The following is a 72,089-nucleotide window of genomic DNA, read 5'->3' as shown; positions in this document are numbered from 1 at the left end:
TTACCTTGACGATTAAAAAGCCTCCATAATTTAGTAAATAAAGCTGTAGCCAGCCAGCTAGCATTGGTGCTATTCAAAATGCTATCCACATTAGCTACATAGCTAACCAACTAAATACAATGGTATCCTGAGGTAACGTTAAATACAACATTTGCTAGTCGAAATGACTGGACACACACAGGGACAAGTTAAACATCAATCAATTAATTTATTCCAACAGGTAGTACTTTGAGCTGCATGTGAGCCGAGGTCTTTCTCTCCTCTCCGTTGGAGACTAATGTTACGTTAGCTCGAAAAGCACAGAAACGGGCAACAGAAGTTAAGCTGCTAGCAACAGACACTATAACACTTCCGGTCAGGGGATTTCAAAATAAAAGAGCGACGTCTAAAAGCACCGGAAATATGTTTATTTTGTACATTATCTAACGTTAACACAAACCTACAGATGAAGCGTTTAGTATTCCTGGGCGCTTTGCCGCGACGCGCGCACGGTTATATCACGTCGTTTTAATTAATTGGGAACCCAGGGTGCTGTTCTGTTTTATGCCGCCAGGAGGCGCAAAGTCGCCCGGCGCGGCGGCGGTCTATTGATTATTGACTTCCTCATTCAACACTGTGTATCCGCGTCTGTGATTTGCCTAAACGTTATTATTTTGGTAACGTCTTATTTCTGACTACAGTACAGTATGTATTACTATCTATTACTACCTACTATGGGCCAGCCGTGTATAGGTGTAACAGAGTTATAATAGTTCAATGGTTGTGATGGCGGAGTTACAGTAGCGACGCGTCACGTTCCTTTGCATATCGTTTTATTTACTACTACCTACACTATGGTGCTATGTCTACTATCTACTACTACTTTGTATCACAAACAGTACTGTATTTGCAAAACTGATATGTCATAAATGTATAGATGTACACTAGCAGTACTGTCTACCTGTATGTCATGTATGTCATTATGAATTGAAAATGGGGGACCCTGATGTAAACAAGACGAAAGTAAAAATAAAACGTTCAAACTGTTCCAACTTGTGTATTGTTTTCATAAAAGTTGACTAAGATTGTACTCTTGTATTTTGCACTGTACAGTATGTCACAGGTGAGCTTGCTAGCCATTTGATTGTTAACGTGATATAAAAAAAAAAATCAATAATTGATTGATTGATTGAAAAGTTTATTAACAGATTGCAGAATGGGTACAGTACAGTACAGCTCAATACATACAATTGTTAAGGGGATGCAGACCAGAGAAAGACTTTCGTCTTGTTTACATCAGGGTCCCCCATTTTCAATTCATCATAACATATATGACATACATGACATACAGATAGACAGTACTGCTACATCTATACATTTATGACATATCAGATTTGCAAATACAGTACTGTTTGTGATACAAAAGTGTCCAGAAAAAGAGTGTATATACATTTGGCGTAGAAACTGTACATTGGAGGAGGTTGGGTGGGTGGGGTGGGGTTGGGTGGGTTGGGTGAGGGCTGTACATTGGAGGTGGGGGGGGTGATCATACGGGTGATCATACAGAAAGCATCCTTGAAGCTGTCATTACAAACAAAGTTTTAGTTTTGAATCACTTCTCTTGTAACACAACTCCTGGTCTACAGTTCTCCTGGTACAGTGTGTAAACCCATCTTAGGTCCCGTCATCTATTAACAGTCTATACTGTAGTTGAGGGGAACCTGTGTCAGAAACAAAAACAAAATTACAAACATCTCAAAACAATCTGGTCAGACTACTGCTTGACCTTACTCCTAGAACCCACCTCACCCCTGCCCACTTTGACAACCTAGGATGGCTTAGAGTAGACACAACTTGCAATGGGCCTGGTCTACAAGATACACTACACGACCAAAGTACCCATGTACATGTCAAAATACTTCCCACTTTCAAAAACACTCTCAAAAAACACCTACGGGAGACTGCAATTCTAAACTGGCCCCTGTAAATGTCCTAACACAACCCCCCCCCCCCCAATGTACAGTAAATGACCAAGTATAATAATAATAACTTCGTTTTATATAGCGCCTTTCAGAGGACCCAAGGTCGCTTTACATAGGGGGGGGGGGGGGAGATGACAAATTAACAAACATAGTGGACAGACACAACATATACATATAAAGTGAGAAAGTTAGGGGTTGAAGGCCAAGTTGAAGAGGTGGGTTTTGAGCAGTTTTTTTAAATTAGTCCAGAGTTGGGGCGGTGCGGAGTTCTGCTGGGAGGGAGTCAATATTCCAATGTACAGTTTTGCTTGTTCAGTTGTACAGTGTCCCCCACCCACTCTTCCTACCCAACCTGTGAACCTGATGTAAACAAGACAATTTTTCTGTTTGATATCTCAATGTTTTGTAATAAAAAAAATATTCTGATTGGACAAGAGATAACAATTATTTGCATCTTTATTGTAACAAATGTATGAACAGTCAGCAATAGATGTCAAATGATTTACAGTAATATCAAGTAACAAGTGACTTATATCTCGACCATTAGCCAATGGAAATGCATCTTCAGAAATAAGATCAGATAAACAAGACTGACACAAAACTGATGAATGATGAAATGAGCACATAAAGTGCAGACATACTATAAAATCCTATCTACATGGGTGTTCCAGGTTAGTGTGTTATCGACAAAAATCCCAAGATATTTATATGAAGAGACCTGTGAGATGGACTGTGTGTGGATGACCACAGGCCTGTGGTCCCCAACACCTCTGGGGTCAAACACCATCTCCCCAGTCTTCTTAACATTTAAAACCAGACAGTTATTGTCGCACCAGTTTTTAAAACCTCTGGATTTCCAAATAATAGTCAGCTAGGTCACTGTCATTCTTAATTAGAGCTAAAACTTTATTTAACAGATTGCAGAATGGGTACAATACAGTACGGCTCATAGATAGATAGATAGAAGAAAAACAAACCTGTGCGAGTCTTAATTCTTTATTTTTGTCAATATACTATGCAGTATACTAATATACAATGCTATATTACATCTGTTCTAGCAATGTTGTACCAATGTTTACCATATGTTACTGTTTTACCAATCGTATGCTACAGCAGTAAAGGTGTTAATAATTGGAATGGTTTGAAATATTTTTTTTTAGAAATCATGGAATTAATGTAAAAACACAGAAAGTATATTTAGATTCAAAGGCAATTTTAATAGCTTTCAATGAATACAGTTTCTCTCCTGTGAAATACAGTTAAAGCATTCACTTTTGACAGCCCTAGTATTTACAGGACATAACATTGTTCAAATAACAATGAAAACATGACAAACTGAATTTAAATAATCCACATCAGTAAAACTAAGAGGCCTTGATTTTCCATTTTAGCTTTAGCATAACAGATAACAGATAACTCCGTCTCTCCCTCACTATCTGGTAACGCATGGTCTGGTGGTTTCATAACAACACTGTGGCACATATTCGTTAAGGCACAGCACACAGTCACAATCTTGTCAATGAAAGAAAAGTCCTCGCCTTCAAATGGAACCAGCAGTTGGACTGGTATGGTATTATGTAGCATGCGATACTTATTGCGTACCAAACCGATCACTCTTTCAACATGGACCCTGAGGTGAGCTATTTGCTGTGTCTCTTCTACAGATTTTGGATCCATCTGGGCACGTCCGCTTGTGAATCCAGGGATTTTCACCGATGCACACATTAATGAAACATGGTCCCCAATGTCAAATCCACGGTCTGCTAAAACCAAGTCTCCAGGCAACAGTTTATTGAGGAGACCACTGTTCTCGGTCAGATGCTTGTCACTTACACGCCCTCCCCACCCTTTGGAAATGAAAGAGATAGACCCCTGTGGTGTAATGCCAATCAGGTACTTAACAGTGTGCTTTTGCTTGTAGTGGGAATATGTCTGTGCCTGCGCTTTCAGATTTGATGGTCTCAGTGCCAATTTCAAAGCAGTCCAGAATAACCGCAACACGATTGCCAAAAGCCTCTACAAACTGATGTGGCATGGTTAGTTGGAGGCAATGTCTTGGGCCAGGCACGTGGGGGCATCATTTGAGCTGTGGGCATCCACTGTGGTGCCGGCGGGGTCTGAGATTGAGGCAATATGGCTCTTGCAAAAGTCCCCATCATCTGCAGGAAGAGTTGGGTGGTGGCCTGCTGCTGCTCCTGCATGGACCTACTTGTGCTGTATAATGACAATACATTTTAATCTAATCTAATCTTTAGACAAGGTTTAATAAGGTGCAAGGTTCAAAGTAATCTATTATTAGTATCAATTTATTTGTCTAAAGATGATCCATGATCCTTTTTGATGACTGCTATGGTAGAGTGTGAACTCTCAAATGGCAACGATAAATACTAGGTGGTGGACAATTAGCATTTCAATGGTGTGGGGGTTGCAGCCATCGCATTCCAATGTAAGTGTCCTTGAGCAAGACGCTTAACCCCCTTAACCCTCCTGCAAGACTGGGTCTCGGGCTGCCTGTCTGTTCTCCTCCTCCTTCTCCTTCAGCTGAGCCTGTAGCAGTGAAGGGCTTGGGGTAATATGTGGACTGTATGAAGGCATCTGAAATTCTCTCTCTTTAGTATCTTGCCAAATTCTGATGCAGTCAGCCTGCCCTCTCGCTCCTTGTGCCACAGTGGACATGCAGCCTGTCCCGTCATTTGCAGTTGTAGTTGTCTTGCTTCCTCAAGATCAAAGCTCTGGATGTGCTGTGGTGTTGGTATGCCTATGTCTGGAGAGAGGGGCATGGGGATGGTCTTGGTACAGTGAGAGGATACAGGCAGGGATGTTGTTGGGTTGGTCTGTGGTCGCTGCAACAGTGGGAGCTGCAGCGAAAGAAAAAATAAATAGATTAGAAATAATTTGTCTCATTTCTTTCTCTCCCCCAGAACCATTACCATTGTGGTTGGAGCCCAGGCTCAAAACGGCTTAAGATCTTGAGGTAGAAAAATGCTGTTTTTGAGGACTTGATTAGAAATACAAAACAATGAATAAAAAAAATATATATATTACAGAGGTGTTCCATAGACTCACAGGAATTGTGTAAAAGTGCCCAAATAGTGAAAGAAATAGTAAAATAGTTCCCCTTTAATATGATCTATGTCTCTAATTATCATATTGGCGCATTCTTCCAATTCTCCTCTCACAATATTCACCCTCACTGAACTGAGTCATCTGAAAATGTGCTGATTTGTGATGTCAGAGACTCAGCTGCATGTTGAGACTCACACACTAAGCACAGTTACCATTGTGGTTGGAGCCCAGGCTCAAAACGGCTTAAGATTTTGACAACGGAACAACATATGAAGTAGTGCAGTGTTGTAGTACTCGGGTCCAGGACTTGGACTTGAGTCCGAGTACTGGACTGATTTTCAGGACTTGTGACTCGACTTGGACTTGTGCACTGAGGACTCGGACTTGGACTCGAGCATTGACTGCATTCGGACTCGGAAGGTGCAGACAAGGACTTGTGAATTGATACATTTATTTTAGTTTTTATTTTGTTATTTATTTAGTTATTTTTTGGTAATAGGCCCTAATCATTTGTAATAAGATATTGATGGCTAGTGCATTTGTTTGGCTATTTACATTTACATTTAGTCATTTAGCTGACGCTTTTATCCAAAGCGACTTACAAGTTCTGTACGACAAGTCATCAGGAAGGGTACAACTCTATCAGCTGAGTAACAATGTTCATCAAAGTGTTGAGTGCTACAGTGTAGGTTAGTTTATTAGGACAAGTGCATGACAGTAAGGTTAGTTAGGGTTAGATTTCTTTATTGTGTCTATTTATTGTGGCTATTGTGTCACAAAGTAAATAAACTCCATTTTAAATGGTGAACGCTGTGTCATTTATGTATAATGTAGACCTTTTTTTATTTGTATGTCAGCTCTTCGACTGCCAGAATGGAGTGGACTCAACCTTGATGACTTGGACTCGGACTCGGGTAATGGGGACTCGACTTGGGCTCTTCTTTGGTGACTTGGACTTGGACTCTGACTCAAACACTGGGGACTCCACACTCGACTCAGACTCGATATTTAGTGACTCGACTACAACACTGAAGTAGTGATGTACTGACTGTACACAGTACCAACGGAACAACATACTGTATGAAGTAGTGATGTACTGACTGTACACAGTACCAACAGAACAACATACTGTATGAAGTAGTGATGTACTGACTGTACACAGTACCACCAGAACATATGAAGTAGTGATGTACTGACTGTACACAGTACCAACAGAACATATGAAGTAGTGATGTACTGACTGTACACAGTACCAACCGAACAGCATACTGTATGAAGTAGTGATGTTTTAATGATTACTCTACATAAAGCAACTTTGATATTTCAATTCTTACATTTTCCATCTCCTTACCTGCACAACCATAAATTCTTTCTTTTCAAAATCCAGCTCCAAGGGTTTTTGGACCATGAGTTGAACTTGAGTTGCGCTTTCTGCAACGGTAAACACAGGAACTACGGCGAACACATCCTTGACGTCTCCAGCCAGGGTTAGCTTGCTTTGTCCTCCCTGCACAATAAACATAATGATTCATACTTAATCACAAGTAACCACTCAGGTCTTGTTATGTGTCATACAGTTGGACAGTACAACAGGACAACATGGTCTCTGCTTTTTTCATTGAAGTGTTTTGAAACAGTGATAATAATTATATTATACAGTATATACTGTATATATATGTATCTATAATTGTTGGATATGTCTGCATATATCCCTCCCTATTCACATACCTGTATAATAAAATTTAATAATATGTACAGTATATATTATATCTATATCTGTATATATCCCATACCTACTCTCAATAGTTATACCACTGGCCAGCATGGCTTACCACCATATTCTTATATTCAGAGTTAATTATATTGTTTACACTGCTTATTTGTATCATTACAATAGTTGTATTGCCTATATTAATGTATTATACTATTACCATGCCCCTCTCCCATGTACCCCCCCCCCCCCATGCCACTACTGTATGATGCCCGCATTTCCCCAAGCGGATCAATAAAGGAATATCTTATCTTATCTTAGTACATTACCTGTATCACTTTATATAATTATACTGTAAATACATGTTGCATATATTACCAGTAGCTTGTTATATATATCACATTTAATTACTTGTACATTGTATATTATTATTGCACTTAACTGTTACAGTCTGGTACACTCTGGTTAGATGCCAAACTTCTTTTTGTTGTACTGTACTTGTGCTGTATAATGACAATACATTTTAATCTAATCTAATCTAATAAACATCAAATTAGAGACTGTTTTTTTCTTTTCAATATCTCTGTTTTTGTTTATCTTTTTAAAGAATTAAAAAAATCCTGTGACCTGGTCCGCATCTCTGACAGTGATGTCGAGGGGGATGGATCCTGATGAGTGCTCAATAATCTCTCCTGTGAAGGTGTCCTGCGGGACACATGTATCTTCGCACCTGTAGAATTCGGGTTTGTTGTCGTTTATGTCGAGAATTCTGATCTGTACCTCTGCAGTGGTGAAGGCATACACCCCATGGATGTTCAGATTAGCCTCAGTAGCCTAGAAGAGAAGAGAAGAGAGGAGAGGAGCGGAGCGGAGAGGAGAGGAGAGGAGAGGAGAGGAGAGGAGAGGAGAGGAGAGGAGATAATTGATAACTTTACTGCTAGGCTCATATTTAATACTAGTACTACTATTACTACTACTACAACTGCTACACTACTACTACTGCTACTACTACTACTACTACTACTACTACTACTACTACTACTACTACTATGACAACTGCTACTGCTAAGACTAGTAGTAGTAATTTAAATCATTATTATTGGAAATAAATAAATAAAAGAGACATGTACCGTAACAATCACAACAACCTCAACAAAACTTCCGTTGCCAATGGTTTCACGGTCGATTTCGGACTTGACTGATATTTCTCCATTATCTTGGTTGATTTAAAAAAGGCATGTATTGTGTTCAATTACACTTGCTTGACTTGCTCACAATATAAACACACAGTAATACAGTAGATGCTTTGTTTTATCCTATCCAAGGGATTCGTTTTGTGACATTAATTCACATTACCTGGCATTAGCAATAGAATGACAAACAGCAAGATGCATGTCATGATGTCAGCATGTATTGTGTTCAATTACACTTGCTTGACTTGCTCACAATATAAACACACAGTAATACAGTATGCTTTGTTTTATCAAGCGCGCACACAGTGTTATATTAACAAACGCATTAATCAATAGTAACATATATCGCGCACGCACGCACACACACGACGCACACACGGTGTTATAACCAAATAACGCTCTGATTAACAAATAGTAATATATAGGTTTCTTTAGACTAGAATAAGTTAAATTAACTTACCGTCTCTGGAACGTTTAACGCTGGTCTGTAACGCTGTGACTGAGCTATAATCCAAATGTTGAAAGAGTGCCAACAAAGATCCAAAAACAGTTTAACCTATTGGTAAACAAACGTATTGTTGAAAATATACACTGACTGCTGACATTGTTTAAGATAGTATTGACTAGTTTACATTTGAAAAATAAACGCGACTCCAGTTGCAAAACAAAAGTCTTCTTCTTCTTCTTCTTCTTCTTCTTCTTAGGTTTAATTATTTTATTTCAGCAACATTGCGTACACAAACCTATTGTTACCAAGAAGCATTACACTAACGCTTTCTTTTGATGAAATGAATGGAAAAGAGAGCCGTACTGTACGTCGGCCATCTAATGAAGTTAGATTTGACACATTGTTTACTTGTTTATTGCACAATGTCGCTCTATTGGTTGGATTCTTATTATATATTATTACTATTGTATTATGCACACGTTTAACTTATTCATTCTTTAATTCAGCAACATTCATTCATGCAGTCTGTAGACATACTGTAGGACGTTGTAGCATCCTATGAATGAAGTCACCAGCTGTGCGGAGCTCCTCCAATGAATGAACAAAAAGCCGGCGCGTCTGGCAGTTGTCACCAGCTGTATGAGAGCGCCCCCGCTGGTCATTGTTAACATTAACCATGCCAAGCGACGTGATAACAGCAGGCAAACAGCTGCTCCTGGACTTTTCCCAGCTGTATCTGTAAACTAACTTTAGTTAAACTAACTTTGCGCGTCGATGTTGCAGAAGCATAAAGGCAGAATGTCTGCAACACCGTTGCTTTGTCGATGTTGTGTTGCAGTTGCTTTGAAGTTTCTGTAGCATGCAGAGGCCTTTACTCAGCTGTCAAACATTTCATTCACTGATTTGAAGACTCTCAAAGGGGGGGGGGGGGGGGGGGGGTGCATCTATGAGTGAATCTATGCCACGCCACCACAGTCATCAACAGATAAGTGTCCAGGTAATATCCATTTCAAGATTAATTTAAATCATACAGGTAAATACAATTTCATATCAATTATTAATATAATCCATAAATCAAAATATATATTTTTGTTACATGTTTCCCATCAAACTCAAATTGGGTCAATATGGCTCCAACAGTATGTACTAGCTCTAGCCCTCAGCTTTGGCATCTGCCTGTCTGTTCCTGCTTTGAGTGAACTTGCCCTGTGTACATACTTCACAGTTATGATTAGACTTATCATGTTTCCCTTTGATAGACATACCTTCAACTAGGGCTGGGCGATATGGCCTCTAAATGATATCGCGATATTTTTTTTGCCATATCGCGATACACGATATATATCGCGATATTTTGACATTTCCTCTAAAGCACTTAAAAATGCTTGATTTAACCCTTTGATGCATACAGTCACACTATATATGATGATTATAATAAGTCCCTGCAACATATGTTTGCATTATTAAACCATGAAGATGCTTTAAAAAATTATTGAATGAAAATGTACTAAGAGTAGTCTACTGACACACTAATTAAAATATTTATTTACATCTAAGACCATTTATATAAAAACTCTTGGGTGCCTTTTTTTTGCACAGTACTGTGTTTTCTATCCACTTTAGCCAAACACACACACACACATATGTATATATATACACACACTACTGTGAGAAAATAATAATCACACACAAAGGGATAATGGCTTATAGCACTTAATGATTTTAGAATATTTCAGATAATGAAATTAAATGTTTATATCATCAACTATCCAGTTAGTATTTATACTGTCTGTAACGTTTGGCTACTTTAAATCATTGAATGTAGAGAGAGAGCGAGAGAGAGGGGGCGAGAACGAACGAGAGAGCCAGCCCCCCCCCCCTCGGGTTTTGTTGTAGGTTCGCGTTTTGATTGTCTAATGGTGCGTTCACGTCAGGTGGGAAGAAGCGGAAGAACCAGCTTCCGACTGGGAAAAGCCATTCACGTCAGCCTCCTAGTGGTAATTCCTACTAGGTCATATGGGAGTTTTTTATATACCCCGATATCTCCCACTTCGCGTCCCGAAATGCGGAAGTATCAACCATCATGGCAGCAAGCTTGACGGCGATGTCGGCAATACAAGGTAAATACAAATCAAAATGATCACTTTGATCACATAATCAGAATAATACAATCATACTGCTGTACTCTTCATATGAAAAACGAGCTATACTTGCTGCTGTTCGTCTACAGTTGATTTTAACGTAACTTGTTAACGACTTGTAGCAATAGGTTAGCAGTAGGCTAAGATCGCCATCTTGGATGTGGGCGTTTCCTCGAGTTCAACGCGTGAATGCTTCCTAGTTGTAGCAACGAGATGTCATCTGGTTCGTCCGCTTCTTCCCACCTGACGTGAACGCACCATAAGCTGCCGTAGGTGATGACGTCACACTCGAATGTAAACAGGAAGAGTCTAACACACGGAGATGGAAAGTGGATGATATAAAGAAACGAATAACCAATAAATATGAAGTTATGTTTAAACTTCTGTTGTCAAGTGTTGTCAATATAACCCACCCCCTTTCCTCACGAATGTGTTGTGGAGTCCGCTTTGACCGCTTTTCCGCCGTAGCTACACTCGGGACCAGTACACTAACCTTAGCCTATAGCTCCGCCGTAGCTACACTCGGGACCACTACACTAACGTTAGCCTATAGCTCCGCCGTAGCTACACTCGGGACCACTACACTAACGTTAGCCTATAGCTCCGCCGTAGCTACACTCGAGACCACTACACTAACGTTAGCCTATAGCTCCGCCGTAGCTACACTCGGGACCAGTACACTAACGTTAGCCTATAGCTCCGCCGTAGCTACACTCGGGACCAGTACACTAACGTTAGCCTATAGCTCCGCCGTCCCTTCTCGAGGAAAGCACTGCGAGTGTCTCTCGGCCGCGGGCGACGCCATATAAACTACTCGATGTTCGCGATATAGTACAGTACTACATCTCGGGTAGAACAATCCGCGATACATAGAGTATACTGATATATATATATATATATATATATATCGCCCACCCCTACCTTCAACCACTTTCTCTAATTTTGACACATCCTCAAAATTACAGTGACCAAGTATTTTATGCCATGTCTGGATGTCATGACAACCATTGCATTCATCAGTATCTTCATCATCTACTGTACTAAGGTAATATAGCCTACCATACACATCCATTTTGAACTTGGTACCATCTTGATGAACCAGCCAGTCATCACCATCTTTGAAATGAACCACAGCTCCACTAGATGTCGCTGCTTTCACCGAAAACATTTCTTGTGGGAAAGATGGGATGTAAAGCGCTCGTTTCAGCCTCGTCTTCACTCGCCGTCCCTCGCTGTCGAGTAAAGTCACTAAGGCGTCTCCCCTCATCTTCGCCATCCCGGTCGCTTTTGTCCCATCAGCCAGCTCTATCACGTGGTCCTCGGGTCGAAAGTCCTTATCGACTGTCTTGAACTTCGCAAGGTCATTAATCATGTGGGCCGTGGCCCCACAGTCGACCATACAACCTTTCTTATTTCCAGTTTGTGTCTGACAGTCACTTATCTTGAAAAATAATGATGCAGTGGTGTCATCCTCCGTGCCGCCGTCAGACTTCTTTACCTGGTCGCGGTATCACCCTCGGCCTCGCCCCCTTCCTCGGTGTGGCGTGTCCCATCGTCTCTCCTCTCGCCTAGCTCGGGGCTCGTTAGGGCATGTCCGGGCCATATGCCCCTTCTTGCCGCACAAGTAGCATTCAACGTCGGCTAGGTCCATCTTCTTCTCCCGTCCATGTCCTCGTGTCCTCGACGTTGCCCCGCTGGTCCTCATGACGTTGTCTTCGTCCACGTCCCTCATCTTGAATTTTTCAGTACTCTCGTAACTTCGGAGTTCGGTTCTAAACTCCACGAACGTTAGAGGGCCATCGGTCTGGGTGACGTGCACGACAAACGGTTTGAATGAGTCCGGTAACCCCTTCAACACCATGGCAATCTGCAACCCGTCACTGATATTTTCTTCTGCCCTTCTCAAAGACGTGAATATAGTCTCTGCTCGAATAACGTAGTCAGTTGCTTGCTTTGTGGAGGGAGGAGAGTTCACAGTACAGACTCACGACACGTGGTTTGTCCCTGCCTGCGTAGTGCTCACGGAGTATCGCCAACGCTCTTCTTCCATCCCGTGTCACGTCTCTCATTACTAGAGATCAACTTTTATTATCCAGACACTGCACTAATTCAGCATATGCTTCTGCATTCTTTGCTGCGTCTTCATCAAGTGCTTCTTCGTGGTCATGGTGAATCTCCGGCTCTTCCAGGATAATTCCACTGAGCCCACGCAGTTCCATGTGCGCCAAAAACCTTGTCTCCCATAACACGACGTTTTTCTCATCGTCGTCGAATAACAATCTAAACCATTTTTGGCCACTTTGACTGGGCCCATAACCTGTTGCGTGAGACATTTTTGTCAGCAGAAGTCTCCACGTGTGCAATCAACCAAAGTAGTTTGCTAACATCATCCTAGCTAGCATTCGACGTATAAAGAAAAAGACATGACCACATGGACTGAGTTTGGTCTGGGCTAAGAGACGTTTATTTATTCGCATGCTCTTTTATATCAAACACCTTGTCTGTTGTACGCATGCACACTGTGATGTCATACAGGAGCAGACACATGACTTTGTCCAACTATTCAATATGCTCAACACCTTCCGGGTGTATGTTAGATTCAGATTTGACGCACAGACGAGAAGAGCTTGATCAGAGACTTTGAACCGATTTCCTGGAGGGGAGGACTGAAGTGCCACGACGACAGGGAAGGCTTTTGGATAACAGCTAGGCCACGACGACCACCGAGCGGGGTAACAGGAGATCATTAGAATAATGAATTTAGTTTCTTCCAAATACTTTTCAAGGACAATACAGAACTGGTTTACATCTTGTACGAGGCTTTGTTTATGGAATAAACAACGTTTTTCCAAGAAAGGTATCATGCTGCCAGTGTCGAATTCTTATGATTTTGAATTATTATGATTACGGATTGCACTAACACTTTCAGGCTACGTTTAGACGGAGAGAGTCTGAACAGAAACCGCAAAAGTCGTCTTACGGTCTCACTTATTTTGCGTTTAGACTAGCGTTTTGGGATGGAATTCTCCGTGCAGACGAGGCTGTAACAACTCGAGACGACTGAGCCCCGCTGTCACACGATTGGCGCATATGTCACATGACGTGCTGTGAAGACCCGCCCTACTCTGCCTCTGATTCGCAGACTGTGGGTGGGGAATGTGATTGGACCAAAGCAGAGTCACTCACAGACAGTGGGTCCAGTCACGCCGCGGGACAGATTCTTGTGTATTTAAAAGTACTGCCAATGTAGCCTTCAGGTGATCGCCATGGATAGAATCAGACATGCTTTGTTTACGTTTCTAGGCTACTGGCGCATGCCTGTGATGTAAGCAGTACGCGCGACGAGAGCCTTGACAACCCTTTCGTCATCGTTTTATGCGGTTTGACAGTTTAGATGATAGCGCAAAGGTTTATAGTTTCTAGGAATTCCACCCTGGAAGGTGGTCTCACTTTTTTACGGTTTCACCCCGTAAAAACGGCGTTTCCGTATAAACGAAAGGCACATCCAAAAAAAAAATTTGCAGATTCACCTGCTAGCGTTTCCGTCTAAACAGGGCCTCAGTGCCGGCCTCGGTTTCCTATTTATCCCGTTGAATGCCGCCACCCACTTCAATGATAGAGCTCTCAAACTATATCTTAAATTATGGCTATGTGTCTAATCTGGCCGTCGCTTATCAATGACTTGTTTGCAGTCAACATTGTCAAAACGTATTGTTTTTTTAATCGGTTCATTTCCGTTTTATACCATTTTGAAAAACGCTCGTTTCTTGAAACTTCCAGAAGATTTTTGTGTATACACAAAATACACAAAACACGTGGACATTTTTCGGCCTATTTATGAATCGTTTTCAAATAAACGTTAGATTATCGATAGTATGTGTACTTATGCACGCTATAGAAGCGGGCTGAAAAATCTATTCTTTTATTTCCTGATCGCACACACACACATACACACATATGGCACACGCTGATATATAGGTGAAAATAGCTCTGATTATCCCAATACTGGTAAAATAGATTCCTTACCTCAGATCAGATGTTCTCCAAAAAGATTATTCCAATTCCTGATCGCCATTCCAAATATCGATCGCGTTTATTGATCCAACGCTGGGTACTGGAAATATATATTCCACGCTGTTCTGACTGTCCACAATGAGTCCGATCGGCTCGGGTTATTTGCCTGAGAAGTAAAATGTGGATTCCGGATTTTTCTTTTCTCATCTATTTTCATTGAGTCCATTCCAATGCGTGCATTACCATCCGGGAGACGATAGGGGGCGGTATTTTCCCTATTCGAGTTCAGACAGATCCCCACTGGTAACGTGAGGCTAGATTGATGAAATATGAATGGAAATCGCTAATAAAAAAAATAACGATTAAAAACGAGATATCTCGTCGGCTGGCACTCAACAGTTGGCATGAACTAACGAGATATCTCGTCGCTGGCACTCAAAGTGTTAACACTTTGGATGCTACGCCCGAGATTTCTCGGGTTTCCCCCCCGCGGGTTGAATGCCCATCACGAGAATACTCTGGTTTTTTTTATTTATTTTTTTATTAGCGATCTGAAATCATATTGCATCAAGCGAGCCTACCGTTGGAGATCCAGTCACCCCAGGCGCTCAGATGTGAAAAAAGCGCCCCCTATCGTCTCCCAGATGGTAAATCACCCTTTTGGATTGGACTCAATGAAAGTGAATGGTAGAAAGGATTTCTGACTCCACATTTTACTTCTCACTGATGTAACCGGGGTCTACCAGAGTTCATTCTGGAGCCTTGGTGCCGCGGCGAATATGTGTTTTACTGTATACACGATGGATCAATCAAATAAGCGATTTTTTCGAATGGCGATCGGAAATTGGAATAAACCATTTGGATACCATCTGATCTCAGGTAAGGAATCTATGTTATCAGTCTTAGGATAATCAGACTAGTTTTCACGGATATATAAGCGTTTCCCCTATATGTGATATGGCTGTTTTGACTGTAAAAGCCATCAGGAAATAAGAGCAGCGATTATCAGCGAGCGGCACAAGCGTGCGTGCGCACACATATACTATCGATTATCTAGCGTTTATTTGAAAACGATTCATAAATAGGCAGACAAAATGACAACGTTCTAGAATATTCCAGTAAAAGACGATTATCATATAATGTGTTGTTTTTCCCGCGAAAACGAGTGATTTTCAAAATGCTATCAAACTGAAATGAAGCGATAAAAAAACAATCTGCTTTGACAATGTCAACTGGAAAATGAGTCTTTGATAAGCGACGGGCAGATTAGACACATAGCCATAATTTAAAACATAGATTAGGCGATATTAACGTTAACATTAGAGTGGATTTGGGCATTCAAGGGGGTAAAAAGGAAAACACGGCTGGCTCTCAAAGTGAAGGTCGACGTCGGAGAGAGAAATAAACACAACGCAGGAACTACACGAACACAGATGAAGAGGTGATACTGGCTGATTATGATCCAAATCCAACAATATGTACCTCCGTTATGTGAGTCAATGATCACACCCAGGTTCTATACAAACTGTAGGTGTATTTAACATCAAGTATAGCGTGACGGCAAGAGGCAATTTACAGTACAGAGGCTTTGTAGGTAGTAGCAGTCGATCACATCGACACCTACCTGAAGGTACGGTGGCTAACAATCAAATTAACACAATTATCATTAAACTATGTAATACAATGAATGTTACACATTACAATTTAAGACTTAGACAAGTTATATTTAGCAGAAAATTGTGAAATACGGGAGCTATATTTCGAAATAGAACCTACCCTCAGCAGATACAGAACTGCTGTGGTTATGGCATCACAACAGGGACAAACAGCGCGATATGCAATGACCAAAATGGCTAACTCTGTTACATCGAGACCAAGTGAAATTAAGTGTCCAGTGATTACATTGTAGCCATATTTATCGAATCTAGAAATACTGTGAATGACGGTATAAAATCAGCACACAATGGCGGTAGAAATATTATATAAATATATAGTTGACCAACTGCTTAAAATTAATAAAAATTTATTAAATAAAAAATAAAAAATAATCAGATATACATTTCAAAGGTACCCAGCGTTCAATTAGGGTTTCACACACATGCGCCGGGGTTTGAAAGCTCGGAGTTGCTAATAAACATTTAAAATCATTTTTATAAAACGAGTGGTACTCGCAGAGCGAGCCTTGGCAAAATGGCTTCTTCTTCTTCTACTGCTTTTGTGACATGCCTGGGCCCTCATGCATACGATCATTTCTAAGCAAAGTGTGGGACTTATCAATTTGAACGTGAACTTGACTTTGTGCGTATATCTATGCACAGCTCGGAGCATGCGTACCTGGCGCCCAGCGGTAGAATATCGATACTGCAGACGGACGGCATATGCTCTCATCAGTTTCATGCATTAGTTTCAACGCGGAAATAAGCTTTCGTGCATTACTCCCGACACTGGCGCGTGTTCTGTATGAACAGTAATTCATTATAGTTCATTGTGAAATAGCGATAGTAGTGTAATTATTGTCAAACCCTAAATAGCATTCATTTCCGAATGAATGCAGCATGGTTAACGTTGCATTTGGCTGATAAGTTGTTGGCTGATAAGGAACGCATGACTCATGCCTAATCTTATTTAATAAAATTGTAATGTTATTATATCTGTAATCAAAATATCACTTAAATGCAGGTGATCAGGGTTATCCACTGAAGCCATGCATGGCTAGAATCGTCCCTGACCAACAACGACCCAATTGGAGCGCAGATTGAAAGAAAATCAATCAAGAGTTTCAATATACCCACGTGTTCTGTATGACCCGTAATTAATTAGAGTTAATTGTAAAATAGCGACATGAGTGTAATCGTCGGCAAACCCTATAAATTACATTTGGAATATGGATTTCAGATTGTATGCAGCATGGCGGATTACGCGGTTCTTGCGTTATTAGATGACTTGGCAGTGGGACATGGTGCAAGCCAGGGGCATGGTGCAAGCCAGGGGAGCACGTCTTCAGGGAGAGGGCAGACCTGTTTGCAGAGAGCACAGAGTGGCTCATGAGCAGATTCCGCTTTCCCAGGGAAAGACTGCTCGACCTGTGCCAGAATCTGGGACCCGTTTTGGAGCGCCAAACAAGGCGCACACATGCCATCCCCGTCCACCTCCAAGACCTCTCCACCCTGGGATTCTTGGCCACTGGGACGTTTCAGCGGGAGATCGCAGATCGCTCTGGCATCTCCCAACCCTCCCTCAACAGGATCATGCCCACAGTGTTGGATTCCATCATGTCCCTAATCCCGACTACATCAAATTCCCATACACACACGCACAGCAGGTCGAGGTCAAGGCTTTCCACGCCATCGCCGGTGTCCCCAACATAATTGGAGCAATAGACTGCACACACATAGCCATCAAAACACCATCACAAAACGAATTCAATTATGTAAACAGGAAGGGGTTCCACTCGGTAAATGTCCAAGTGATCTGCGATGCCCGTTTGGCACTCCTAAATGTCATTGCCCGGTGGCCAGGAGGAACGCACGACTCATTTGTGGTGCACAATAGCTCTGTGGGCATTCGTCTCCAGGGTGGGGCTGTTGAAGACTGGTGGCTTATTGGTGAGTGTTACACATTTAGGCCTATATTTAATTAAATTGTAATGTTATTACTGGTATCTGTAATTAAATTATATCTTGAATGCAGGGGATCGTGGCTATCCACTGAAGCCATGGCTAATGACCCCGCTGACCAACCCCACCACCCAACAGGAGCGCACCTATAACCGGGCGCACGCACGCACAAGAAGAAAGGTTCGAAACCATACGGTTAAATATTGTTTCAAATAAATGAAGAGATTCTTTTGTCATGTTCCTCAATAAAATCGTTGACAACAAAGTTATTTCTATGCCCGTCTTCTTTACTGATATGTGACAATTCCTGTATGAAAGGTGCTATACAAATGAAGTGTATATTATATATTATTACCTTCCATCTGTTGGCTGCATGGCCCAGCCATATGCATCTGCGTCTGTGGTGCGCGGAATTCCTTCCACCCCATCGTCCCCGATAATGCTGGCAACTCTCTGGTCCAGTGTGGACAGGTCACTCTGACTCTGAATTGAATTGATTGATTGATTGAAAGACTGTATTAACAGATTGCAGAATGGGTACAATACAGTACGGCTCAATACACACAATTGTTAACACATTGGCGGCCATTTGGATGCGTCTAAAATCACTGTAGACGGCCAGCATATGTAAACAGACTTGCACAGTCCGTGGGGCTGTTTGTAGAGCTAAATCTATACTTTATAGTATTGCTATCTGTCCATTCTCATTGTCAATTGAGACCATAAACCGTCCCTTCAAAATGGCTTAAAGAAACCGTTGGAGAGTTGAGAGGAGATCAACAGGAGATCCCAAGTCTCTGTGGGTAAAATATGATTGCCATCACAGATTTTTGAAATATTGTTCTCAAAGACGCGTTACGGCGTCATTGGCAGATTACGCATGGCGGAGAATGACGTGGTAACACGTCATTGGCGAATAAAGGGTTAAATTGGGTGGACATCTTTCACATGCGATCTGAATACTGATTGTCTATGTGATGAGCCACTACTGAGGAGAATGGCTTGAATGCTGCCAGATGTTTGGTTAGAATCCTGCTGGCACAAACTATGAAGACCGTATGCACGAGTGTCTGGGTCTTGACATCAGGCAGAGAGTTGGAAGATAGTCCTTAGTCAAGGTCATAATCCTTGAGATTTAGATGACCAGATGGGATTCTGTCCTCCACTGGAACATGGTGGATCCAGTGAATGGATTTATTGCGGCTGTTAGTTGTTTGATGGTGTACATGTACAAAGAAATCCAGATAGTCAAATATGAATAAAAGGGAGCAGTAGTGGAACATATCAGACCCGGGCCGGGGCCACATGACCGGGCCCTTTAAACCCAATAAAGCTTGACATAATATCGGGAGTCCGGGGTGGTAATCTGACGCTCGCGCGTAAATCGCATGCCTGACATATCGCCACGTGTCTGGTCGATTGAGTTGGCATTCGAACGACAACAAATATAGCTTTAATTCTGTAATTTATATGTTCTGCGAAAAATGCAGCCCTGAGCCGCTAGACGCTCGCAAAGTGCCATGACTTTCGTCTGTTACGACAGCGGGCACAGCTGCCCATTATGTTCCGTTGCATAGAGGTTAATTCTCAAATTAAATTTCTTAAAATAATAACATTTTTAGAATAATAATGTTTACTTGCAGCAGGGTAACATATTAACACTTTGAGTGCCACTCACGGCTTATTTCGTGTTTACGATAGTTAAGTTGAAAGCCACTCACGAGATTTCTCTGATTTCTTATTTTTTTTATCGATCTGAAATCATATTGCATCACGCGAGCCTACCCTAGCCTACCCAAGGGCCGCCGGCGATCAGATGTGAAAAAAGCGCCCCCCTATCGTCTCCCAGATGACATCAGGGATTTTGGAATGGACTCAATGAAAATGGATGGGGTAAAAAAAATATTCCAGTCCACATTTTCCAGTCCACTGATGCAGCCGGGGTTACCAGAGTTCATTCTGGATCCTCTGAGCGCCGCGGATCATGAGTTTTACATTTACATTTAGTCATTTAGCTGACGCTTTTATCCAAAGCGACTTACAAGCAGGCACGTTGGAAGGGGGGGCCCCCTCAGTTATTTATGTTTTTTTTTATGACAGTATTTGTTACAAAGGGTCAGATTAAACCGAATATATATATTTATCGTTTGATATCCCTTGTATAATATTTGTATATCGTTTGATATCCCTTGTATATTATTTGTATATATACACGGAATATCCCTTTACCTGTGTACAAACCAGAGTAATATTCGCTCTCCTATTGGACAGCGACCCCCAGGCGCCAACTACCAAGCCCCCAACGGCAAGTTCAAAGGCAACTCCGGGCATGTCGCAACATGCCCAGAGTCTGCGCAGTAATACGAGACAGAACTGAGGTTGGCACTAGATATTCACCTTACGTATAAATACGGCGCAGGTGTAAACAGCAGTAGTCTTACCAAACCCTTAATGCCTTCACCACGCATACAACATGCAGTGAAGTGAGCAACCTTGCATCTAAATAGAGCATTGAGAACCGCGTGCGAATAGAATGCTAAAGTGTCAGAGTTTAACACAGTAACGTTGAGTTCGACTTAATCTAATGTGAAGTAATAGTCGATCATTTATAGTGTATCGTGCGGCTACAGTTCTTCAGTGACCAGCATTACCATCTGTTCGTCGTGTATTTAGCTAGTGCACTTATCCAGGCTGTGCGGCCTAAATCCGTGCCCACACCCGAGGAGTCCTAGGCGAGAACCGTTGGATATGTACACCGGAGAACCTACACCGGCGACTGCAGAACCATTTCTGGTTGGATTATATTGCTTTGGGACCGTGACCACAGGAGAAGAGTACCGTCGATTCCACTGTCGTTTGGGATTTACCCCCGTGAGGATCATCACTCGGGCCCGCCTCTAGGAAGAGGCTGGCTAGCTGTCGTCAATGCTATTCGAGCATCTTGGATTACAACTGCTGCTTTGTCTGCTGATCAAGGGAGTACATGCACCGGCTCCTGTATCTGGAGCCTCGTTATTCCTCGTTGACCCAGACTTTGTACCCGAACATTCCTCTACCCCTACCGGCCTTACACCCCGGAGGGAACCCCCCAGTGTCTCCAGCTGGTACCAGTGTGCCCTATGTAATTGCTATACCACAGGTGGCGTCAGCTTAGACCCATCCTAGTATTCATACTATTCTCATTGACTTATGCTCTTGACTGACTTTACGTGTGTTCTTCGCCATACAAGCGCGAGCCTAATTCTCAATCTGTAACCTAACGTTGCTTAATAATAATAAATACCCTCCAAATAGAACTTTATGTGTCAATGCCGTATTCTTGTGTGGGTGTTCACCACATACCTAGTAGTGGTTTAATATATCACAATCTTTAATACAGTCAGGGTATTGTAACCCCTCAGTTACAGTATTTATATATTTGTATATACTGTAACTGTATAATTGTAACACTGTATATTATAAGTTTATCCTGCTCAAAGCACTTGTACTGTATTGTAGCCATTCTGTTAAATAAAGTTTTCATTCATTCATTACACTACTGTATGTACACAATCATACGTGTAAAACCGAGTAGATTTTCGAGTGATGACAGACTGTCACAGACTGATTGAATGACCGGTGAAACAACTAATTGTATTTACCCCTCCCGTCTCCCGCCCTTCCCACGCGCCACGAACCACTGAGCTACTGTGATACAGTGCTTGCGCAGTCAGTCGATTTTAGCTAGTAGTCAGACTTTGCTAGCACAGAATGTCTCACTCGCAGAAAAGAAAAATATCAGATTTATTTTCGAAACGTCCCGCCAGTCCCAGTGACAGTCCCACTAAATCTGATAAACGTCAGAGAGAGACAGAGACGACAGGTTCAGCCTCAGCATCAGGTATTGAAGAGTTAACGGAGTCTGTTCCCCTATACCCCCCCTCGGGCGCCAGGGGCTTCCACTGAGGGGTGATGCAAATAGGGATGGGGTGTTATGGCAGCTCATGATGGAAAGAGTGCGCACTGAGTCTGATCCCGAGTTGAAGAATTGGCTCCAAAAGAGAGACAACTGGATGTCCAACAACATCCAAAACGAAATCTTACAGCTGTTTGCCCATGATATTCAGCGACAAATTAGAGGCAAAGCATCCAAAAGCCCATTCTTTGGCTTGAGCGCTGACGGAACCACTGATGTCACTCACTGGAAAAGAACAATTCTCGTGTAATATACAGTTCTCCGATGACAACTTGGAAGCTCAGAACTTCTTTTGGGGTTTTTACAATGCCCGGCCCAGACACAACAGCCGAGACGCTGTTTTTGTGTATAAAATACTTTTACGCCTCGACCTGCCCATGGAGAGGCTAATAGGATACTGTTTTGACGGGGCCAGCAACATGTCTGGGGGGTACAGGCTAGACCAGGGGTTCCCAAACTTTTCAGGCCGCGACCCAAAAAAAACGGTGTCAGAGAGCCGCGACCCCCACTATTATAGGAGGTAAAAAAAATCAAACATTTTAAATGGAAATGTATGGTTGAAACATGCAAACGTTAAAACGCACACACACTAATAAGCATTGGAGGCTTTTAACCAGGGCCGGACTGGGGAAATCATTCAGGCCAAGAAATATAGCCCCAGTCAGGCCACTTTTTAAGCAGGGGGTCTGGGGGTCCCCCACCAGGAATTTTTTTGTTACAAAGACTTCATTTCCTGCATTCTGGTGCAGGAATTTTTTTTATTTGTACCCTTTAAATGCCAGTGTTTGTGATGGCATCACAAATTATTGTTAAAAAACAGGCTAGCATATGTATGATTAGCAACAACACAGATTTTTATGGATTTTCATTTTTTTGTAATTGATAAATACAATATTTTATTCAACTTCAGCCCTGATCATAACACCACATATTCATTTTATAATTCTAACCCTTTAAATGCCAGTGTGTGTGATGGCATATATTTGCAATACATCAAATGCAAAGTACATTTTTCTGGGGGGGACCGTTGTCTCATCCCCCTCAACTTCAAGCACTGCGTCGTAAAAAAGCTTTAGGCTATTCTGCAGAAACATCAGGTATGCTTGGAGTTCACAGGGCACGCCCTCGCCATCCTCGTCATTGGCGAAAAACTTCCACAGTGGTGATGGACAGTTGTCTTCTCCAAAGGATAAAAAGTAGCTTTTGACAGCAGGCCAGCAGTCGTGAAGCCGTTTGACAGCTGGCCACAAACTGAGCCACCGTGTTGGTACGTGCCGGTAAAGCGTCTGGTACTCCTCGTCCACAAAAGCAAAAATATCCTTCAATTCTTGTACACGTTTTGCGGATGCTGAAAAGTGGTTATATATTTTCGTGACTACGCTCTCGATGTCCACTTTCAGCTTGTCACCTGAATTCCGCCCACAATTATGCAGAATATGGGCCAGGGCCACGCAGTTGGCTTTAATGATTGCACCATTCTTGTCTTTTAACTTTTTATAGACAGATTTGTGTACCCCATAATTCACAGTGGCGTTATCTGCGGAGTATGCAGAGACCCTTTCCAAGCCAAGGTTGCTCTCCTCGAGCCTCGAAACGACCTGATTAAATATCGCATCAGAGTCTTCCTTGTGGTCATCATAAAAGTCCAACAATTTGTTTTGCAGGCCAAGCTCTGGGGTGTAAAATCGCACTGCTAGTGGGAATAATTTGGTAGTACCATGGTTCGATGCATCAGATGCAATTGAAAAAAATGGAAGATACTCTGGTTTACCTGCAACCAATGGCGTATTTAAGTTCTTTAATAATGTCTCCACGGATGCAGGTGCAAGCACGTCTGTAATGATAGCTGCACTCTTGGTGCGTCTGCATGCTAGTTTCTTAGCTATCTCTGAATCGGGGAACATCACAGGGTTAAGTTTTGATCCACAATCACCAGATCTATAAGATAAGCCATGCTGCACGTTATGGTAGACACTGGTCACCTCAGCCGCTGTGACTTTGTCTGTGTTGCTGTCCTTTGGCTTCGAGAAAAAGCTAGTCATACTACTGTTAGTATTCCTTTGCTGTTCATTTTTTTGTGGGCCTCGCCATCACCGTGCCTCTTAACGTTCCCCTCAACTCCATGAGTGATGGTGAAGCTCCTGTGACAGATTCTGCATTCGACCTTTTGTGGATCATCTGAAACGGATGTCAGCCAAGTATATTTCTTGTCCCAGTCTCTGTTATATGAGCAAAGTCTCTTTTTTTTGCCTCCATTTCCTTGTTTTTCTTAGCTAAACAACTTGTATCAGTTATATTTGGCGGTCTTCTGACTACTCGAGTGACTGATGTCAGTCACATACTCACGTCACACACACAGCTGCCCTGGCCTCGCGGCTCGCTCGGACAGGTGACAGGCAGCGCTACGTGACTCGCGAGACTCGAGTGAGCTGCTCTGGCAGCGCAAATGCATTGGTTTGTGATGCCGCCCGATTTTCTTATTTTAAATATAAGAGGGTATTGGAGCGAGGCATTAAATTAACAACATTTAAAACATTTTTTAAATAATAATCTTGGGCGGCTACGTGGCGTAGTGGGCAAGGCGCTCGCCACGAATGCGAGCGCGAGCTGGTCGTTCATACTAATACACATTGGCCATATTAGGGGGTGGGAAACTGATGGGTGGGGATCGGGCGTTGTGGACAGCGACTCCTACAGGTCGGTTGGTGCGCCTGCGCAGTAGAATCAGGAAGTGTCGGGTCAGCGTGAGCCTCCCACGCGTTACTCCTCGCCACTGAGAGATCGAGCTGCGCAGGTGAAAAGATGCAACTGCTGTTACCTCAAGTACCGGAGGGGACTTGTGCTATGTATGACTTAGTCCACATTGCAGCCGGCTTGTGGGAGGCAAGAAACAGCATTCGTGACAGGGGAGGGTTGAATTGGATGATAAGAAATTGGGATGGGAGAAAAATATAGAAAATGGGAGAAAAAGTGTATCAAAAAAAAATATAATAATCTTTGAACAAAAAAAATCTTTCTTTTTTTTTTTAAATTATTATAATAATTTTTTCTTTTTTTTATCTTTGAATTGCGGGATATTGTTTTGTTGTTGCGGGACGCGGGACAAACGTCCCAATATCGGGACGGGACAGGTGGTCACCCTAACACACACACACACCATTTGTTCAAAATGATTAAAACATACTTATAGGCCGAGTGTTGGTAGCATCCGGAACACTCGCAGCATCACCAACATCTCCATCATCTCCAGCCAGGGATGAACCAGGTCTCTCCACATCCGATTGGTCACTGGATGAGCAGTCTTCCAAACTCACCGAGCTAACGTTATGTACATCATCTGAAACACAAGGAGTGGATCTTTTTGTATCCGGGCTGGCTCTCCATCTCCCAAAACTCAAGAGATACATAGCTAGCTATTTCTCTCGCTCACACACACACACACACACACACACACGTTGGAAGTGAGTAGTAGTACTAGCTAGTAGGCTATGATGACAATAGCTGTAACACTAGCTAGGCTAGTTGCAGTGGTGGTAGTAGTAACATTAGATGTAGCTAAAGTAGTAGCTAGTAGCCTTCAACCATTGTAAACATGCAACGTAGTGTTACGCTTTTATGCCAAAATTAACAGGGGCAACGTTAAGCAAGCACAAAGTATTGTCCGGTTGTGTGGGTTGCTAACGTTACAACGGCAAAAGACATCAACAAGATGCTAGTAGTAGTCGGAAATATTAGTAGCTAATGTTAGCTAGCTAGAGATGCAAACAGACAAGGGTTGGCTAACCTGACTCATAGTTCGCCGTCTCCGTCTCCCTTTCTTCCCCGAAGTCACAGTCTACACCGTGTTTGTATGCGGTGGCCATTGGTCTTCCTCCCATCACCCGGTCCATCTCGTAAAAAAAAAAGGCCAGTTGGGAGGGATCAGAACCACTGGTTTTATTTTTGGCTTTTGCCTTGTTGTACTCTTGTTTGAGCTGTTTCCATTTATTTTGGACCTGATGCACGTCTCTGTTCGCATAGCCGACTTCATTCAGTTTGGCTGAAACTGTCCTAAGTAGTTCAGCATTATATAACAATGCGTTCAGACACAATTCTTAAATTCCTCCAACAGTATTAGTTCTCTAAGAGAGTTGTAGTCAGTAGACTTGTTAGCACTACACCACTTGTCAAAGAGAGTTCCCTTCTCTCTACCGAACTCAACAAATGTCTGACTTGAGGACTTCTGGCACCAACTCATATGCACGGAGAACAACAGACTTCACAATGTCATATTGCAATGAATCATCAATGGACAGAGAATAAATCACCTTCTGAGCTTTTCCACTCAGTTTACACTGTAAACTTCGGCCACTGAAGGGATGTAGCAATACGCTCAAATGCACTGAAGTAGGCGTCTACTTCGGTCTCCCGAAAAGGTGGAATTAGAGATATATTTTTACTTGAAGATGAAGATGATGCCATCGGAGACTGGAAACCATCTCTTGCATTTTCCAACTCCAGCTGTCATATCTTACCAGCCGTTTCAGCCTCGATTTCCAGCTTGCGTACTGCTAGCCTGAAATCAATTTGTCGTGCCTCAGCCTTCTCTTGAGCTTCCATGTGAAGCCGAGTCAAGCGAATTTTCATTCGTGCATCAACCACTGAACTGGTTGAGCTAGGAGAGAGCGGGTCAAAGCGCGGTAAGGTAGCAGGTGGTTTCACCTCTGCCTTCGCACCCAAGCCAACCTGTGACTTTTGTTGCTCCTCCTGAAACAAAGGAGAACTAACTTCTGTAGTCCCCTCTTCCTCCAAGGCACTAGAACCAGGCTGCTCTGGCAACACAAGTATCTCCATCTCCACCAATTTATCCAACACCATAGACCTAATCTCTTTTTTAAGAAGAGACCTTGATATCTGGAGACCATAGTGCTTGCCTATCAGTAACAAATCATCCTTTCGGCACTTAATAAACATTTCAACAGAGATTCTGAACAAACTGATCTATGGTAAACTGTGCCATGTCAGCAGTGGACAGCAACAGTACACCAATAACAAAATATCAATAACAGTAGGAAAGAATTAATTATGTGGATCATCACCACAAACAATCATCAAAACCAGGAATCCTTTACAGGAGATCTCGGACGAGCCCCCATTTTATGTTACAACCCCAGTATGTCTAGGGAAGGGGTGAATAACATAAAGGATGATTCTGTTGTAATTTGTGATAAATGAACCAAATGATAAATAAAGCAATGCCCACAACAAGTTTAGGTGAAAGAAAGTAATATATTGTGCCTTTTATATATACAAACAAAACAGACTAATAGACAATGACAATGGTGGGTTTGAGACACACACAACCAAGGGGAAATGGGGGGGGGGGGGGTGAAGGGAAAAGGAGCTTGAATGATGCCAAAGGAATAAACTAAGTAAAACAAAACACAACTAACTCAGTAAGAATATCTTGTCTACCTATACATAAACACAAAGGTCAAATAAAACCTACTGCTCACTACCTAACCAAACATATGTCCAAAGCATACAATGAGTGGCATCACTCCTTACCTAGTGTGTCTAGACAATAATACCACTACGTGTAGCACCAAATGTGTTGGGCCCCCTTACCTGCTCCAACACACATACACACACACACACTTGTACCAAGTTGGCTAATTATATCAGTCAAACATTTAACCAACAGCATTAGAGACAAAAAGAAGGGGAAAGGCAAGGCTGGTAACAGGAAGTGCCACATGGGTTTTAAAACAGGAGCACTTCTGATTGGCCAACTGGTGATTTGCTTGATGGCTGGGATGACTGGCTGGTTTCCAATTAGTGTTAGCAGGTGGAGGGAGTGGGTGAGAGAGAGAGAGAGAGAGAGAGAGAGAGAGAGAGAGCGAAGGGGGGAGACACAACAGTACAAACAACATACAACAGCCCCATGCTGGAACGTAACACATACATTTAGACTGGCCGCATAGATTGCTTCATTGGAATATCATATTTAATTAATATCTTACATAGAACCACAGAAGCATGCAATATAGTTGTCTTATTCTCCACAATCAAAAAGATACACTCTGTCCAAACAAATTCCCAAACCATGCACTCAGGACTAGAATACATTGACCTTGCGTGGAGGGCTCTGAACGGCATGACCAGTGTGTGGAAATCCAACCTCCCCCGTCAAATCAAGCTCAACTTCTTTCATGCAACAGTTGAGTCTGTCCTTTTGTATGGCAGTGAATGCTGGACCTTGAAGCCCACCCTGCAGAAGTCCTTGGATGGGTGCTACACCAGAATGATGCGTGTGGTGCTCAACATCAACAGGGATGAGCATGTCACTAATGCAAACTTGTATGGGGGGGTGCTAAAGGTGAGCGATAAAGTGGCAGTCAGGAGAATGAGGCTGGCAGGTCACTGCCAGAGACACCATGAGATGCCAACCAGCAAACTTGTGCTGTGGGAACCAACACACGGGCATCGTTCACGAGGACGTCCCACGTTAACCTACGTGGACGTACTCAGGAGAGATGCGGGAACAGAAAGCACCAACGAGCTAGCCAGATGCATGGAGGATCGGGATGACTGGAAGCACCGATGGAGGGCCCGTCCGAGGACGACCTAGATAGATAACGACCGGTGGCGGAGGGCCCAAACCACCGGCCAGTGAGGAGGAGCAAACATGAATATAATATCATATTCAGCCCCAGCTCATATATCCCCACATATGACCATCTTAAGACCAAGCCTGTCGATCATCAGTCAATCAACCAGTCGGTCATCCTCTCTAAAAATGGGACTCCCAAATGTATATAACCTTGTCTGTTTCTGTTGATGAGGACCTTAGTCTGCGCTGGTGCACTCGTGCTCCACTCAGGGCTTTGGTCAAGGACTATTGCTTCTCATGTGCTACAACAAGTAAACCATCGTTGAATTCCACCCTTGACTCCTGCCTAAAATTTCTGTTCAGCCGCCTCATGAATCACCAAAGATCTCAGCTTATATTTTAATATCTATGATGCCTGTGGCTAAAACCACAAGTGCGCTCAGAACCTGTAGATGTGGAGGCACAGCATTTGACCGGCGTGTTTTGTGTGTGAGTTGAGGCTCCAGAGTATTGCATATATCCAAAAGGACCGCTCTTGGCAATCTGAAATGGCTAAGCAGCCACTCATCTGGCTCGGCAAACGATCTCTATATACGCGCTCTATGCGTACGGCCTGGGCAGCCAGAGCATCTAATTATTCTAACAGCACGATATAATCCATTTCAGAAGCAGAACGCACGCAATAAGTTCTGGGGTTTTAAAGTCGTATTTGGGGGCAATTGTAGGCTTTTCTTTGTTTTGGGATACGAATTTCTTATTTATAATTTGGTCTTGCCTGAGAGAAAAGCAACAATAAGAAAACATTGCTGAATCCCAGGTAAGAACAAAATAAGAGGAAATGCTATTTAAGAACGAAATCTGTTCTTATATCGCTTCATGAATGAGGCCCATTGTCTCCTATCGCTTCATGAATGAGGCCCATTGTCTCCTATTCATTTCCCCCTTCATCCCTTAAAACCTCTTATCATGCAACGGCCCACATGTGGGCCCTCTTGAGGATGATTTTCCCACACTTTGGCGGCCTCTAGCGGCTCGGATCTGCATATATTTTAATGCAATATATATAGAATAAAAGCCCTATTTGTTGCCTGTCGATAGCCTTTTCAGGCGACAAAATCTGTTCAGTGATTCTCGAGTGACATGCCAATATGTGAGGCGTGCGCCGCAGTAGACGGCAGACTTTTCAAATACCACTCCCGACTCTCGAGCCTCTACCTCCGTCAATCATTTGGCGATGTCAAAAATGATTGGACAGGGTTGTAACCAATGAGTAGGGCTTTCCAATGGTACCCGACGTGGGAATGAGCGAATCAGGGATCTAGGTGAAAAGTCACAAGCCAAAACAGGAAGAGAATTCTCCGTTGAATGCACTGAAGTCTATGAGAAAATCGTTTTCTGAGCTCTCACTATTTACCATCATTTTTATGGAATTGTATGGACATCTACTACACAAGACTTCAGGCTATGGACCCAGGGTGTTTTTTCAGCCATACCAATCTTTTGGAAATACTACTTCTGGACTACTAACTACTACAGAAAAATGTGAGTAACAAGTTTTTCTACAACTCAAGTTCAGACCTATGTTACTCTATTTCATTAGCACTAAAAGTAAATTTTCTTTATTGTATCAGAAACTCCAGAATATCCTCTTTCAAAAGAGACATACATATACATACTATAAAGTATAGTATTTTGGTTTGCAAAAAAAGTATGCAGTCCTCAAAAACGAAAACTAAAATGGCCACTTTTGGGGCCGATTGTTAAGAAGTTCTTTGCCCATCAATCGTCCCTCAGTTAGGGGTGAAGCTTCCTATAGGCGACATAGGTGGTTGAAATAATATTGTACTTTTTTTTTTAGATGGGCAGAGTTTTTTGCATCCCCATCTATATCTGCAACCAATATTTTGACATTAAATCTAAATAAATATAAAAATCATAAGGGACAAATGTGTCAAAGTTAATCTTGCCTAGGGCACCAAATGTGCTAGATCCAGCCCTGATCTTGGTTCTTACAGTATTGATGTGCCATCAATCTCTGACCGACTAGACACATATTCAATGGTGCTTGGCTGACTGTCAAGCCACTCACCAAGTTTGAGTCAAATTGAATTTGAAAAGAGTTATGCATTTTATTTTTATAATTTTTTTGAAAATGTTTATTGAGTTTAATTTGAACAGACACCACAAACAGCTACTTAAAATTTAAACATAAACAATTAAATACCATAACAAACATTGAAAACAAAACCTAAGAAAACTCAGATACCTGTTCAATAATTGAGCTCTCCCTAACACAAACAGAAATGCAGACAAGGAAAGGGTTACTAAATCAGTTTGTAGATACCTCTGTATGACATGTGGTTTAAGACCTTTGTTTTATTCACGCAGCAATGATTTCTTAACATCTACATGGCAAGGAAATGAGGAAATACATTTGAACAACATTTACAACATGACATTTATATTCACTTATGATAGGTGAAAAAGCTGGCTCACACTAGACTAGACGGCATCGAAGCTAGATTAAAAACCCTTACGTTTATCCAACAAAATAATTTCATTAAATTCAGTTTGTTTTGCTCTTCAACTAAGATTGTCATAAATAATTAGGTATCGCAAAGGCATTTTACAGACACAACTTCATACATATAGAACATAGAACACACTGTGACCAGTGTGCTGGATTGCAGTTACAGTATGTTTTCACTTACATGAATTTGCCATTGTGAATGCTAATGGAACACATTTTCCCATCTTTCTTTGGAAATAGCACTTTGTCATTTCACTTGTTTCTTTTGCCGGACCCAGGGGGCCGGCCTACAATAGTGAATGTCCCTTACTTGACTCCCTGGACTCCATAGAGCCTACACACACCTGGAGAGGCCGTGCAGCACAGTGAGAAATCATGTTCTTTGATTCCTCCAGAACCTTCATCATGATGACTAGCGGAGAACCTTCTGTGACACAGTTGGATTGGCCTGGATCACGGATGACCTCACCAACGGACCACAATACATTGCAGGGCAGCCGGTCAGATGTACTGTTGAACAATACCCCCCCCCCCCCCCAGGAACTGTGCATCCTCTACACCTCAGACTTCTGCTTCAACTCAGGTTACACAGGTTATCAGATGACTCCTCCATCATCAGTTACATTACAACAAGGAGGTCTACAAAGCCTTGGTGGAGAGATTTGTAGGGTTGTACAACAACAATCACCTCCCTGTACAACAACAATCAGCGAGACCAGAGGAGGCTTCCCATCACTATCTGAGGGGAGGAGGAGGTGGTGGACACCTACAAGTTCCTGGGAGTACGCATGCACAATAAACTGGACCAGTCAGACAACACTGAGGCCCTCTACAGGAAGGGTCAAAACAGGCTGTTCTACCTGAGGTGGCTCTTGGTCCTTCAAACACGTACAATAGGCTGCTGCAGTTGTTTTACCAGTCTGTAGTAGCAGGCATCCTCTTTTTCACAGCGGTATGCTGTGGAGGGGGGGGGGTAACATGAAGTCAAGAGACACAAACAGACTGTACAAGCTGCTGAGGATGGGAAGGCTAGCTCCGTAATGGGATTCAAACTGGACATGGCGGTTGCGGAGAGCAGAACGAGAAAGAAACCGGACGCTATCCTAGAGAACCCCTCCCACCCACTCTATGAGGAGCTAGCAAAGATGAGCACCTTCAACCACCCTATGAGGAGCTAGCTAAGATGAGGAGCACCTTTACCCACTCTATGAAGAGCTAGCAAAGATGATGACCACCATCACCCACTCTATGAGGAGCTAGCAAAGATGAGGAGCACCTTCAGCCACTCTATGAGGAGCTAGCAAAGATGAGGAGCACCTTCAGCCACTCTATGAGGAGCACCTTCAGCCACTCTATGAGGAGCTAGCTAAGATGAGGAGCACCTTCAGCCACTCTATGAGGAGCACCTTCAGCCACTCTATGAGGAGCTAGCTAAGATGAGGAGCACCTTCAGCCTTAGTCAACTTGCCACTATTACTGTAGCTTGCCCTTATTGCAGACTGCATGCAAGTGAAAACAAGTCATGGAACATGTTAAAACTACCGTGCCTGGAGCACAGACCTCAGTGCTGCTGAAACTAAACCAGACCACCGCTATGTGCAGCACATCGATATACTACATACTAATACTGTAATACTGTAGCATCGTCAGTGGAGCCTTGCTGGTAAGCTACACATTAAATGCACAATGATGGGACTTAACATTACAAGTTTTCAGTCCCTGTGCCACTATACATTTGGGAATTAATCCATAGGCAACGTGCAACGTCAATCTGTTTTGGTCTCCTGATGTGTGAGGTTATGAATATAGCCAGGTGGCTACTTGGAAAACAATTGGCTGACTTTCATTCTCGATCCCATATTATGTAAGACTGTAGACTACTACAGCTGCCTGTTAAAATGACACAGGTGCGTTGATTATTTCTAGCATGTGATAGTGCTCCTGCTCTTCTAAATACATGTCCCACGCACTTGTATCTACATTTACATTTAGTCATTTAGCTGACGCTTTTATCCAAAGCGACTTACAAGTTCTGTACGACAAGTCATCAGGAAGGGCACAACTCTATCAGCTGAGTAACAATGTTCATCAAAGTGTTGAGTGCTACAGTGTAGGCTAGTTTATTAAGACAAGTGCATGACAGTAAGGTTAGTTAGGGTTAGATTTTTTTAAATTATTTATTTTTTTATTCCAGATAATGGTTGAAGAAGTGCGTCTTTAGTCAACGGCGAAAGATTGGACGGGTTTCGGCTGTCCTAACTGGGGTGGGTAGTTCATTCCACCATTGTGGGGCAAGGACTGAGAAAAGGCAGGTTCTCCTTGATGACCCTCCCGGAGCTCGGATAGGAGTGGGTCTGAGACGGCCAGAAGATGCAGAGCGTAGGGGTCTGATAGTTTTAATTCATTGATCTGTTGTCAATATCTTATATATCTTCACGCTGTACACTGACGTCAGATGTCTCTGTGTAAACACGGGACCCGATGAAACGGTCTCTGTGTAAACATAGGGCCCCACGAAACAGTACTGGACACAGGTGCATGATGATATCAGAAGCATGCAAAAGCCCACACACACACCAGCACACACACTTTAACACACACACAAGCACACATCACGCAGACACCAATGCACACACATAGAGAGATACACACACCCCCCCCTTTTTTGTTCGAAAGTGACACCTAGACATGCAAACTCATGTCTCTCACTTTAACACACACACACACCGACACACACACACCGACACACACACACACACACACACCAACACACATGCACACACACAAATTATATGCCGTCATCTGATAAAGAGAGCGGAGGAATACAGCCCCTCCTTTCCCCCATCTAAGCAAACACCAGCACACACACACACACACACACATCACACAGACATCAATGCATAACACACAGAGAGACATACACACACCATTCTGACGAGAAATGTATAAATGATGTGACGATGTATTGACGAAACCACCACTTGGCACTGGCTCGCTCTGTGTGCGGAGGTGCGTGGTCCGGATTGTGATCTACTTGTGCTGTGACGGTTCAGTAAAACTCTGCAGACTGCCATCTGACTCTGTCTCGTCTCTCTGTTCGCCTCGCCGACATTCAATAAAAGAACTTGAGGGGATTTCCTTTCAGGTCTTGAGGGTGTGTAGTTAGACCATTGACCAGAGGTAGGCGGGAGGGGTTAAGTATCTAGTATCGACTTGCTTCCAATCACTCCATTTTTAAATACAGAAGCTGTGTCACGTCACGTGAATAATCAATGCACCTGTGTCGTATTTACAAGCAACCCTACACCACGGTGGCAAGTGAATTTCAAGACTGTTACGATCCACACGGGTAAATGCATAACCTCTCACGTCTACAGTCAGACCTAAACAGATCACATCTACACTGCACAGCGTAAATAAAATGGCGCATTTATATAGCAGCTTTTATCCAAAGCTCTTTACAATTTGTTCTTCACCCATTCACTCACACACCGATGGCGGAGGCAACCATGCAAGGTGCCAACCTGCTCATCGGGAGCAGTTAGGGGTTAAGTGTCTTGCTCAAGGACACTTCCATACGCTGTCTGGGAGGAGCGGGAATCGAACCGGGAACCTCCGGATTACCAGACGACTGCTCTACCTCCTGAGCCACTGTCGCCCATTTAATTTGCCATAATATACTCACTCCACTGCCCGGCACAAACGCCCATAGCCGTGGAGCTTACGCTGCAATACGTCATAACATTTACACACCAACAACAAGCCTTAATGTTAAACCACTTGCCAGCATAGTCTTTGGTTTTATGGGGATTGCCTTCCCCCCTTCATTGGCCTATGTCATAGCTAGCATACCCATGTTCATCATCATTATCATCATCATCCTCCTCCTTATCGATCATCAACAATAAAAAACATAGCCATATACTGTAGTCGTCGGCCTCCTCCTCTCTGCTTCGTAACAACAAGCGTACTCCAAGGGTCTAGACCACTATCTATATTCTGCAGTCCATTGATAAGCCACAAGCTATTGCCAGATTCTCCATTCTTGCCATTTATACAGTTTTCCAGTGAGTGGCTGATAGTTGCCTATGCCAATACTTCAGTAGTTCACACATCATCCACTGTGTTCAGTCGCCACTGCCTACCTACCTTCAGTAGCGTTTCTCAAGGAAGCTGATTTATACATGGCACATTTACCCCAAATTGTCACCTGCGCCTACTTACACAAGCAAATCATGAGTAACTTTCATGGGAAAATATAGACATACAATACAAAATTATGACTGACCACATAACATTAACTCTTACATGGTTTTACACAACATACTGTATAGTGACAGATTACTATAGTGATTATCCTGTTCCGCAGGACCCGGCACAACTTACTGTAAGCTTTGGGTACATCATTTAATTTCAAACCTTTATTTAAACTCAAAAGGCAATTGAGGTTTCCCTTATTTACAGTCACGTCGAGTGTACATATAAGCAAAACAAAAGGCATATAACATCACACAGCATAACAATAAGACAGGTAAGGATAACAATCAATTAAAACATGTACAACTTGTGTATGATACATGTATCCATAATTAACAAACATATATCCCCCACTGGCATGTATCCGGATCTGGCTTAACTAGGCTTTTCAATATTCCCCAACATTCATTAGAAAAGCTTTTCATACTGTAGACTACTTTCTATCAGTTGTGTCCAATGTGTTTTTTTTTTTTTATCTGTGAACCCATTCCTGTTCGCACAATTATCTGCAATTTTCCAAGAAAGATCTATGAGTTATGGTTACTATATTTAAAAGCATTACTGAACCAATATATACTGTATATACCAACTCTTTACCAACGTGGGGTTATAAAAGTGGATTTTTACACCAAGTTTTGGTGGGTTTTCTTTATCTCAAGACGATATATTATATTATTGTAATATATTGTTATATATTATATACAATAATAAAGTACAGTAGGTGTGCTTTGTGTGTGATTGCATGTTGCAAGTTTGAGCAAATAAGCAAACCTTGTACACATCGACAACAAACTGAACGGGTCAAAACATGCAGAGGCACTCTACAAGAAGGGCCAGAGCCGACTCTACTTCCTCAGAAGGCTGAGATCCTTCAACATCTGTACAAGGATGTTGAGGATGTTCTATGAGTCGGTGGTGGCGGGCGCCTTCTTGTACGCTGTGACCTGCTGGGGCAGCGGATAGAGCAGGGGACACAGGCTGGAAAAGCTTGTCCGGAAGGCCAGTACCGTGGTGGGGGTGGAGCTGGAATCTCTAGCGGTGGTGGCAGAGAGGAGGAGCCTTGCTAAGCTCCACGCCATCATGGACAACCCCTCCCACCCACTACACACAGACTTGGCTGAAAGAAGGAGCACGTTCAGTCAGTGTTTCCCTTATATGCATTCAGCGGCGGTGCGCAGTGTATCACGATATATTATCTTATCAAGTGAAAATATCTTGTATTTGGTACAATAAGTCCAATATTGAGTAGAATTATCTTTATTTTTTTTATCTACTTTTTCTACCCATTTTAAATTTATCTCCATTTCCCCAATTTCGTATTGTCCAATTCTACCCTCCCCTGTCTCGAACGCTGTTAGGCCATGCCTTCCACAAGCCGACTGCAATGTGGACGAAGCCTTGCATCACGTGTCCCCTCCGGTACTCGAGGAGGCAGCTGTCGCATCTTTTCACCTGCACAGCGCGATCTCTCAGCGGCGAGGAGTAGCACGTGGGAGGCTCACGCTGCCCCCGTTGCTTCCTGATTCTACTGCGCAGGCGCACCAACCGACCTGTAGGAGTCGCTGTCCACAACGTCCGATCCCCACCCACCAGCTTCCCACCCCCTAATACTGCCAATTGTATTCGTATGAACGACCAGCCAAGCTGGTAGCAACGCCGAGATCTGGGCTCGAACCCAGCATTTCCTGCGTTGGTGGCGAGCGCCTTGCCCACTGCGCCACCTAGCCGCCCTTGAGTAGAATTATCTTTAATTATCTTATCCCACTGGCAGATAATTTTGCTTATTTCAAGTATTTTCTTCATGATTTTGGTCAATTTAATCTTGTTTTAAGAAAACAAGGTGAACATTTTCTAGAACAAGATTAAATTGACAAATCAAGAAAAAAAACTTGAAATAAGCAAAATGATCTGCCAGTGGAATAAGATAATTCAAGATATTTTCACTTGATAAGATTTCATTTTTTGCAGTGTACAAATATGCAGCACCGCTGTTGACATTTTTTTCAGGGGAAACACCGTCAGTGTTAGACTAAGACTCCCTAGATGTAACACTGAACGGCACAGGAAGTCCTTCATTCCGACAGCCATTAGATTTATTAGATCTAGATTAGATTAGCATCACTGCATCACTGAGCACAGGGTGACCTCCGCCGCGTTCGACACGGTCGACCATTCCACCCTGGTCGATCGTCTTGAACACAGGCTCGGTATTGGGGGGTCTACCCTAAGCTGGTTCTCATCTTACTTGAGCAGCCGCTCCTTTTCGGTCAGTTTGGGTGGACACTCCTCCCCCACAGCTAGTCTACCGTATGGGGTCCCCCAAGGTTCCATCCTGGCCCCCATACTCTTCTCTATTTACATGCTCCCCCTGGCCGAAATCATCCAGAAACACAATATTTCATACCACTTCTATGCTGATGACTCCCAAATCTACCTTCCCCTCAACCCCTCTGACACAGCTAACCTAGACTCCCTTAAAAACTGTCTCAGGAACATAAAAAGCTGGATGGCCCTCAACTTCCTTCAGCTAAATGAAAACAAAACAGATAATTTTGTTTGGCCCCCCCTCTTCCACCAATACACTCTCCAACAGCCTAGGACAACTCTCCACCCACCTCAAACCCCACGTCAAGAGCCTGGGCGTAATCTTTGACCCAGAGCTCAAATTCGACCGGCAGGTAAATGCCGTAGTCAAGTCATGCTTTTTCCAACTCTGTAACATCACTAAAATAAAACCAATACTTTCACCCGTCGACCTGGAAACAGTAGTAAACGCATTCATCACATCACACCTTGATTATTGCAATGCCCTCTACACCGGCATCAGTCAGGCAGCCATGTCCTGCCTCCAAATGGTACACTTGGCAGCTAGGTTCCTTACCGGCACCAAAAAAAGAGAACACATTTCTCCAATTCTAGCCTCCCTACACTGGCTCCCAGTCCCACTTAGAATAGACTTCAAAATCCTCCTCCTGACCTTTAACACTTTGAGTGCCAACGACGAGATTTCTTGTTAGTTCATGCCAACCGTTCAGTGCCAACGAGACGAGAGATCTCGTTTTTTTTTTTTTTATTAACGATTTCCATTCATATTTCATCAATCTAGCCTCACGTTACCACTGGGACTCTGTCTGAGCTCCATTGGGAAAATACCGCCCCCTATCGTCTCTCCTTATGGTACTGCACCCCTTTGGATTGGATTGAATGAAAAGCATGAAAAGAATAATCCTGCTTCCACCTTTTACTTGTCAGACAAGTAACCCGAGACGATCGAAGTCATTGCCGAGCCGCAGAACAGCGGAGAATGTGTGTTTACAGTACCCAGCGTTGGATCAATAAACGCGATCGATATTTGGAATGGCGATCAGGAATTGGAATAATCTTTTTGGAGAACATCTGATCTGAGGTAAGGAATCTATTTTACCAGTCTTGGGATAATCAGATATTTTTTCACCTATATATCAACGTGGGCCCTATGTGTGTGTGTGTGCTGATCAGGAAATGGATAATCGATTTGTCAGCCCGCTTCTATAGCGTGCATAAGTACACATATACTAGGCTTGGGCGGTATGACGGTATTAAGGTATACCAGGGTATTTAGAAATACCTACGGTATTGATTTTCAATACCGTCCGTCACCGTCAAAATCACAGATGCGCTTCAGTTTCTATAACAGTGAAACGGAGTTTTGAGTGTAGTGCACACACTGAGTGTAGTGCACACACTCGCCAGCAGAGGGCGAGACCGCTCTAGTGGAGCGAGTGGGTCACAACGGTGTAATGTTGCGACAGTGCTGTGAAAATACCGTAAAGCGTTGTGACGAGAGCAGTGTTGTTGTGGTCCTTGTGGAGCAATCAGTCTCTTATTATATGTGAACTAAAGAGTACAAGGTTTACACAACAGCCCCCACCCGCCTTTTTATTGTATTTGTACCGTCCTGTACTATCCGCTGTCAGCTGTTTATCTCTCTCTGTGAGCTACTGAGCTTGAATAAATAGCGTTAGCTCAAGTTAGTAGCGTTAGCTCTGCGGCTAATCTTGGATTACCCTGAACTAAATCAATGGCTAGGTTATAAAGCATTCGAGTAGTTTTTACTGCACATAGAAGTAGCCAAACAACGGGAGCATTTCGGGAGCATATGACCAAAACCCAGGCAATTTCTAGCCCTTAAGGAATCAAATAGTCTGCCATGGCTATAGGCTAGATGCTAACGCTAAAACGGTGCGGGCTTCTACCGGTGCGGGACGGGACTATCATTCTGAGAGCTGACGATGATTTGTTTACTTGGTAACACGTAACACCCCCCCCCCCCCCCCCCCCCGCTGATGAAAATGAAAGTCATACCGTCAAATACCGTGCACCGGGGTATTATAACATAAAGGTTTGCCGGTTTGAAAATAAGGATACCGCCCAAGCCTAACATATACTATCGATAATCTAGCGTTTATTTAAAAACGATTCATAAATAGGCCGAAAAATTACAACGTTTTTTGTGTATTCCAGTATATTCCAGTAAAGGGCGATTATCACAGAATCTTCTGAAATTATCTGGAACTTTCATAAAACGAGCGTTTTTCAAAATGGTATAAAACGGAAATTAACCGATTAAAAAACTATCCGTTTCGACAATGTTGACTGCAAACAAGTCATTGATAAGCGACGGCCATATTATACACATAGCCATAATTTAAGATATAGTTGATGCGTTCGCAAATATGAGAGCTCTATCATTGAAGTGGGTGGTGGCACGCAACGGGGTTCCGGGGCACCGGACCCGTGGCACGGAAAGTGTTATGGCACTATCGGGTGCAGCACCCCTATACATAACAGAGCTCATCACCCCCTACACAGCACCCAGGTCACTAAGATCCTCCAACCAGGCTCAGCTGGTTCCCCCCCCCCCCCCGCACCAGACTCAAAAAGAGAGGCGATCGCTCTTTCAAGGCCGTGGCCCCCAAACTGTGGAACCAGTTACCCCTGGAGATCCGATCTGCCCCCTCGCTGGAGACATTTAAGGCCTGTCTAAAAACCCACTTTTATTCCCTAGCCTTCAATAAACCCTGATTCTCCCACACCCTAACTCACACACTCACTCCCATGCAATGTTATCCTGCCCCCTCCCCGTTGTATCTCTTCTTGTGCTCCTCTGTCCCGTGTGCTATATTGTACTTTGTGCTCCTCTATCCGTTTGTTGGCCTACTGTTGTCCTATTCTCTGAATGTACTGTCTTGTCCTGTTGTGCCTTTTTCTATTTTTGTATTTGTGTATTTTATATTATGACATTGATCTTATGCTTTGATTGTACAGCACTTTGGTTGGCTCTTGAGTTTTTAAACGTGCTTTATAAATAAATGACTTGACTTGACTTGACAGTACAGCCTGGCGAAATCTTCCTGGACACTTAAAACAATTTACACTTCTCACAATCTTCCTGGACACTTTACATGTTCACACTTATTACTGTACATGTTACTGTATATTTCTGTATATTTTTGGCTGGATAGTTGTATATTTAAGATTTTAGAATGTATATACATACCAGAATGTATATCCCGGACCGTATTTTATTCTTTATTCTAAGTTATTCTTATTTTTAATATTATTATATTCTTATTCTTATTTTAGTCCTATTGACTACCTAAATGTTTACTGTCTATTCTATTTGAATTGTATTTCCTGCAGCCCAGACGTGTAATGTCATAAGGTATAGTCTGGAGCTGTATCATAGACGGTGAATGTGAGACTGATTTTGTGGACCCATAGAATGTTTGTCTTGAGTTTTTAGACCTGAATGAGCTTTATACTATTGTAGTGTTATCCGTTCTGAAATGGAAAATGTCCCCATGTACCCAGCAAATCCCTGTGTGCTTTCCCTGCAGGATCATCCCTATGTTCCCCGGGTCCTATGTTCCCCGATTGATTGAAAATTGTATACATTTTTATTATTTTATTAATTATTAATGTCCGCCTTGTTTCGAACTGGTTAAGCTTAGGCCCTCTTTCGAAGTTGGTTAAGGTTAGAGTTTGGAATCAGGGCTGGTGGTCTAAAATTTTCAATCAATCAATCAATCGGGGAACATAGGACCCGGGGAACATAGGACCCGGGGAACATAGACATGCTCCCTTCCCTGCCACCCTTAATATATTTCTCATTTCATTGTCTATGGAGCAGCTCCAGACTTTATACCTGATGACATCACAAGTCTGAGTCTTATCTATCAGGTTTCTGGCTTTTGTAGAGAGTAGCCCATGTTCATAAACACAGTATTGATTGTCTTGATGTGGATGGTGTTCCCCTTCAAAACCCTATTGTTTATGTGCATTGTCTACAGTAATCAGTATTGGGGAGTAGTTAACTACATTTAAATACAGTTCAATTACTAGTTTAACTACATGGTAGTTTGGTGGTAGCTTATCTACATTCAAATCTCTGTAGCATCTTCAGTACTACTGATTTAGGTAGTTAATTACAAACTACACACTTCCCTAGAAATGTAAAATGTTCCACCTCGACAACTGCTCCCCTCCTTAAGACACACCCGCAGGCACTCCTACTAAGTGAGGTCCATAAATCAAACGGATACTTTTACTCTGTATCACTTTAGCCGTTACTCTGTGTAACTGTACAAGACTCCACACTCTGATTGTGATGATTTTATACAATGGAGTTTGTTGTCCTCCCTCTGTCCACAGACGTCGCTGATGTCGCCCTCGACAGCCGCGGTGCCGTGTCCGGGCGGGGCGTCGCTGAGTGTGCTGCGCAGCGTCACCCGGGTCACGCTGAGGGACTGCTTCCTGGGGACGGGGTGATGCGGACAGTGGCACATGACCTCCTTGAACATCTCCCGAAAGCGCGTGGACATGAGGTTGTACAGGATGGGGTTGACGGCCGAACTGAGGTAGAAGAAAACTCCGGATATGATGTGGACATACTCGAAGATCTGGTAGATCTCGTCCGTCCACTTGGTGATGAAGCTCCACATGAGCCGGTCGGTGTGAAAGGGAGCCCAGCAGATCCCAAAGACCACCACCAAAATGACTAGAGAGAAAGAGAGAGAGAGGGATGGCGGGGGGTTGATTATGTATGGAAGTATATTTATTGACGTTTTGTTTAGTATATTTATTGACGTTTTGTTTGGAATTAAACCGTCGTTCCCAGGGGCCCTGCATCAATTGATGAGATCATATCTGATCTGAATTCACATGTGTTGAATGATGAATCCCACTCATTCTTAAACTGAAATGCACGTTCCCATTCAATTAATTTGCATACAGACACGCCCCGCCAGCTCCTTATGAGGCGTGTGCAAAACGGCAGAGATTTGTGATTGATCTCAAAATGAGATTAGATTCAAATGTATTGTCATTATAAAGCACAAGTACAATACACCATCCAACCAGAGTGGATAGATAAATGCTCCATAAATAAATGCATAAATGAATGATAAAAAAAAGAAAAATATTTTGGAAGTGAGAGATTTGAACCTGTGACCATAGGATCCACAGGCAGCCGCACTAACCAGTTGAGCTAAAGGGTCTGACGTTGACTGCAACCGACTAATCCATAATTTACACTTGTCAAGAGCCAAATGCGTAGTCGTTCAGTATTGGCATTAATACATGAGATGTCATGCTAATATGTCATGTTCTACAGTAGGACTTACTACTATGATACCCAATAAAACAAGTCATTCGAATAATAGAAGCCTACTTTGCTGGAACTATTAATGTACCACGTATACAGTACATGTGTGTGTGTGTGCTCGCGCGCTGGGGCTGCTTGACAAGCCTTTCTCCACGCATATTTATTTCTGGAGCATTTATTTATCCACTCTGGTTGGATGGTGTATTGTACTTGTGCTGTATAATAACAATACATTTGAATCTAATCAAATTTTGAGATCAGTCGCAAATCGCTTCCTGTTGAATGGATGATCTAACTGTTCTAATATATAATAATCCATTTCAGAAGCAGAATGCACGCAATAAGTTCTGGGTTTTTTAAGTCGTATTTGGGGGCAATTAACCAATGGTAGGCTTTTTTCCTTAGAGTTTCTTATCTGGGTAAGAGTGCTCTCGACCACTCTTAAAATATGGTCTTGCCTAAGAGAAAAGCAAAAATAAGAAAACATTGCTGAATCCCAGGTAAGAACAAAATAACAAAAAAAATGCTAGTTAAGGGCGGCTAGGTGGTGCAGTGGGCAAGGCGCTCGCCACCAACGCAGGAGACGCTGGGTTCGAGCGCAGCTCTCGGCGTTCTTACCAGCTTGGCTGGTCGTTCATACTAATACAATTGGCAGTATTAGGGGGTGGGAAGCTGGGGGGTGGGGATCGGACATTGTGGACAGCGACTCCTACAGGTCGGTTGGTGCGCCTGTGCAGTAGAATCAGGAAGCGGCGGGGGCGGCGTGTCCCTCCCACGCAGACCCTCGCCGCTGAGAGATCGCGCTGTGCAGGTGAAAAGATGCGACGGCTGCCTCCTCGAGTACCGGAGGGGACACGTGATGCAAGGCTTCGTCCACATTGCAGCCGGCTTGTGGGAGGCATGGCCTAACAACGTTCGAGACAGGGGAGGGTAGAATTGGACAATACGAAATTGGGGAAGGGAGAAAAATTGAAAAATGGGGAGAAAAAGTAGATAAAAAAATAAAATAAAATGCTAGTTAATGAAGAGTTTATCGCCGGCCACTAGGGGGCAGCGTCTTACCAGCACCCAACCGGACATGCCTTGATCTGCGCTGTTATTACTGAGCGGCCATCTTAGTCCTCATTCCCTCACTCGCCTGCGGCAGAGACGTTCGTTCACTCATTCATGTGAGATGCTTATTGCACTATTGCTGTTCATACATATTATATTATATGCATATCAAGGCATGTCCGCTTGGGTGCTGGTAAGACGCTGCCCCCTAGTGGCCGGCGATAAACTCTTCAGTTAAGAACTAAATAAGAGGAAATCTGTTCTTATATCGCTTCGTGAATGAGGCCCATTGTCTCCTTCTCTTCCTCAGTGACTCCTACAGTAGCTGGCCACGATGAGAGCACTCCTCTTAGCCAAAGCTCATTTAACCTACATGTACTTTGTACTATTTGTAATAAACACGGAATGTCCAGTCAGGTATCTTTAGTTGAGGTAATACTTTATCTCCGTTGTTGAGCATGTACCAAAATAACCACATGCAGTCAGTAGCGTAAGTCAGTCTAACGTCGTAAAACTCAGTGTTATCACACTGACGTACTGCAGGTTACCGTAATGACTCTAATACTCTGACATCTCCCCCTTTTAGTTTTACTTCCCTTATTAAAGTAAACAAATACACTTTCTGTATTAACAAGGCTATTATATAGCAATCAATAGGAACATCCTGTAAAGTGGAAACAGTGCTATTCTTCTATAACATCAATAAACAACATTCAACATTCAGAGTAGCAAATGATTATTAAATCACAACAGTTTACATTCCGGAACTCTTTTGACATTTTGTTATGTGGTTAACAATACCACCTGGAACTATTTTCCCTCATTTCTCCCCATTGAAAGGCCATGAGTGTGAGATCATGTTAACTCACAAGTCCAGTCTGATAACTGGCTTAAGGATCCGTCCAGACCTGGACTGTGACAGTCCTTCAGTACCAGCAGGCACGTCGACACTGGTGTCACCTGGCTCTTGACTGGTGTCCTTGGGAACAGGTGAGACTGGTGCTGTGCTCCCAACTGGCCCTGGAGCGGGTACCCCCTGGAGGTGGCGCTGGAGTGATGCTCCCTGCTGTGTCTCAATGATGTAAGAGCGTGGCGTGACACTCTCGCTGGTCACTACTGCAGGAGCTGTCCAGGATTTCTGGTGGTCCAGTTTGGTGAGGACATTACCACCAGGCTGTAGTGGAGGTAGGGGTCTCGCCCTGTGACGTTGGTTGTAGTAGAAGGCTTGCTTTTTCTTTTCAGCCTCGTTCTTCTGCTTGATCTGTCGCTTGTCAGGCCATGAGGGCTGCAAGTTCCTCTCGAGTGTAGGCAGTGTCGTTCTCATTTTCCGACCCATTAGAAGTTCAGCTGGGCTGGCCCCTGTGGTGCTACATGGTGTTGACCTGTAGCACATGAGTGCGATGAGAGGGTCCTTCTGTTTCAGGATTCGCTTTGCGGTCTGCACCGCCCTCTCCGCGTGACCATTGCCTTGTGGGTTGTGTGGGCTTGAGGTGATATGTTTGAAGTCAAGCTCACAGGCTAGGTCTCGAAACTCAGCGCTCGAGAACTGTGGCCCGTTGTCACTTACGACCACGTCCGGGACGCCATAATGGGCACACGTTTTCAGCTTCAGAGCGACTTGAGCACTGGTTGTCGTTGTCATCTGCAGTATCTCTATATATCTAGATTCTAGAGTAGTAGTCTGAGATTATCAAGTAGCTCTGTTTGTTATGCTCACATAAATCTAGAGCTATACGCTCCCATGGTCTGTCAAGGAGCGGAGTAGAGATCAACGGCTCCCTCTGCTGCGCTCTTCTCAGCTCACAGCAGGACTGACACGACAAGACCTTGTGTTTCAGTTGCGAGGAAATGCCCGGCCACCAGACAGAGGCGTTTGCCCTCTCCCGACATTTTGAGAGCCCTTGATGTCCGTCATGGATTCTATTGAGGATTTCTGTCCTCAGTGTCTCTGGTATCAATATGTGGCTTCCTCTGATGACCATTCCATCATACTCTGAAAGTTCACTTTTCGCAGGGAAGTACTCTCATATGACGCTTGGTGATGTATTCACATGTTCAGGCCATCCTGACCTGATGTACTTGATCACTGTCTGCAGCTTTTTATCAGCTGCTGTAGCTTTCCGGATGCTGTCCATCCTCTGTGGAGTAGCTGGCACGTTGTTGATGATAGCTGCGATGTAGCACTCTACATCGGAGTGTGTGTCTTTCTGGTTCTCTGTGTGACTCAGGGGGCTCCTTGACAGTGTGTCTGCCACTACAAGGGTCTTCCCTGGCACTTACTCTGCCACTGGCTTAAAGCGCATGAGCCGCATGAGAAGTCTCTGGCACCTTAGTGGGACATTACTGTTCATTAGTGGGACCAGGGGCTTGTGGTCCGTCACTAGATTGAAACTCTCGAGGCCGTAGAGGTATTTCTCGAACCGTTCACCATGCTGAGGACTCGTAAGCTCATGCACATTCTCGGGCGCGGCGAGCTCCCGGATGGCCAGCACTTTTGCTGGATCTGGCCGCACGCCAGAGGCATCGACCACCTGCCTGAGCACGCACTTGTCCTTGTTGAGCTTGAGCCCAGCAGACTCAACTCTCTCTAGGACCTTCTGGAGGCAGAGGTCATGTTCTTCCACATTTTTTCCATACACTATGATGTCGTCCATATAGACGGCGACGCCTTGCAGGCCTTGGAGTGTCTCTGTCATTTTCCTTTGGAATATATCCTGCACGCTTGTTATTCCAAACGGTAGGCGCCGGAAACAGTACCTGGCGAATGGAGTGATGAAGGTGGTCAGCCGGGTGCTCTCGCTGTGCAGAGGTATCTGGAAGAACCCTGAGGCTGCATCGAGGCTGGAGAACATTGTTGCTCCACTCAGCTTGGCTGTGATCTCTTCCGGTGTAGGTAGGATGAATCTCTCTCTCTTGACCTGTTCATTTAGCTTCTTAAGATCAACACATATACGCACCTTTCCATTCTTTTTGAGCACAGGCACCATGGGGGCACACCAGTCCGTTGGCTCGGTTACCACCACTATGATGCCGTTCTCCTCCATGCGGCGAAGCTCCTGACCTTGGGCATGAGTGGTATTGGGATTCTGCATGCTGTGTGCACTGCGTATGGAGTGGCGTCGTCCTTGAGCCTAATCTTTACCGGCTCCGTCTTTAGTGTGCCGTGGTCTCCAAAGGTACAGTGGACCTCCTCGATCCGTTTCATGAGGCCCATCTCTGCTGCTGTGGACCGGCTGAGTAAGTTATTGACAGACATCCCTCTGATGACAAACACTGGGAATGAGTATGATTTGTCCTTGTATGCAGTGCTAACTTGAAATTGTCCTTGACAATCTAATTTACCCCCTGGGCTGCTCAGTGATACGCTGGTCTGGCTTAGTTCCCTCTCTGGAATAAGCACATTAAAAGTCTCCTCACACATAACACTAGCATCTGCCCCAGTATCAATTTTGAACTGCACTGGTGTTGCACCAATGAGGAGCTGCACTGTCCACTGCTCATTACCAGTGTTTGCATTCACTGATCCCAAGAAGTATTCACTCTGTTCATCTGTCTCTGTTACTTCACTCACCGCTTTGGATTTGCACTGATTATGCCAGTGCCCAGTCCTGTTGCATTTATTGCAAGTTGAATTGCGTGCGGGGCACCACTCTGGATCCTTGTGCTCCATTTCCCCACAACGGCCGCACTTCCCTCTGTGTTCCGCGCCTTTTCCTCCTCTCTTGGCATAGCGTTGCCATCTGGGGTTCTCTCTCCGCGCTCCCCGTACCTCTTGTATGGCCGTGGCGGCTCCCGTAGCCTCCCATGTTAACCGTCTCTGACTGGCGTACAGACTGTATAGTTTGTGCTAAAGTGAGGTCTGACATCAGTTGCAACTTACGAGACTGTTCTTTATCCTGAATCCCCACTACGATCCGGTCTCGGATCTTTTCGTCCCTACACTGACCGAACTCACAGTGTTCTGATAGATCGTAGAGAGCTCTGATAAATGTCTCTGCCAGCTCTCCCGCCCGCTGCACTCTCTGATGAAATACGGCACGCTCATGAATCACGTTTCGTTTAGGGAAAAAATAGCCATCAAATTTGTCCAACACTATCTTGTAGTTGTTCGCGTGTGCCTCATCAGTAAACGTGAACGATTTGAAAATATTTTCAGCTTCACTCCCCATTGCGTATATCAAAGCAGAAACCTGTACATCACGAGGCTTATTAGTGAGCTCCGTAGCCGTTCGATACCTCTCAAACCGCCTCCTCCAGTCTGTCCACTCCGTTGGTTTATCGCAAGAAAAACTTTCTGGTGGGCTAAACTTCGCCATGATTCACTCTCTTAGTAAAAAAAAATTGCCCACTTCTGACACCATGTAATAAACACGGAATGTCCAGTCAGGTATCTTTAGTTGAGGTAATACTTTATCTCCGTTGTTGAGCATGTACCAAAATAACCACATGCAGTCAGTAGCGTAAGTCAGTCTAACGCCGTAAAACTCAGTGTTACCACACTGATGTACTGCAGGTTACCGTAATGACTCGAATACTCTGATACTATTTGTTTTTACTATTAAAACGATTGATCAGAAGATCCGTCTACAATATAATGGATGAGTCCGGTTCCACCACAGTTTCATTCAATGATGAATCGAATGTGACTTTGAGTGAAAATAAAGTTGATGTTCTAATCAAGATGTCAGCCCTACAAATGAGGTGTAAGATATGGAAGCAAATGAGTGCCATAAGTATTTGAATTTAATCAGACACCGCATTTATAGCATTGAAAATAATTACTTTGAAAACATGTATAATAACTTTGAAAACATGTATCTGAATTTTTTCAGACACCGCATTTATAGTTCCAGACACCGCATTTATAGTTTCAGACACCGAATTTATAGCATTGCAAATAAATACTTTGAAAATCATGTATCTGATTTTTTTTGCTCAGAGTTTACCAAAAATGCAGTGTTAATAAAAAAATTCGAATGCATAATAAAATTCAATGTAAAAATGCAGTGTTCATTAAAAAATTCGATGCATAATTGCGGTGTATATAATTCGATGTCAAAAATTGCGGTGTGTGGATTTCGACGTAAAAAAACCAACATCCGGGTTACCCAGACAGGATAAAGCAATCGAGCTGGATGTGATCGAACTGACTTCTGGCCTATCACTGCACGGCTTTGTCAGTCATGTGATCACAACAACCCAGGAAGCCGGGCTCCGGTAATAGTCAGTTAGTTCTGTGTTCCGTGTTGCAATAAACGTTCAACGATGTCAACAAAACGAAGAGAAGAGAAGGTGGCTGAAGCCTGAAGTTGAAACAGTAAGTTTGATCTCAATGATAAACAATAATTAACAGGTAGGCTAACGGCAGGCACCACTACGAATTGAAAATGGGGGACCCTGATGTAAACAAGACGAAAGTCTTTCTCTGGTCTGCATCCCCTTAACAATTGTGTGTATTGAGCCGTACTGTACTGTACCCATTCTGCAATCTGTTAATAAACTTTTCAATCAATCAATCAATTAGGTACTACTACTAGTTAGCTAGAATCCAAATCGAAAATCAAGAATCCAAATCAAAAGTCTTATATAAGGTTATGAGATGAACATGTATGTTATGTAGGTTATGAAATGAATATGTATGTAATATGTAATAAAAACGCAGCTCAACGCATACATTTGATCTAGAACCCCGTTTGTTGTCCCCTAACTGTTATACGAAGATGGCCGGCGGTCTCGTGACGACCAGAATACAAAACGTTACCTGTTGTTATTGTTAAGTCGCTATCTTGTGATAGTAACATGGTCGTGGTGTGAATTACCTGGCTCTAAATTAAAGTATTTTTGGATGACACAACACAGTAATAAGAAGGATGGCAAGTGTATGATGGCATGCATGTACAATAATGCTGTGTTTATATTTATGCTTAATGTACTGTATATATATCCACATGTGTTTGTACATATAACTGCATATAAACCTTTTACATATCTGTAGATACTACTATATCTATATCTGTACATATCCCTTACCTACTCGTACTATATACGCTGCTGGCCAGTATGACTACCATAGTGTCTTTATACCTGCTGTATCAATGTACATAATAATACTACAACTCTGTACATACATATGATCTGATTAGCATTATTACTCAGTAGTACTGATTTATATATTTTAAACAATATAATGAATTAAGGTTTTGTTTTATTTGTCACATAAGGTACATGTACATTACAGTGAAACACTTGGTTCTGTATGAGCCTCCTGAGATTGTGCTTCATAGAAGTTTTTCTAGAAGTTAGACATCTCTTTGATCCAATGACCTTGTAGTAGACAGAAATCTATTTGTTTGTTTCTTCATATCACAGTTTACAATTTATTTTCTTTTTGCAGGCATGACTTCACCCCAACATCCCCTGAGTGGAACATGGAAAGAGTGTTGACCTTGATGTTTATCGTTGTCTTTCAACCATATTGTTTGTTACTGTTTAATAAATTGTTTGTTACTGTTGATGTTTAATAAATGTTTATCGTCGTCTTTCAACACCCTGCCTCAGACTCCTATCCATGGTAACTCCCAGCTATTACTAAAGTTGATTTCAAGACGTGACTCGGGGGCGTTCCAAGGGTGCGTTCCAGCAGAGGTGTTCATTGACTCCAGTGTTGAGTGTTTTTCTGCTGTGAAAACACATAATAAAGTTATTCCTTTCTTCCGTTCAGAATCAGCCAGCCTGTTGTATATTGAACAGCCCAGTATATGTATTAGGGATGCACAGTATGGAAGTTTTTTCAGCCGATAACGGATCACTACCTGCTGCTCATGGCGAATACTGATAACTTCATAACCTGTAGTTTATACACAACTGAGGGTCTACAGGTCTAAAGGACAACAACCAATCAGAGCACTTGTCTGCCATAAAAACATAATACATCTGTAAAATAACAAGGGAACAAAGGTGAATTGTGCCACATTTATTTTAAACGTGTTTTATGTTTACTCTGGTGTTTAAATTTCTGTGAATATAGTTTGTATTATGTACTGTTTACATTTTGTACAATCGTCGTTTCTGTAAATGAGGGAAACCTCAGAGGCTTACGATTTTAAATAAAGGTTGAAATGAAAAAATTTGGTTACAGAAAAATACCTAACCTCTCTTTCTCAGTCATCAGATAGAACATGCTCACAACATTTAACAGCAGCAATGTAGATCTCACAGACTGGGATGCAGCTCGTAGGTCAACAGCTTCTCTTAAAGCAGCCATTAGTCCATCAGTCAGTGGGCTCTCTGTGTTTGGGACAATGACACTAGAGTGGCCATCAGGAGCAAATCCACTGTTCTCCCACTCAATCTGAGGAATATCCACACCCTAAAACAACAGAAATAGAAAGCCTTATTTGTGGTATTAATTATCTTGATAGACAGCAGCAGTAAGGTGGGCACTTATGGCTTTTGAAATCTGTATGCTCCTACTCATTTATCTTTCTGTTTTCACATACTGTAACTCATTTTCTAGGACTATAAGCCCTAAACCACTGCCCATGTTGTTTAGCCGAAAGACGAAAGTCTTTCTCTGGTCTGCATCCCCTTAACAATTGTATGTATTGAGCTGTACTGTACTGTACCCATTCTGCAATCTGTTAATAAACTTTTCAATCAATCAATCAATCAATAGCAAATGTTCATGGCTCTTATTCTGACCTACACTTTTGTAATTCACTCAGCATATGAATTGTTCCCACATGTAAGAGAAATTACATTTTCTCATCAGGAAACCTTTCTTATGCATTTGACACATCCCAACTTTTGCCATACAGTATAACTATGCTATAGTTCAAATATTTTCACCTATTTACCTTGCTGTCAGATAGCCCTTTCTGGTGGGGAACAGGCTTTCGTCCCAGCTCCCACAGCTGATTTGGGGTCATATGGCCTTCTGTTCTTATAGGATGATTTGCCCAGCCACTGCGGAATGTGTCCAGGTCATCGTGAAGCCGTGGCAGGAACACATAATGGCAACAGAAGAGGTGTGTAGCATTGCCAATGTTGAGGAACCCCTCTTCTTCAAGGTAGTGTACTGTAGAGCATCATAGTAGATGACTGTAACAGCTGTCCACACTAGCTTATATACAATATAATATATACAATAATACAATAAATTCACCAAACACTACACAATACCAATGCTGTAAACTGATGAAAATATAATTTATTTATCTGGCCTTCTTCCAAGAATCTGTCAAGAAGTTTGGTTTCCCTCTTAGGTAAATATTTCCTGAGGCAGTGGGGGGCCATTGAAACCAACACTTAATGTGGTCTTTGTTGTAATTGTTGGTATATTTTAGGGTACGAGCTGATCAGGGGGTGGAAAATGTGGACGTTCCACGTCTCATGTTTACAGTCCGTGGCACTGGAAGGGGCAGCTTTATATCTGGCAAGAGTGTTCACAATCAACGGTAAGCCCAAAAGATCAGAGATTGCTAGTTGAAAGACACCATCTCACTGCTGCCATGCCAGAACTGTACTGTTTGCTACACATATACCTACTAGAAGCAGTACTGTTATTTGCAATAGTGTGAGGTAAAATTCCTCTCTATGGTGGGAGTTGATGTCAGTCAAAGGGTACTTAACTGTGACCTCTTCATCATGCAAATTAAACAATCTCTTCCTTGCTGCAAAAATAAAAATGTACAGTTTTTGCTGGGCAGTGTGTGTCGAATTACATTTGTATGTCACACCTATTGTCTTAGTATGTAAATAACACGAGATAATGTTTTAGAAACATGTTACAAAAACATAATCTCTTGTTTTGGACTGACAATAATGACTCATGCAAGGGTAGATAAAGAAATACACACAATGAACATCAGATCATTGGATTGCATTTAAAATAAAATCCATCTGTGCATTTGTTGTTGCTGGAAACCTTTTCTCAACAAAAGAAACTGCTGAGATCTTACATGATCAGTTGTTTATTATACATACATAATAATTCCATGTCAAATCTGCCACAAATGCAAATATTGCCATTCCCTGTCCTTTAACTTTAAAATGTTCTGGTAAACTCGCAATTTTCCAGGATAGAGAGGCTATGGCGAGACATGTGGACAGCTGTTACAGTCATCTACTATGATGCTCTACACTACCTTGAAGAAGAGGGGTTCCTCAACATTGGCAATGCTACACACCTCTTCTGTTGCCATTATGTGTTCCTGCCAGTGCCACGGTGACGATGACCTGGACACATTCCGCAGTGGCTGGGCAAATCATCCTATAAGAACAGAAGGCCATATGACCCTAAATCAGCTGTGGGAGCTGGGACGAATCCATCACCCAATTCCAGTTTCTGATAACATGGAGGTATGGAGGTAACTTTGTCCAATTTTTACAACTGCAATGCTTTCAATAGTATTGATCCCTCAGCCACTCAAAAACTGAAACCGCTATCCATGCTCTTGCAAACACCTACCAGACTCCATTGAACTTCCCCTGTATTTTCATCCCAGAGCACCCTTTTAAGAGAGCATACTGTAGGTGGCTATAAAGCCTGTTCCCCACCAGAAAGGGCTATCTGACAGCAAGGTAAATAGGTGAAAATATTTGAACTATAGCATAGTTATACTGTATGGCAAAAGTTGGGATGTGTCAAATGCATAAGAAAGGTTTCCTGATGAGAAAATGTAATTTCTCTTACATGTGGGAACAATTCATATGCTGAGTGAATTACAAAAGTGTAGGTCAGAATAAGAGCCATGAACATTTGCTAAACAACATGGGCAGTGGTTTAGGGCTTATAGTCCTAGAAAATGAGTTACAGTATGTGAAAACAGAAAGATAAATGAGTAGGAGCATACAGATTTCAAAAGCCATAAGTGCCCACCTTACTGCTGCTGTCTATCAAGATAATTAATACCACAAATAAGGCTTTCTATTTCTGTTGTTTTTAGGGTGTGGATATTCCTCAGATTGAGTGGGAGAACAGTGGATTTGCTCCTGATGGCCACTCTAGTGTCATTGTCCCAAACACAGAGAGCCCTCTGACTGATGGACTAATGGCTGCTTTAAGAGAAGCTGTTGACCTACGAGCTGCATCCCAGTCTGTGAGATCTACATTGCTGCTGTTCAATGTTGTGAGCATGTTCTATCTGATGACTGAGAAAGAGAGGTTAGGTCTTTTTCTGTAACCAAATTTTTTCATTTCAACCTTTATTTAAAATCGTAAGCCTCTGAGGTTTCCCTCATTTACAGAAACGACGATTGTACAAAATGTAAACAGTACATAATACAAACTATATTCACAGAAATTTAAACACCAGAGTAAACATAAAACACGTTTAAAATAAATGTGGCACAATTCACCTTTGTTCCCTTGTTATTTTACAGATGTATTATGTTTTTATGGCAGACAAGTGCTCTGATTGGTTGTTGTCCTTTAGATCTGTAGACCCTCAGTTGTGTATAAACTACAGGTTATGAAGTTATCAGTATTCGCCATGAGCAGCAGTTAGTGATCCGTTATCGGCTGAAAAAACGTCCATACTGTGCATCCCTAATACATATACTGGGCTGTTCAATATACAACAGGCTGGCTGATTCTGAACGGAAGAAAGGAATAACTTTATTATGTATTTTCACAGCAGAAAAACACTCAACACTGGAGTCAATGAACACCTCTGCTGGAACGCACCCTTGGAACGCCCCCGAGTCACGTCTTGAAATCAACTTTAGTAATAGCTGGGAGTTACCATGGATAGGAGTCTGAGGCAGGGTGTTGAAAGACGACGATAAACATTTATTAAACATCAACAGTAACAAACAATTTATTAAACAGTAACAAACAATATGGTTGAAAGACAACGATAAACATCAAGGTCAACACTCTTTCCATGTTCCACTCAGGGGATGTTGGGGTGAAGTCATGCCTGCAAAAAGAAAATAAATTGTAAACTGTGATATGAAGAAACAAACAAATAGATTTCTGTCTACTACAAGGTCATTGGATCAAAGAGATGTCTAACTTCTAGAAAAACTTCTATGAAGCACAATCTCAGGAGGCTCATACAGAACCAAGTGTTTCACTGTAATGTACATGTACCTTATGTGACAAATAAAACAAAACCTTAATTCATTATATTGTTTAAAATATATAAATCAGTACTACTGAGTAATAATGCTAATCAGATCATATGTATGTACAGAGTTGTAGTATTATTATGTACATTGATACAGCAGGTATAAAGACACTATGGTAGTCATACTGGCCAGCAGCGTATATAGTACGAGTAGGTAAGGGATATGTACAGATATAGATATAGTAGTATCTACAGATATGTAAAAGGTTTATATGCAGTTATATGTACAAACACATGTGGATATATATACAGTACATTAAGCATAAATATAAACACAGCATTATTGTACATGCATGCCATCATACACTTGCCATCCTTCTTATTACTGTGTTGTGTCATCCAAAAATACTTTAATTTAGAGCCAGGTAATTCACACCACGACCATGTTACTATCACAAGATAGCGACTTAACAATAACAACAGGTAATGTTTTGTATTCTGGTCGTCACGAGACCGCCGGCCATCTTCGTATAACAGTTAGGGGACAACAAACGGGGTTCTAGATCAAATGTATGCGTTGAGCTGCGTTTTTATTACATATTACATACATATTCATTTCATAACCTACATAACATACATGTTCATCTCATAACCTTATATAAGACTTTTGATTTGGATTCTTGATTTTCGATTTGGATTCTAGCGAACTAGTAGTAGTACCTAATTGATTGATTGATTGAAAAGTTTATTAACAGATTGCAGAATGGGTACAGTACAGTACGGCTCAATACACACAATTGTTAAGGGGATGCAGACCAGAGAAAGACTTTCGTCTTGTTTACATCAGGGTCCCCCATTTTCAATTCGTAGTGGTGCCTGCCGTTAGCCTACCTGTTAATTATTGTTTATCATTGAGATCAAACTTACTGTATCAACTTCAGGCTTCAGCCACCTTCTCTTCTCTTTGTCGTCGGGAGGAAAGCGGTAATAAGATACCGTTTTGTTGACATCGTTGAACGTTTATTGCAACACGGAACACAGAACTAACTGACTATTACCGGAGCCCGGCTTCCTGGGTTGTTGTGATCACTAGACTGACAAAGCCGTGCAGTGATAGGCCAGAAGTCAGTTCGATCACATCCAGCTCGATTGCTTTATCCTGTCTGGGTAACCCGGATGTTGGTTTTTTTACGTCGAAATCCACACACCGCAATTTTTGACATCGAATTATATACACCGCAATTATGCATCGAATTTTTTAATGAACACTGCATTTTTACATTGAATTTTATTATGCATTCGAATTTTTTTATTAACACTGCATTTTTGGTAAACTCTGAGCAAAAAAATTCAGATACATGATTTTCAAAGTATTTATTTGCAATGCTATAAATTTGGTGTCTGAAACTATAAATGCGGTGTCTGGAACTATAAATGCGGTGTCTGAAAAAATTCAGATACATGTTTTCAAAGTTATTATACATGTTTTCAAAGTAATTATTTTCAATGCTATAATGCGGTGTCTGATTAAATTCAAATACTTATGGCACTCATTTGCTTCCATAGTAAGAACACACACTAAAATGCAACAACCTTATAAGTGGTTTAGCAAAGGTTTTCCCATTAGTTGTGCAGAATAATGGAGGTCAAAGTAGCAAATAAAAAAACAACTATTGCACAGTAGTATTATAGGCAGTTTGTATAATGTGTATTGATTTAGTAAAATCATGGACTGTAATTGTCCTAGTACTTTTTTCAGCAGCAGGTTATTATGACCTATGAATGCCATATTTTGTCGTATTTATTACAGTATTATTATAATTATTTAATTGTTTAGCACGACTTCATTGAAATGTGGGACAGTTTTCTTATGTTGCAAAACTATTATGAAAAATTACAACTTACAGTAAATAATTTTCACTGAGTTTATTGGTGCAAAAATTACACAAACACATCCCTCCCAGTTGCAAACATTATATTGTGCTTTAACTTTCTCAATCAACGTCTTTTTGAAGTTTAGAGGAAAAGCACCTTTACTGTCCCTTGTCAGCCGTTCCAGTTTACTTTGAACCTTTGCGCTGCATAAAATATTTATTTATTCACTGTCAGTTTGTTTGTTTGTTTGTTTATTTGCACATAAAAAAACAATTACATATATAATACAATACAATCCACAAAGGGATGTGTAGGAGAATTGCCTAAAAACCCTCTAGGGGCTTGCATGTGGCATTCACCAGGAAGCAAAATTACACTGATATTACATCAACATAAAATATAACTAGGGATGCCCCGATCGATCGGCCACCGATCGTTATCGGCCGATAATCAGTATAAATATGCGATCGGGGAATTCCGATAATGAGTCATATTCGCCGATCGCGGAAACTGATCAAGTGGATATCTCACTCGCTTGTCTCAGACGCACAGGACCTGCAAACTGCTCCTCCTCCCTAGCCCCGCCCGCCCCGTGTAGAGTTTGTAAACAAAGAGGTGCGGCTCCTCTGCTCGAGTCTGTAGTGCATTCGACCTGCGCTAACGTTAGCTACCTAGCTATCGTTACTGTTTAAACAAAATTACCCAGTCAACTATTCACGTTTAGTAGGCATTGTCTAACGGTATTTAGCCGGCTAGCTACCGATAGCTCCTGATATCAACAAATGATCCAGAAAATCTAGTAGTCCATGTTCATACCTCCGGTAGCTTGCGTTAGCTTGCGTTAGCTGACGTTAGTTTACTGTTCAAAACGAAATGTCCCATTGAACTAAAGTTCTGTCTTAACGTCATCTAGCCGGCTAGCAGTAGCTACAGATAGCTCTTGATATCAATGTCTTATAACATTGATTTAATGCGTATTCGAGCTGAGGGCTTGCTGAATGTGAAATGACCAAAGCATAACGTTACCAATAGGGTCCCGCTGCAGCGCCGGAGAATCCTTTTTGGAGCTGGAGGCTACTAGAGTACACACAGACAGTGGAGCTGTTTGCAGATAGCGAGCATTTTGACTTGTTGCGTGGTGGCGATGTCTCGCAGATAATACAAGTACAAGTCTAATTATATAATATATATATTTTATAAAAAAAAAAAAAAAAAAAAATTATATAAAATAATTTTTAATTTCTTTTTAATCAAAAACGATCAGTATCGGATCGGTATCGGCCGATATGGCTCACGACGATCGGTGATCGGTATCGGTGGCAAAAAACGTGATCGGGGCATCCCTAAATATAACCCCCCCCCCCCTCCCCAAACACGCACAAGGAACATTCATTCACAATACACACAAGCAGGTCTAGTCACCGAAGCAGGCACCCATGCCATACGATTTCGGGTATAGAGAAAACATCTAATGACAGGAAGAATATATAATGAGAGTTTGTAAATCCAATCAGCGGGGGTGCCATGCACGTAGCACGGTTGAAAGCCTACAAGGTTTTGATCTCCCCATCCCCCTCTGGAATGTTGAATTTAAATGCAAATGCAGAGTATTGCGTAAAGCCGACAGACGGCTGTGGCGACGGCTGTGGTGACGTGGGGCGTTTATTTTTTTCCGGAATTTTTATATGATGATATGATTTCTTTTGATCAAATAATTTTTATTTTCAATTGCAACAAACAACAACACAACATCAACATCAATAATATCACAACAATAATTGTAATAATAATGATAAGACAATAATAAATATGTGTTACTTATAGAACAAGATTAATAATACAAAATACAAAATAAAAATACGAAGTAATGGGCGCCCCAGTGGCGAACCACATAGCGCGCTCAGCCGCGACACGGCCGACCTGGTTCGATTCCCAAACCCGTCGTTATTTGCCGAATGTCTTCCCTCCACTCTGTCTCCCATTCCTCCTCTGTCTCTCTCTACTGGACTGCCCAGTAGCAATAAAGCGATAAAAAAAAAAAAAAAAAAAAAACACAAAGTAATAAATAATAAAGACATCACAAACAACACAAAAGATATCAGACATTGGACATCTCCCCCCCCCCACCCCAAGATCGCCCATGACCAACACCCCTCCCCCACTCCGTCGCTACATTGAGTTCTTGACCACCTTGGCTGCCGCAGTCCATAGTTCAATACCCGCCTGTCCCACGCCAACCATCCAAGCAGTTGATATATCCAAGTAAATAACGTCCAGCAGTGTCAGGGACCAGTGAATTAATGTGAGATTATCAGGTTCTTTCCATCTCATAGCGATACGTTTTTTGGCTGCTGTAATGCCTTCCAGAATAATTATTTTCTGTTGTATGGATGTTGGTAGTGAAGATATATCGTTTAGAAGTAATGTTGCTGCCGTGAGTGGAATCGATATGTTACCGATGCCCGAGAGTCTAGCTGCTATAGATTTCCAGAAATGGGGCACTGGTGGGCACTCCCAGACCATATGCATATATATGCCGGTGGCTCTTAGAGAGCATAGAGTGCACGGGGAGTCGGCCACCAGTCCCATAGCAAACAGTTTCCTAGGTGTGAGACACGTCCTATGAATATAATTTAAATTAATTTGTTGGTGATTAGGGTTGCAGGAGGCTAATATAGCATTTGTCCAAACGTCGTCCCAGTCAAACTCAGGGTCTAACTCTGGGATGTCCCCTCGCCAGATTGTATCTAATGTAAATTTTGTATATGTGGATTTGATTAAACATAATATATAAAAATCTGAGACAAACCCTCTTGTGGTTGCCCTGTCACCGATCACCCAGATAAAAGGGTGTGGGTGCAACGCCAACCTTAATTGAAGGTAAAGGAAGAAAGATTTTTTAGGTCCTGAAACGCTTATTTATCTTTTTTAAACGTACGTTTTTATTAAGCCAATGACTGATTAACACGTCATTCTCCGCCATGCGTTGTCTGCCAATGACTGATTACCACGTCATTGAGATCAATATTTCAAATTTTCGTCATGGTATTCACATTTCACCCACGGAGTGGTGACTGGTGCTGTAGATCTCCACTCAACTCTCCAACGCTTCAATACCGCCACCTGGTGGCCGATCGGCGAGTTGCCAAAACCGGAAGTGACCGGAAATGCTTGGTCCGCACGCTACTCCGGACTCCATCTTGACACACTGGATATCGATCCGTTGCCATAACTCAATAAACAACATTATTTGGACGTATATAGTATTATTGGCTGTTTGGTTTTATAACCCAGAGATTGGAAGCATGTAATAGGTCTATCAGGGTGCTTGGAATTTTAAGAGTTAAGATGCCGTTAAATGCGGTGACAGTAACGTTGGGCTGTACCACATAAACATTCTAAATAAATAACTAGTCAACAATAGTCAACAATTTACCCATAAAGAAAGCAGAATGATAAATCTGATGGATCAATTGCTGTTGAAAGCCAAAAGTTTGTTGCTGTGCAGAGCGTCTGGACGTCCATCGTGAAAATTATAATAACAAAGGCCATATTTGTTATTGTTATTTAATATTTATGGTTGTCGCGCAAAACTCAGATGACATACTGGTGCCAACAAAGCACTCGCCTTGATTTGCATGCAAATTTAACTCCGCCCCCACACAAAGAAATGTTACTATTAGAGATACTATACGCTTTTATAGCTTTTAGCTTTTTTTTTGTTAGCTTTTATAGTAAACATGTTCTTAAACAGTCAAATCATCGTCATTTGTAACAACAAAACAACACAAAGTTCCCCCCCAACTATGGTGAACATTAACATTGTTTCCCTTCCCGTTTACCATTTTGTCCTTTACAGTGCATTCGGGGTGAGAAATAAGTATATGTTTTGCTAAATTGTCTATTTTTCAGAGCCAAAGCAATTTTGTTACACATCCACCCACCTCGACACAAGTGCTTTCATTTTGAGCCACAAAATTACCAAACAAGTGCAAAAAAAACTAAAGCACTTGTTTTGATTTCAAATCAAATCAAAACAAGTGCTTTAGTTTTTTTGCAGCCTTTCATCTTCATAAGAATAGACTAGATGGAAAATGAATTGATGAATACAAGGGACTAGGGGTGTAACGGTACACAGAAGCCACAGTTCGGTGCGTACCTCGGTTTTGGGGTCACGGTTCGGTACAACAGTAAACAAATATTTATAATGATTATTCTATATTTATAATTATTATTATTAATTTAAATTTTTTTTTATTATGTTATACTTCCACCTAAGCTTGCCGCGGTAGTCAGTGATACTAGTGCAGAGTGCGCGGTTGTTAATTTGTTGTCTCGGCTTGTCATCATGCCTTTACAAGCTTCAACATTTTATTCATCATGTAAATGTGGCAATACAAGCTTGATATTCAATGTTTATATCAAAGTAAGCCAGTGTAAAGTAAAATAAAGATATTGAGCATACATTTGTAAAATGTGCAACCCTAGTTTCACCTACAGATCCAGCTCTTAAAAATCGAACCGCTGGAGAGCTCCCGTAGCTCACTGCATATCTCGGCGCTATTTCTGCGTCGGGGAAAACCGTGCTCGTCACGGATCTGGGGTACACGAGTTCGATTCCTGGACCCGCCGTATTTTCTCAGAGTGTCTTCCCCTGCTCTACATCCCATTTCAACCTGTTTCTGTCGGTCATGCTTGACCAGAAAAGCGATAAACGCTAAAAAATAAAGTAAAAAAAAATAAAAAATCGAACCGCTACTGCAAGAGCGCAGTATTGTTAACGCCTTGTTAACAGCACTGCCAGGTTAATGGTGCATGATTACCGCAGTAGCAGTGCAGAGCATAGCTCAGAGTCCTAAGAGCTGCATCTGTTGTGTCGTATGAGATGTATTCGTTGTATGGCTGGATGTACCGAACCGTGACGTCCGTACCGTGAAGTCGTGGGACGAATACACGTACCGTTACACCCCTACAAGGGACACTATTTCTAAGGACTACCTCAGGAGCTTAGAGAAATAGGAGTGGCTCGGTACTCACACAACATCTTGGTGACCTGCCGGCGGCGGGCTTTCTGCTGCTGGGCGCGGACGTTACAGAAGCTGTCTTGTCCCAGGCCTGCCTTGGCTTCCAGCACCTGAAGCATCTTCTCCCGCTTCAGCTCCATGCCGATGAGCATGTAGAGGACGCTGATGGTGAGCATGGGCAGAGCGAAGAACAGCAACGCGGTGATCTGGACCGTCAGGTTGTACATCCACTGTGGCTTCACCAGCGTACAGATGGCAGAGCCCGGGATCCCCTCGCCCTGGTTGCAGTCGCCGTCGCCGCACTCGACCCCGCCAACCAGGCCGGTGGAGCGAGGAAGCAGGGTCTTGATGCCGTGCAGGCTGGTGTTGGGCAGGGCGCACAGCACCGACACACCCCACACAGTCAGGATGACCCGCTTGGCGTGGGTGCGCGTCACCACGTACTTGGCACGCAGCGGGTGCACCACGGCGATGTAGCGCTCCACGCTGAGCGCCGTCACATTGAGGATGGAGGCGAAGCAGACGGTCTCGAAGAGGAAGATCTTGAAGTAGCAGCCGCCCTTACCCAGGAGGAAGGGGTAGTTCTGCCACATGTCGTACAGCTCGAACGGCATGCCCAGGAGCAGCACCAGCAGGTCGGACACCGCCAGGCTGAACAGGTAGTAGTTGGTCGGCGTCCACATCACCTTGTTGCGGGTGATGACGGTGCACGTCAGCACATTGCCCACGGCGCCCACCAGGAAGATGAGCAGGTAGGTGAGGCAGACGGGGAGGAACACGGTGGAGCGGTGGGGCCCCCGGTACTTCTCCAGATACTCCTCCTCGGTCAGACAGGCGTCGCTCGGTCCCAAGCCGCTGCCGTTCGTCTCGGAGATCAGGTTGTCACACATCACCGTTGCCGGGCAGCCAGCCAGCGGATCAGAAGTACAGTTGGGGCTTAACATTATGCTGCTCACGTTCAGCATCTAGGAAAAATAAGATCAAATTGTCATGTTGACCTTAACCAGATCACAATACAGGAAGTGATAAGAGGGTTGTTGTTCTAATTTGGGTTTATGTCACCGAAATGAGTTGAAGAAGTTAGATGGGTGTGTTATGACCCAGCCAATCACCCACGATCAACTGTTTGGACTTAGAACTTCACTTCACTTGTTTGCTCTGTTCAGGCCGATCTTGCATAAAATGTACATATTGTACGTAATAGACATAGTAGCAATAGTAATATATTTACAAAAATGTACAATGTGTACGTATTACAATTAAGTAATATATATATATATTTTTTTTTACTTTATTTTTAATTTTTCTTTATTTTAAATTTTTTTGTTTTAAGAAAACATCCAAGTTCCCCTGCTGGGGAATAAACCGGGGGTGGCAAGTGCCTTTACCTCAAGACTATCGAGACACACTTCCTTTAACCCTAACCAAACTGTTACCTTAAAGTTTAAACTAACCATAACCATAACTCTAACCGTTAAATGATCATAATAGTATTTCTGTGTTTGTATCAGGGTGGGTGGGTGTCTTAGTCTAGTGGTGAGAGCACCAGTGGCGGCCGGTGTGAACTACATTTGGGTGGGCGCGGGGGGGGGGGGGGGGGGGGGTGAAGGTGGGGGGGGGGGGGGGGGGTCAAGCGGACAGCTGACCAAGCGAATACTGACTCGACATAACTTTACCCCGTTTCCAATGTTAAGGCGAGTTCATTCATACTACACCAGTACACGTATGATCAATCCAATAATGAACACATATATATATCTTGTCATTTTAAACAAGTTACCATTCATTCATTATGCGTCACCTGCGGCGAACAACAACAACACGCTGTGTTGAGAGAGAGAGAGAGCGAGAGAGAGAGCGAGAGAGAGATTCACAGAGAGAGAGAGAGAGAGAGATAGCGCGAGAGAGAGAGAGAGAGAGAGAGAGAGAAAGATTGTGATTCACCAGCTAAGACAGAGTATAGCCTTAACATAGACTCACTTACCATCACAAGTTGAATGGGGTTGAGTTGTTGTTGTTGTTGAACACAAGCCATAATCCACTTATTTTAAATCCACTCAAAAAGAAACTCCAGTCCGGACCATACCGTCGTGCTGTATCCAACTACTAGTCAAGGTAGCAAAACATCCTGTGTGAAACACCGGTGTTGTGCCTAATGCTTTTTTTCTAGCAGAGCGCTTGAAAACGCGACCGGCTTCCATCATAATACATCATATTTCAACGCACAGCGCGTTACGCACAGATTGGCTGCGACGGATACAGCGATAAAACCAGTGCACGCCCACTGTAATGCGGCTACGGAAAGTATAGAGGCGGTATTATTCTCTATCAGACAGTCACTTCCTGTTAATGAAAACAATTATTTATATTTGATATATTAACGTTATATTGTGCATTGGAAACACAAACATACTTAAAATGAGTAAATATTATTCATTTTAAACATGTTTATTTTATTTCTAGGGCTCAAAAAAAAAAAATCTTCTCTCTTTTAACCAGGGAGGGCGGCGCTCTAGCGCCCACTATCGGCCGGCCGCCACTGGAGAGCACTCACCCAAAACAATAATCATTCTCATCATTCACCATTATAAATTAACTGCATTTATATAGCGCTATAAGTGCTTTACAACTTATTTACATTAACCCATTCACTCACACAGGAACCTTCTGATTATCTGATTACCTTCTAGGCGACTGTCGCCCTAACAAGCATTGTTGGTTCGACTCCTGGTCATTATAATAATAATGCAGGACCTGTTCAGAGGTCTTTAATTGGCATGCAATTATCCTCAACAATTAGCGATTAGCACACACGGTTAGCACACACACACACCGGAACACACACGCATGCATTGTCTCTTGTAGGATCGCCGATGCGATTCGTCTCTGCGATTAACCCATCCCGTCGCCCTTCCCCCCAAGGGCAGCCGGGAGCAGACAGGCGTCGGCGAGGGCCGCGCCAGGGGACCAATCCAAGTGCTCCTGCCCGTCTTCGTCAAGGACGCCACAGTGTTAGCGATCTGTTGTTGTGCATGTTTTTCCATTGGGTTTATCTTATCGGGGGGAAACCCTTGCGAGCACGGGGAGAACATGCAAACTCCACACAGAAAGGCCTGGGAGATACCCCACCTGGGTACCTGGCATCATGGAAACCTGGTGCCCAAGCGGGAATCGAACCCTGGACCTTCTTGCTGTGAGGCGACAGTGTTAACCACTACACCACCGTGCCGCCGTCACTGATTTGTTTTGGACTTTTGTCTATACAAAATGTAAATATATTCATGTACCATTTTTCCTGTGTTCGATTAGTACTTTATTTATGTTTTCTGATGAGACCGTGTTTCTCTGTTGAACCTCTTTTATTATGCTACCAAATTAGTACCTTACAAGTGTGGTTTAGTGCCTTACAAGTGTGGTTCAGTCAGGGCAGCTACAGCTGGGGACCCTCACTGATTGACTCTTCAGAAATACTTCTTCAAAGGAACAGACGCCAGAAAGCAGTGACTCATATCTAAAGACATCATCATCTGACAAGCTTTTGAAGTCACACACAAAAAAATTTCGTTATGATTTGTTCATTTGGATCCTGTAAGGTATTCCATCCTAATTGTGAAATAATCCTCACTCATAAATGATCAAATAATCCAGTCGGGCCTTCACCCAAATTGTCTCGAATATCTGACTATATTCAAATTGTCATAGTTATCATAATCAATAATGAAAGGTTGAACATCTTTCAATGGTTTTATTCCAAGAAGTGAATCAGAATATGTTACAGACAGGTATACAATACGTTGAAATGTGGTCATTTCAACGGGCAGACATTCTAGATTCTGCCCGGAGCAGAAAGTAACAAGTGACTTTTATGTCGTCCATTAGCCAATCGAAATGCATTTTCAGAAATAGGATCAGATAAACAAGACTGACACAAGACCAAATAAAGAAATAGGTATTGGTCAGCTAGGTAGGATTGGATTACAACTGAGCTCAACATTATTAGAACACAACAGGTGCCTGTTGTATAGGTCCACAGGAATGTATGGCATTCCTGCATAGGCACACAGTCATATATTCAATTCACAGTTTTAACACAGTAGATAAGTACAGTGTAGGCACTGCACTGTTTTTAAGTCATTTACAATATGGAATTATAGATGGATAGATAGATAGGTAGAGATATGGTAGATTATACTGTAGATACTTTTATGGATAGTCTTATATTAGCATAAAACTTGCAATATTCTAACAATCCCCATTAGCTACCATAATGGTGGCAGCCAATCTTCCTGGGGTCCACACATAATAAAAACACCAAAACCAACATAAAAGAGTGAAATCACAGCTAATTCACGGCTAAACGACAAAACACAGAATCACACCCTCCCACCATGCACTGTCCCAACAGAGAAATAAAAAAGAAAATAACTATATATAACTATAATTCAACATACTATTTTTCAGTAGCCTTTTAAAATAAACATGTTGAATTCTACCTACCTTGTAACTCCCTATCCAGCCAACAGAATTATTGCTGAAGCCATAAGCCCTCAGCAATAACAGTGCATGATCAACAACATCAAAAGCAACACTAAAACCAAGCAAAGCCAGCACCAACCATTTTCTGAATATCCACATCACTATCCGATGATCGTGGATATTCATTGGGAGGAGGGCTTCAGTACAACTTGACAGATAAGATTAACCACAAAAGGACACCAATCAGATCAGTCATGTGTATCATCAAATGAGAATTTGCATTCAGTTAGATTGTTGATACAGTATCTCACTGGGTTCTCATTTCAGAACATTGCAGAGGGAAATTATTGAATTATTTACAAACAAAAAAAAATAAGATTTTAAGGAATATTAAAAGAGCTTTGCAAACCAAACCCCGGTTTACTATTGATGTCGTACTAATTTACTGTTCATGGATAATGAGGGCTGGGTTTTGAAGTGAACCATAACGGGTAACACAATGGACACACACACACACACACACACACACACACACACACACACACACACACACACACACACACACACACACACACACACACACACACACACACACACACACACACACACACACACACACACACACACACACACACACACACACACACACACACACACACACACACACACAGTCTTTCTCAGGGTCGCCGATGCGATTGAGCTCTGCTCTTAACCCATCCCGTCTTCCTTCCCCCCATGGGCAGCCGGGAGCAGACAGGGCGTCGGCGAGGTACCGCGCCCGGGGACCAATCCAAGTGCTCCTGCCCATCTTCGTCAGGGACACGACAGCGTCAGCGATCTGTTGTGCATGTTTTTCCATTGGGTTTCTCGGGGGGGGGGGGGACCCTTGCGAGCATGGGGAGAACATGCAAGCTCCACACAGAAAGGCCTGGGAGATACCCCACCTGGGTACCTGGCAGCGGAAACCTGGTCCCCAAGCGGGAATCGAACCCTGGACCTTCTTGCTGTGAGGCGACAGTGTTAACCACTACACCACCGTGCACATATCACGTTCCTTGTATGAAAAGGGCTTATTGACGGTTAGCAGGGACGCATTATAACCACGATTCCATCTATTCATATATTCACACCTGCAGTGCACCATTATGGATTCTATCAGGATCGTGTTGTGTGTGTGCACAGACGCTTCGCGGAATCACTACGTGTGACATACGATAGTGCAGCCGTAGCAGCACCTCTCTCTCGTGTTATAGGATTTGCATCCCATAAGCATATTCCCACCCTGCCTGCGTTAGTCTTGCTGTTTGTAGAATATTATTCTGCATGCAAAGAGAGCCTCTCGCCAGTAGGACGTTCGTCAGGAGGTCACCAGTGTACATCATGCAAGTCGCTGACGCGTCTCATCACATTCACAGAGGGCTTATATATAGGAAATATATATCATTTCCCTCTCAGTGTTTTATATTTTAGTGGGCATATGGAAGCTCTGGGCAGATGGAGGGACACTTGTATTCTCCAAACAAGATTCCAAGAAATCAACAAAATCAAGTCATTTAAGATTCCAATCTACCTTCTTTGAAATGTTGAATATTATACCATAGCTCGCGGGGTGTTTTTTATATAGACCACTGCACTTCCATGTTACATTGAGCTCATGGGAGAGAGAGCGGGGGGAGAAAATGAATGAATGTGGATGAGAGCCTTGCCATTAAGTGGTTGTAGCTACGGCTGACATGATCCAATATACTTTTATACGCCTGAGTCTCCTGAACATGGAGAGACCAATCCCAAGTCGATCGGCATGCACTTTCTCAGCCGAGCTATAGTCACTTTTCCGCACCTAGGCCTACTCCCGAACGCCGCATGCGCAGATTGATAAACCTAGATATCCAGAGACACTCTGTGGGCAATACAGTGACTATAGCTTGGCAGAGAAAGTGCCGATTGACTTGGGATTGGTATCTCCGTGTTCAGGAGACTCTGGCATATAAAAGTATATTGGATCAGGTCTCCAGCACCCCCACAGCCGTAGCTACAACCACTTAATGTCAAGGCTCTCATCCACATTAATTCATTTTCTCCCCCCACTCTCTCTCCCATGATTTCAGAATACCGGAAGTGTTGCGGTGGTCTATACTGCAGGGCTAGAGCCTCATCACAGCAAAAAATGTATGCACTTTGTTGACAGAATCCGGCTATAGGGCGACAATAATGTGGTCAAGAGGCATGGTTTCCATCTTTAGCCTTTAACTGGCTTGGTTTGTTTATTCACATGGTAAGAGCAGTAATACATGAGTCCTCTCTGTGAGAGGTAGGTGGGGGAGAGAGGTCGAGTAGGAGGAGACATATCTATTTATACTCGCCACCTGGTGGTGTTCTTGAGTGGCTCCGCCTAGAGCGCCCTCTAGTGGAAACAGTTATATATGCAGTTATACAGTTACTACCAATCCTACATAGAACCTCTGACTTCAACACTCCCACTTAGGGTTGTATTAACATACTGGATAACTTCTTCGAAAAACATTTTACAAAGGAAATAATATAATCCAAAAACATCAAAAGAATATGGCAGTCAATATCTACACACCAAACATGACCTCTGCAAATCTCTTCAATTTCAATTTGGAAGCAGGTTTCGTCATAGCGTCTGCTACCATGTATCAGTGTCATCCTTTCTTCTTTGATGACAGATCTGATGAAATTATATTTTATATCGACATGTTTACATCTCTGTCGGCACACAGGGTTTCTAGCAATCGCAATGGTTCCCTGGTTGTCCTCGTAAACAACAGTCTTCTTATATACATAGGTATCCATCCCAGGGGCGTAGCTGGGGGGGGGGGTAGATTAGGATGATTCTAAGGGCCCAGCACTGGGGGGGGGGGGGGGGGGGGGGGGGGCCAGAGAACACTATTATTATCTTTTTATTAATATGGTTTTATTATTATCCTAAAGTAAGTTAATGTAGATGACTCAGAAGTATAATTGCCTGTATTAAAAGAAAAACGTCACAAAAGAAACAAACAGGTGCTTTTTTAAGTTTCCATAGATTGTGACTCCCCTGCATTTCTCCAACAATGGTTTGATCTACTGCCTCACGAGTCCCACCCACAACAGTCCATCATGCAGCCAGGTGGCCTATTGCTTAATGACAAGCATAGAGTGCTGCTTTTGCTTCCGCGTTTTCCCTGATTGGCTGCGCCATGCCCCGCGGCAGGCGCGGCAACCGCAGAGCAGAGCGAGCGGAGCGGCAGAGCGTGAGCAAAATTAGGTAACCGCCCAAGTAATACGCCATGTTTTTCATTCGGCGCTTCAGCTCACCTGGCAGAGCAGCGGTCCTGCGGTCCTGTGGTTCGTTGTTCACGAGTTCGAATCCCATGAATCTTTTTTTTTTAACGTGATTTTTTTTTTAACGTGTATTCTTTCGCCGGTTAAGGTTAGGCATGGTTAAGGTTAAGGTTAGGCATTGTTTCGGAGTTGGTTAAGGTTAGAACGGTTAAGTTTAGGCGCTGTTAAGGAGCTGGTTAAGGTTAGAGTTTGTCAAAGAGAATGGCAATATTCTTTCTATGGTTAAGGTTAGGCATGGTTAAGGTTAAGGTTAGGCATTGTTTCGGAGTTGGTTAAGGTTAGAACGGTTAAGTTTAGGCGCTGTTAAGGAGCTGGTTAAGGTTAGAGTTTGTCTTAGAGACAGCCTATTTCCGCACTTCTGCTCTCCCGCGGTCACATGGTCAAAGCAGCCAATCAGGGAAAACGCTGAAGCAAAAGCAGCACTCTATGCTTGTCATTAAGCAATACGCAGCCAGGTGCTGCCGGCTGAGTGCGTGTGTGTAAAGACGGTCTGTCATTGGTGGTGGTGGCAGGCAGACCTTTCATGTAAGTTACAATGCTCAATACAATAAAACACATTTATAATCATCATCTTCTCTTAATTTTCGCTGCTTTGAATTACAGGTCACAGTCTTTATGTTAGCTAGCTCAGCTGTTAGCTAACGGTGTTGTCAAGATCCAGACATCAGGCCCCCTCCTCCCCTGCTCGCTCTCTGTCTCCGATGATTCTCTCTCTCTCTCTCTCTCTCTCTCTCTCTCTCTCTCTCTCTCTCTCTCTCTCTCTCTCTCTCTCTCTCTGCACTAGTTGCCTCGGTCTCTCTCTCCCTCTAACTCTCTTCCTCTGTGCTCGCTCTCCCTTGCTACCTCTGATTACAGATGTGCAAACAGCTGCCACTCCTTGTCTCATCAACTCACAACTATCATTTTCCTTCAAGCATTGACTTTCATATTTTCCATCATATACCACTTTCTGATTTCATTTCATTGGAAAGAAAATAATGATAATAAAATAAGAATAAAGTACTTATATCTGCGTTTACAGATGCCAGCCTTCAAGTATCTTAAGGTACAACTACCTGAAATGAAAATAAAAGAGAAGAATGCATTATAGAATGATAGAAGATAATATGATAGAAGCCCATCTCCTACTGTAACTAACCTGCACACTGTATGTGTGTGTGTGTGTGTGTGTGTGTGTGTGTGTATGTGTGTGTGTGTGTGTGTAGCCAGCCAACCAGGTAGAACATGGCAGAAAAAAGAAAAAATCATGTATTCAAACCAGTTCAGTGTATTCCTAAGTGTATTGCTCTCCTGTGTAGAATGATGTGGTGACTGCAGACTCAGGGAGGAGGCAGAGGAAGTGAGAAAGAGACCCAAGAGTTACAGGTAATGGGATATCAGACAGCTTAAAGTGTAGGATAACATCCCTAGTAAAAAAAAAAATGCTATAGGAATCTCTATACGTTTTTGGAACCCTATAGCAATCCTTTAGGATCCCATATGATTTTGAGACAGTTCTGTGCCTATATTGCAGGAAATTGCATGTACAGGTGTTCATTAAATTAAAAACATTCTGCCATGGAGGTGGTCGTGCCGGACCCACTCCAAACCACCCCTTGCCTGCCAGTTACTAATCTTGCACCCCCACTTTCAACTATAACTAGGCGGCACAGCAGCGCACCAGCAGCTTGCAGCTTGAACAGACTGACAGGAAAATGTCCTCAGTTTGAGTCAAATTTACTCTGCGAAAGGTACTGTGTATATCGAAGCAGGGAGTGATTGTATACTACAGAGCACATCAAAATGTAAGTGTCTGTCAACCTAATAGTGTGCTTGAGTAGACTTTGTGTGGGAGATGGGATTACAGAGAGACAGGACAAGTAACAGCTTTTGTATGTTGAGTATCAGAAAACATTGTCACAAGAATAGGGGAAAATATGCCTAGCCTAGTGCGACTCAAGGTTCTTTGGTAGACTATTGCATTGGTTCATTCATTGAAGATGAACGCAATGCGACATCCTTTACTAGGCTCACCCACCAACAGTTCAGGTGCTGAACTGCTGATCCGAATGTATAGGTAAAAAACATATTATGCGTTTTCATCAATAAATACATGGCCAAAAAGGGGCCCA

General features: G+C 42.8%; 1 protein-coding gene across 1 annotated transcript; it reads right to left on the bottom strand.

Moving 5' to 3' along the window:
• Positions 1-42,093: 42,093 nt before the first annotated feature.
• Positions 42,094-63,044, bottom strand: LOC311223703 (neuromedin-U receptor 1-like; the record flags this gene model as incomplete). Its single annotated transcript, XM_084308475.1, has 2 exons — positions 42,094-42,524; positions 62,168-63,044. 2 exons carry the CDS (start codon positions 63,042-63,044, stop codon positions 42,094-42,096), a joined length of 1,308 nt encoding a protein of 435 aa, XP_084164601.1.
• Between the last annotated feature and the right edge of the window lie 9,045 nt (positions 63,045-72,089).

This window comes from Notolepis coatsorum (assembly GCF_963971535.1).
Source record: "Notolepis coatsorum genome assembly, chromosome: 2".
Classification (NCBI taxonomy): domain Eukaryota; kingdom Metazoa; phylum Chordata; class Actinopteri; order Aulopiformes; family Paralepididae; genus Notolepis; species Notolepis coatsorum.
Note: the sequence above shows the minus strand (reverse complement) of the source record. Positions and strands in the feature narration are given on the sequence as shown.